Genomic DNA, 72,089 nt, shown 5'->3' on the forward strand with positions numbered 1-72,089 from the left:
CTAGACAACATTAATGACAAAACTGGCTTGGAACACTGACTGCTTGGGATTCAGTCACCCTTTAATTAATTAGCAGTCTTTACTCTTAAGGAACTGCAGCACAATGTGCAAAATTAGCAGTCACACACATACACACAGACTCAATCAGCTCCTTAGCCTACTCAAGCTGCAGAGCTGCTGATTTTTTAAATATAGATAATATAGAAGGCAAAGAAAATGAGGCTGTCACAGTGCAAAAATAAGCACCAAGCTTATCTTTCAGCAAATAATGAAATTGTGAATGCATTTTCCAGGCATCCAGAAGTTAATGCTCCTCAATGTTTTCTCTGTCCTTCATCTTTTTGAGCACTGGCAAAGTATTTTCTCTAATATCTATTGAAAATTATACAAATTAAACCAAGTATCTTCATTTGACAGTAGTCTACATCATGCTAGATGGGCCAGACAGAAATGACTTTGGTATTTAAATAAGCACATAAATTATGACTTAATAAGTGCTGAGAAGAATAAATTCCAGGGTTCAAGAAGGGAAACAAAGTTTTGCCACCTCAGTTCCAAACAGCATGAAGGGTTCATGTATAATTTTAATTTACCTTCAGTGGCATTCATGGAACCAGGATGTTTCAGCTCTCCTCTGACCTGTGCTATGAGTCTGACAAACCATCATCAATGTATCCCAATTAGCCATGGAATTAAGGGTGCTTCCACTTCTGCACTTCCTGACCAGGCACTTCAGCCTGCAGTTGATGTGAGGAAAAAGTAAAATGCTGCTTTTGCCACAATGCACTCAGTCTCACAGCATCACAGAATTTAAAGAGGAATTAGGTCCCTGGTGTTGTTTCCTGGGTTAGGAAATCGTTTTTGCAGTTGCTCAGAGCTACAACTTAGAAATTGGTCTCATTCTCATCGAGCAGAAAATCCCGTTTTTCTGCTCCTACAAGTCACTGACATGATCAGTGGCTCAGGAAGCCCCCAGACCAGCAGCAAGATGTGATTCCTGCTGGGAAACCCCAGGCACATTGCTCCTGGAGCCCTCAGGCAGCACTGCAGAGAGCACAGCCCCCAGAATTCAGTGATTCCCAGGGCTGGGGATGCAGATCCTGTGCAGTCACACTGTGGGATTCCTGGGGCAGAGCAACAAATGGCATTCCTAAAGGGGAATGCAGCCTGAAAGTGTATTAATGCACTGTCTCACCCTACTTTACCCTTCCTGGGGCTATTTCCAGTAAATTTGGGTTAGAACAAATTCCTGCTGTGAGCAGCTTCAAAGTTCTGGCTTCTTTATTACACAGAATCCAGGAGAAATGGAGAGAAGCTTCCAAGAATCCAAGTGAAAGATGAACAAAGAGCCCTTTATTGCTACCAGTACCAAACCATGAGGCCATGTTCAAACTCTGGAGTGTTTTTTTGCAGCTCCCTCCTGTCCAAGACAATTGGCCATTTTATTTTGTTTTCCTCTACCCATGTAGAGCTTGTTCTTCCATTTACCTCTTCTATTTAATTATCCTGCATCACTGTGCTCCCTCTTAAGTCAAGAGCAATTTGAAATGACTGCAGCAATGGTTGGCAACTCTCTACTACATTTAGAAAACCAAAAAAAAAGAAAAAGAAAAAAGTAATTACACAACAATTTCATTGAAGTCAATAAGGCCATTCTTGGCATGAAGTGTTACTCAAGATTAAAGATAGCAGATGTCTGTTTTAAGTCACAGCCTCCTGTTAAACACTGCACAAGAGCCCTAAATATTGTAAAGGTCAAACACTTGAATTTATCACAGGTTTATTATGGAAGCATGAATACTTTTACAACAGTAACCCCATAATAATGTACACAGTATATTGAGTACCAGCAGCACCAGTGTTGTAAATGTCAATTGGCTCATAAATAATTTATCTGAGTTTCATGTATACATGAATTTAATTGTTTAGACTGATCAAATTTCCCCAAGATGCTGATGATTGGGGGCAGTGGTGTTTTGGCTGAAAATATGTCAATTCTTGGCCTAGAAGAGTTATAAAGGACACATTTTGAAACAAGTCAGGGTTTAGTAGAGAAATTCCATGGACAGCAGATAGAGGAGAGCCCAGAGGACTGACTGTTCTGTAGATGCCCAGGAGTGGCCAGGTGAGTGCATAAAGGAGATCACACAGGGCTGGATGTCCTGGCAGGGTGGGATGTCACAGAATTCACAGGTTGGAAGAGACCTTCAATATCATTGAGTCCAATCCAGCCCCAACCCCTCAACTCAACCCTGGCCCCCAGTGCCACATCCAGGCTTTGTTAAACACACCCAGGGATGGGGACTGCACCACCTCCCTGGGCAGCCATTCCAGAACTTTATCCCCTTTCTGTGAAAAACTTTTCCCTGCTATCCAGCCTATGTTTCCCTTGAGGCTGTGTGCTCTGGTTGTGTCAGTGCTGCTGCAGACAGAGCCCAGCCCCAGCTAAGCACAGGCACCTTTCAGGAGCTGTGAGAGTGATGGGGGCAGCCCTGAGTCTCCTTTTCTCCAGGCTGAGCAGCCCCAGCTCCCTCAGGGTTCCTCATGCCCGGGAGTGGCCCGGTGAGTCCATAAAGGAGAGCACCCAGGGCTGGCTGTCCTGGTGGGATGGGATGCCAAGGATGCCCGGGAGTGGAGAGGTGAGTCCCAAAATGAGAGCACCCAGGGCTGGCTGTCCTGGCAGGGTTGGGATGCCCGGGACTGACCAGGTGAGTCCTCCCCGGACCGGGCAGCATCACGTTCCGTGCACTGTAGTTCAGCTCCACCAGATGGCCCCAAGCACATACATTCACCCCCCAAAAAATCTCCCAGATGAAACATTTCGACGCAACTTCATTAAACGGCACCTGCTGAAGCTCGCTGATGCATTAATGTTTAGAACTGTTTAATTAGGCACAATCAGGAGCCAGTTGGAGGCACCTGCACAGTAACTAAACAGAAGCATTAATGATTTGCTTTTATAAATGTTTTAAATATGATATCCAGGGCAATTAAGATGTGCATAGCTGCATCAGGCTGATTGAGGTTTTTAATTCCTTTGGAGTTTTACTGCCTGAAGTTTCTTTTGTCCATCAGAGCACCAATAACTACTTAGGAAAAAGACCAGCAGTAATCTATGTGGAATAGCAGCCAAATCCAACGATAATGGGAAATTCCCATTGCCATATGCATCTGTGTAGACATGTGCAGAATAAATAAAATTATCTCAGTCTTGACTCTGATTTTTTAACAAAATCCTCCATGGCTTTGGAGTTGCTCTAGAGCTGAATCTCCAGCCAAGGGCTGTGCACTGCATCTGGGTGTGCAGCACAGATCAGACCATGCACAGGGAATGTGTGTGCAGGAAAGGAAGGGGGAAAAGGGCTTTGCCTCATAAAATCTAGGAATTGTCTATTCCTAGATTTAAATACTCCAACAGGCAGGAGAAGAAGTGGTAAAAGGTAAAAAGAAAAAGATTCTGACAGAAGTAAAGACAATGTAAGAAAGAACTAAAATAACCCTTTATTTATATCTTTGAAAGAATAAGTAGGTTGTTTAGTGGACTGTAATTGCTAAAGAATAAAAAGCCGCCCTGGTGTCATGTCAGGCTGGATTTTAGTGTTTCTTTGACCAGCAGTTTTGCTTAAACATCTGGTTGTCTACAGACTCGGGCAATGGAAAACTGGAAAAGTTGTTCATCCAGACATGTCTTAATATTTTATCTCAGTGGACCTGAACCCACATTAGTTTTATGTCCTGTGACAAATCTGACTATAAATCACTCCAAAATGAGATTTGTCTGCCAAGCTGCTCCTGATTTTGTGCCAGAAGTATGAAAGGTATGAAACCTTTATTCAACATCCTTTGAATCTTTCTTAAAACATACAAAATTATTTCACTTTTGAGACTCTTGCCTGGTTTCAAAATGTCAGGTGTTACTACCACCTGTGTTTTTGTCATGTCCCTTCTGTTGTAAGCTGCTATTTTCCACAGCCTTTTGGCAGGATTAAATTTACCTGCTTTGATAGAAAAACCAACTTTTTTTAAGCTCAGCTTACCATGAGCTGTAAGATTTTGCCCCAAGGCAGGTAAGAAGAGTGCACACATCCTGGCAAAAGGCTGTAATCCCCAGAAAAGCCAGGTCAGCCGTGCTGCTCTTTCTGGCTGTGAACACCTCTTTGAGGACTGAAAATTGGCTGCAGGTGGCTCAAAGAGAAACTAATCTTTGTGAGAGAAAAGTACAGAGAACCTGAGTTAGCCACCTAAAGGAATCAATAGCTGCCTCCACCGGGGTGGGATCAGTCTGCAGTCACTCCTAAAAACATAAATAGGACTGAAGGCACCTGCGGTGCTTGATGCAGGGATGAATAAAAATCTGGGATGTTCCCAGGGTCACTGTGGTTCGCTCTAGGAATGAGCTGGAGTGCAGTGGCTGTGTGGCACCTCCTGCTGCCTTGCAGCTTAATTCCACAACCTAGCCTAAAATATTTTTCTTGCCATTTACCACTATAGCTCATGCTCAGTTTAAAAGGCAAACAAGATTTTGTTTAGCAGCCAGCTGCAAGCTGGGTCTAGTTAAAAAAAAAAAATAATCAGTCTGAAGTATTTATGCTTCACAAATCACCATCAGCTGATACATGTTGGAGAGGCAGAACACTGCAAGCAGATCTCTGCAGCAGGACAAATCTTGTTTCATTTGTGAGGATAACTCCTTGTTTCATGAGGGGCTTGATTCACACAAATTATGAGGCTATTTCTGTCTATTAATAAAGACAGATTATTCCTGTGCACACCTATGAGGAGTGTAGGTACACATTCAGTCACTGGGGGCACAAACCAGACGAAATACAAGTATTTGACAACAGGAGACCAACTGAGTATCCTCAAAAGAACGTGGCATGTCCTTTACCACCACCACCAGTTGAACACAGAAATTTCACAATTTAGCTTTGCTTCCTGAGAGTGAATCACATTTTTTAAAATCCAGACCATAGGTCGTTGAATGATCTTTGTCTGAAAATTAATGAAATAAGGTATACAACGGAGAGAGATCTCTTTTAAGTAACATTTTTAGTGTTCTCTCCAATGGCAGTCACACATCTGGGTTTTCTGGGTTTCAGTCATACTCCTTGCAACAAATCTAGCACTGCTGTCCTTCTCTGTAGATGAGTTTAGCACAGAATCTCATGTCTCTGTTCTTCCACAAACATGATCAAGAAAAGTTTTACTCCTTAGTAGTTAATTCAGAGTTCAAAGCTTCCCTTTAATGCACAGTGCCTATATTTGGCAGAGAGGTTTAACAAAGCCTCTCTGGCATTAATTCTCCAGCAATGATCATGTAGTAAAGTGGATTGGATTCCTGCTGCAGTCCTGATGGCTGTTTTGTAGCTATGTGCAGTGTTAATAGCTATGAACACTTTCCTGAAGGACATCCCCTTCAAATGCCCCAAGAAAGCAGATAATTAAATACATTTAAATGTGAATTCGTTTGCTGCATTTCATGACTTAAGGCTGAAACTCTCTTACACTAAAGATGTTCAGGAGTCTCTCCACGCTTAGGAAGTTAAAGGAAGAGGAAGTTAAATGAACTCTGTGCAAAAGTAGACAAGGGCAATAGAAGGATTTGACAGCTCAGAGAATGTCATTGGGAGGAATGGTGGATGGATTGGAGGGAACACAGGAGCAAACCAAGTCATTGGCTGTTTTGCTGCCTTTCTCCCATCCCAGCAATTTGGGGTTCCCATATAACTACAATCTCTGCATGTTTAGCTAAACTCATCTCTGAAAGAGCAGGCACTGAATTAATGACACCTTTAGGCTATAATATCACATACTATGCAGAATCTGACCAAGGGACACCGGGGTGCCACGCCGGGTTATCTGCATTAACAATGAGGAGTAGGGTTTAAACGGCACGGATGTGTGAGCAGGTGAGAAGCCTGTTACATAAATACATCCATTAGAGCGTGTTCAAACACTTAATCCTTTATACAAAGATAAAGTGAATGGACCAAGCTCAGCCCGGGTGGTGTAGTGTGTGAATGCCCTTTGCAAACGGGCCGGCAACTGGAGTTTTTATGAACGCCGGTGTTATCTGTGCGCGGCGATGCTCCCTCCCGCCGGCCCCGTTTATTATTGTTCTTCTCCATCTTTTCCAAGCGCGGGGTTTCATTACGAGCCAGGGATGAGCACCGGAACGCCAGCCCACGGCCGGAGCTGCAATCCAGCGTGTGGCGGCTGTGCCCTGCTGTGTCAGCCCCTCGCACCGATCGGCCCATGGCCCTCCAGGGAAGGACGGGGAGCTCTGCGCTGAAAGGGGCACAAAAATCGCTCTCACGGCGCCCCTTCCCCGCGCTGGGCTGTGGCGCAGGGCGGCCCCGAGGGGCGGGCGGGACGGAGCGGGCTCGGCTCCGGCTGCGGCTCTGCTCGGCAGCGCCGCGGGGGCGGGCGGGGAGGCGGGCAGGGGAAATCCCCAGGATCCCCGGGACCCTCCCCCGAGCGGGGACACCGCGTTAGTCACCGGGACCCTCCCCCCGAGCGGGGACACCGCGTTAGTCACCGGCACCGTCACCGGGACCCTCCCCCGGCGCTGGGCTCCGCCGCGCCGGCGCCGCGCCCCTCACAGCGCGGAGGCCGCGGTCCCCTCACAGCGCGGCGGCCGCGGGATGGCGGGGCCGGAGCCGCGCCCGGCCGGGCTCTGCGCGGGGCCCCGGCGCTCCGGGACCGGCGGCCTCGGGCGGCCCCGCTGCCTCCGGGCGTGAGAGGCGGCGGAGGGGGCTGCGGAGCGCCGGCCCCACCATGCGGGAGCTGGCGATCGAGATCGGCATACGGGTGCTGCTCTTCGGAGTCTTCGTGTGAGTAGCGCCGGGCGGGCGGCGGCACCGCGGCAACTTTGCTCCGGGGCTGGCCGTCAGCCGGGTGCCGCGGGCAGGGCGGGATGGAGGTGCGGAATGGAGGTGCGGGGCTCGCCCGGTGGGCTCCGGCCATCCCTCGGGAGCCGGAGCTGCTGCCGGTGTTCTCTCTGGGATGCTCGGGGGTGGAATATTTCGCCCAGGTGAGTCTTTGAGGGAACTCTCCCAGCTGCGGCGTTTTGCCGAAGAGCCGAGTGGAATTTTTCTTGGAGAAGCTGCTGTTTGTGGGAGAAGTGTGCAAAAAGCGACCAGCCAGAACAGTGCAGCCTCAGAGGTGCTGGTGGGTTTGTTGCGGTCTGCGGGGTAAAGTCTCACCTGGCGGGGCTGTGGATGCGCTCCCGCAGCCGGGTCTGGCGGCAGCGCCGGGGCCGGGGCTGAGCGGGAGCTGGAACGTGTGAGAAAGGGTTTGGGAGCTTCTCCGCACGCTGTTGGGCAGGGAGGAAAGTCATGAAAATCTGCTTGTTGAAAGATGTGCAGCTGTCGCTGCAGGACCATTCTTTCCCTCAGCCTTTTTCTGGAGAAAGCAGTTACGCATCCTTTTGCTTTGAGTATTTCAGCCCTTTCTTTCATGCAGTTTGCGTTCTGCGTGCATTTGAACAATGAAAAGTTCCAGGCTATATAAGTTTGCATTTCCATTGCTTAATGTTTAAAGATGAGTGTTCCCAGTCTTTGTGGTCTCTCAGGAGCATCACAGAACCGGGATCAGATTCTGCTGTTTGCTTGTTTGTTTTCCTGAGGATGGATGCTGCTGGTCACAGGTGCAGGCAGGGTAGGACATCTGTTAAGCTGTGATATTGAGTTAGACCCGGCGACACTGAATGCTTTGATGAGTCCTTTCTGAACCTCTCATGGTTAATTAATAACTTGTCCAATTTACTGGTGTTTGATTTTTTTTTTCCCTCGGTGCTCATTTCTCTTGAATATTGATGCAAATCTTTTGATTTGCAACAAAACCCTGTGAGGTGCCTTTGATATCTGTCAGTTCAGTTGCATCTCACTCTGAAAGTAGACCTGTTCCTGTCAACAGAACTCCTTTCTGGAATACATGGAATTACAGGGTGAGCAAAGACCTCAGAGGCTGATGCTACATCAGAACCTTTCAATTCTTTATGATCGTGTGTGTCATTCATCACCTGCACCACCCCTGTAGGAGATCTCTACATGTAACTTATTACTATGATATGGAAATCACGAGCCATCATAATCAGTCATTTCTTGGTTGTGCTTCTCTTCTGTCTTTATTTTCTCTTTAAAAGACTCCATTATTTTCACCACTCTTTTTGCCTTGGTTCCTAAATCCTCTGAGGAGGGGTTGTTAACAGAAAAGCTCTTGGTAGAGTCACCCTAATGGCAAATGCATGTGGAAGAATTTCTCATATTTTCACACAGCTCAGCTCCTGCCTCCTTGGGATTCTGGGGAATAATTCTGGTATTTCAATAGGTCATTCAGAGCTTTCATTGACATCTGAAAGTGATGGGCACAGTAGTGTTCCAAATTCAGGTCAGTGTTTAGTTTCATGAAGAACTGCACTTTATTTGCTGGTCATGGTTGCAAGAATACAATCTCTAGGTAGACCAAAAGAAAAGACCTTTCCTGTTCAGACAATATTAGCACAGAAATGATCTTTTGCTATTGCAATAGTACTTTGTAGCTCTCTCAGTTTTCTAAAGTGGCTATTACATTTTGAAACTTTTCTGCTGCAGAGGTTTAAACACTCTGTTTCCTATGGTTTTACAGCCAGCCAGTGCAAAGGTTTTTATGGAGCATTGAGTTCAGTGGAATATCTTTTCAGGAGGGAACATTCACTGGTGAAATTGGAAACCCTGGGAGTGGAATCTGCTCTGCTGCAGAGATTTCTAGGAATGGAAAGGCTGCACAGGTTCCACTCCCTGGGAGAGGAGTGCCATTAGCAGAAATGAGCTGGGGCTGGGGCTGAGCTCATCCCTGTGCTGAGTGCCAGGAAATGAGGAGCTGGACAGGAGAGGAGCTCTTTCTGAAAAGGTCTGGATGGCTTTGTGTCATTACCAGCCCTTGCAGTGTCAGAAGCCTCCTGACCTTGAAGGGAATGGTTCCACAGCAATTTGAGAGTTCTGAAGCATCTGTGCCTCCCAGATGTCTGGGCTTCAACCTAACAGCTCATGTCACTCACAGCAATAGACTGGCATGTTTTGTACCACAGAAAGCACAAGAAAAAGGTGCACATTCCACTCTGGAGCTTTGCTTGGTAATAAATGTCATTTCATAAAAATGGAGGTGTGAAAACTTCTGTTGATGATTGCTGAAATTGAATGTATTGCCAATTTCAATGTTATTTTAGATCAAGAACAACCATGTTTTCTATGTTTAAGACTGGCAGTCTTTTTTCCCTCCAGTTGCCATAATTATCAACGTCAGTCATTCCATCAAAGGCAGAAACCTGTACTTATTATATAAGATCTCTTCCATCCTGCAGATGGGCACCCTTAGAAGCAATGCACATTTTTGGTAGTTGAGTATTGATTTGGTTGAATTCAGCAGCCATTTAGGGAGGATAAGGATAACAACTGACTCAGTTCTAGGTGTTGTGTTCATGGCAATTGCTGAGAGCTCATTTAGCAATTAAAGACCAGATTAGGTATTGAAATTTAGCAACTCAAGCTTCTTTGCCTTCACAGAGATCTGTGCTAAAGGGCATTTTAGCCCTCAGGATTTAGTGGTGTTGAAGGAGGGATTAGTTAAGAGAGATTTATTAGAAGGACTGTGTCTGCCTGAAACTGAGACTCAGGAGTTTAAAAAAAAAAAAAAGACAACAAACCCAAACTCCAAACAACAAAGAGTCCAAACCCAAAAACAAGTGATTGCAATAAAAAGAAGCCACCTAAACACAAACTTTGCTGCAAAGTTAAATAGGTATTCTTTGAGTACCTTCAGCAAAATAGCTTTCAAGCTGCAAGTTACAAACTGCAAGGATAGTGATATTTCTGTTCTGCTCCACAGTTTCTCCCAGTTTCTTAATTATCAAATTAATTTTTAGCTTTCAAAATATTTGTCCTTGCACCTTTTGATTGGGCTGACCTGATCTGATGGAACCTGGGTGGTTTGTTAATTACAAGGGGAAGAAAATTCTCATGCTATAACTTGACTATTACTTTATGAACTTTCAAATATTTCCCAATCAAATCTGGACTTTGATCAATTCCCGCTTCATATTTTTGTTTAGGTTTTTACTTATTAAGGAATATCTGTGAGTACAGAACTGAGTTTTATTTTTAAAGTGAGGTTTTCATGTAAACTCTCAGAAGTAGAAGTGGTCTGTTGTTTAATATACCAGCCATGAGGATGTACTGTTTACAGGAAAAATCCAATGCTAATTTGAAGAATGATTGAATTAGGGTCTTGCAGCTCTGTTTTCCTTCATTTTTGTACTTATTTCTATGACTTGGAGCATCTTAAAATGCCTGATTAATGCTAAAACATGTTAAAAATGACCAAACTTTCATCTCCATGTGCGCAGTGGCATTTGTCACTTACAGGTTGCTTGAAGAAAGCAAATGGTTTTGCCTGACTTGCTTTTATTCAGATAAGCCAATTATAAAAGGATTTGTGAGCTAGTCTGATAGTTTTACACAGGAGTGTTGCCCTTAAAACAAAGTTTTTCATCTGTCCTAAAATGAATTTACTGAGTGGTAGCTCAGAGTGAGCCTGAAGGGGTGTCTTTATTTGTTAGTGTTCTGTTTTAGGTGTTTTTCTAGGAGGAAAACTTTTTGCATCTGTTTCAGAAGTTTTAGAAGACCCCAGTGATTCCTCCTGGCAGGGAGAGAGGATTTGTGTGTGTTGTTGTACATTTAACCCAAGGACTTGTCAGCAGCACATCACTGATGTTTGGAGAGCTAATTGATTAAAAAGGCAAAGTCTTTCAAGGATTGCTCCATCAAACCTCGAGCTCTTCAGTGCATGTGATGTGATTAAAATATAAATGTCATTTGGAGTAATTGGATATCTCCCCCACAGCAGAGTCTCATTAGCAGCCTCCCTTGGGAATAAATGTTTATCTGCAGGCTAATATACAGATATATAATGCACATGTGTGAGTTTCCAGCACTGAGCAATGCTGACATCCTTGGTGTGTGTGCCACGTTCAGTTGCTGGTGTAAGTAAATAAAAGCTGTTTCTGCGCCTCTTGTGTTTCTTACAAGTTTACAGTATTAATATTTTAATCAAGTTATGAATATGCATGAAATAATTTGGTGTGCAAAGCTCTTTCAAGTCGCTTTCTTTGTCAGGGGATGTTGTCTTCTGGATATCCTGCATGTGTTGCCTTTAGAAATGATACTGTGCATTGTCTTGTTAACACAGCCAGAAAATCAATTCCCCGAGGAAATTCCTCAGTGCTGCACTTCTGCACTGCTCTTCTCCCAAACTGGGTTTGCCTTTTATCTCTCCTGTGGATGGGAGTTTTGGAGGACAGACTGAGCTGAAAATTGTGACTGCAGGTGGCAAAAACAAGATGGTTTTGAGAAGAAATCACCAGAATGAGACATTAAGATTTATTTTCTCATTCTGACTCAAATGCTGTGAATTTACACCAATCAGTTGGACCAAGAACTCAATGCCCCCCTTAAGCCTTGGCTCTCTAGTGAATGTTTCAAAGTAGGTATTTGGCCACTTCTTACTGGTTTGTGCCCTCTGTTCTCAATTTTAATATCCCATAAATCTGACTCTGTTTGGAACCTGATCTTTGGCTTCTGATCCTCAGTCTTGGACTTAATTTCTGTGTATCCTCTTTTCTCATTAAGAAAACAAAGGCAATCCTTCTTTTTCTCACCCTAATCCTTTAGTTAATTGATAAATTCTTTGTCATGATGTAGCCAAGCACATTGAACAGTCTTGGAGCTTTTTCAGTGTTAGTTTCACAAACAGTAATGACAATAGGAAATGAAAACATCAATAAGCTTGCTAACCTGCTTTAAAACAGGTGCATCGTTGTAAGCTGTAATTTACATGTGATTAAAGTGAGGGAAAGATTTGTTTTGTGGTGCAGGTTGAAGTCTAATTCACTGAGTAGGGTTAATGAAGAGGAAAGGGCAAGACCTGCTGTAGAAAAGAGCTTTTCTGGTGTCTGGGATCTGAGAGCACCTATCAGAGGTTGCATATTGAGCAGCAGATTTGTTCCAGTGCTCAGCAGAGTCAGTCACACCTTTGAAGGGATGGGAGAGCTGCAATGGATCTCCTGATATGCCACAAAGTAAGCTGAATTTGAACTTTGCTCTGTGTCCTGCACAGGTTACTGTGAAAACACAAAGCCCTAAATACCAATAATACCTGGTGTCACAGGAGGAACAGAACAAAATGAGTGTGCCTGCCCTGTGTGTGAGTTACCAGGGAGCTCACAGGAACCCTGGGGCTGTTTTGGGTTTTGTGGCCAGGTTTTGGGGGCAGGGGGCTGCAGGGGTGGCTGTGATGATCTGATCTCAGTCTGCATTCCCCATCCCCTGTACCACTGCAGCGAGGAGGGAGAAAAAATTCCACATTAAGCCTGGGGAAAGGGGTGGGAAGATGTTTTAAGGCTTAGGTATTATTTTCTCATTTTCCTGCTCTGACTAGACTAGTTCCTTTCAGTCAAGTCTGTTTTTGCCATGACAGTAACTGCTGAGTGCTCTCTGCCTGCTCTCACTCTGACCCAGGTGCCTTTCAGTGAATTTTCTCTCCCCCATCTAGCTGAGGAGAGGAGTGATGAAGCAGCATCCACTCAGAGCCATCCTGCTGTTCAGCTGCTTGGTGTTTCAGCCAGCTGATTCTTCTGATTCCATTGTTCTGTGCTTTATTTATTGGAGTAGGGTAGGATTTTACTGACTTTGATAACAGTTTTTCAGGAGGAATTGTACCTACCTGTCTTTCTGTGCAGACTCTGGTCTGAGCAATAGACAGATTATTTTTACAGACTGTTGTATCAATGCTTCTAGATTGTGGAGCTGAATTATTTCATTTGTGTTCCCTGAGTGTGGGGGAAAGAGGGAGTGAAAGAAGGGGAAGGGGATTTAATGGCAGGAATCGTAATTGTCCTGCTAACAGGATGGGATTTACAGTGCATATCCATGGCTAAACTCCCAGCTGAATACATGCTAAAAGAGGATCTTATTGTAAATGCCAAAGCATCTGCTCCAGATTTTTTGAGGAGTAAATGGTGACTTTGTGTCTCTTGTTGAATCTTGTTGTTGAATCCCATTTACTCACAGGCTTGGGCACTTTGTGTTTATTTGCTTCTAGCCTGATTGAGGATGTTTGATAGGGAGAATGCTACTGATAGGCTTCCTGGGGGGAAAATTTGCCTTTAATAAATTGATTCTTATATTTTGATCTAAGCACAGTTAAGACAGGGCACAACTGTGGTTCTTATGGGAAAGAATTTAATAAAAATTATAGTCTTACTGCTGAGAATGTACTCATATCTGGCACAGTAAATCAAGATCTTTATGGTCTCCCAATCTGTCAGTGACTTTGAAAAGCCAGTACTTGGAAAGAGCTGGCAGAATTATTGATGCTAAAAATGAATTAAGGATAATATTTAGTGTGTCTTGTAACTTTTTTGTGTAGTGAGGACTGTGCTGGTACTGAACAGGGGATGCCCGAGTGCTGCATTATCATTAGGAGGGAATGAGGAGAGATGAGATAACTGGGAGGGGGAGCTTTTGTCACACAGAGAAACTCAGCATGGTTGTGAATTTAGCCCAACTTTCCCTTTGGGTCTGAACATACTCAATAGTGTGTGACATACAGATATGAAAAAAAGGAAAAAAAAAGAAACTTTACCAGACTCATCTCCATCAATTTGCTGTGAAGCTGTGTAGTTGTGCAGGGAACTGTGGAGAGTTTGACTGAAAACAGTTTGAGATGTAATCAAAATAAGCATTAAAAACATCAAGAGGAAAATTTTGACTGTCTGCAGTGTGTTTGGGTTCATTATTCAGGCATGTACTTAGTTAATTTAAGCCTGTAATATGAATTATGTTTTTCACTTTAGGATGATGTACAGCTGCCAGCTTTGACACTTCTAATGGCTGCACAACTCATTATTTTGTTTTCCTCTCCTTTCTCCTCCCCAAACACACACATTAAATGGCCTTTGTGAAATATCTTGTATCATAGGGTATATTTATAAAAACAGAGGATAGAGGCAACAACTAACACCATAAATAAATTTTTTTAGTAAATAAAATAAGAATAATGCAATGAAAGCAGGAGCCAAATGTTTTCACTAGGCTGATATTGGTTATTTCTATTTAAATTTAAATTGGTTATTTCTATTTCAAACTGCCACTGTTGGTTATTTCTGGCACATTTCTGGATGGCCTGAAGAGTTGCACCTTGACACAACAAGCAGCAGCTCTGACCTCCTTGCCTTGTTCTCCAAGGGCAGCCCTGCTCCATGTGAGCAGGGATCACAAGGGCTGAACGGCTCCTTCACCCCAGGAGCAGCTAAATGCCAAAGCAAAGTTGGTTTTGTTTCAGAATGGTTTATTTTATACTCTGCTGACCAGAAGGCAAAGCTGCAAAGATCGCTGTCATATTTTCTGAAAAATCCCCTTGCCCAGGCTTTTTCTCTTGGGAAGCTGAGAAGCCTCAGGAAAAGGAAAACAATATTATCTCATTTGCTTCTCCTGTGTTTTGCTGCTTTGGAATGTGGCTGGAGATTATTTACCCACAGGTGATTGTTTCATTGGTTTCATGTGAATTGTTTTGACTTAATGACCAATCAGTGCCAAGCTGTGTCAAGGCTCTGGAGAGAGTCATGGGTTTATTAATAATCTTTTAGCATTCTGTAAGTATTTTTCTGTATTCTTTACTATAGTTTTGTATACCATTCTTTTTTATAATGTAGTATCATAAAATAATGAATTAGCCTTCTGAGAACATGGAATCAGATTCATCATTCCTTCCTGCCACAGGGCACCCCGAAAATACAAGAGATCACTTTCAATATTAAGTCAAGGAAAGTTGTGAAAATTAAAAACAAGTCAAAATACCTGACTTAGACTCATTTTGCAGCAGTTTTTTTTTTTTTTTCATGGCTCAGTATAGTCACTCCTGTCTCCTGCTCTTCTGATCAAAGCTGCAGTGCTGCAGGACCAACTGTTCCCTCTTTGTTCCTTCCACTTCCAAACATCCCACTCCTGTGAGGAAGATATGATGCTGAAAATGCTGCATTGAAGCTAATTAAGTACTCTAAGGCCTGGAAACCCTTTTATTCCCATGGAATGGGAGTTTACTACATTCACAATAATGATGCTTAATGATATTTAGCTCCACTTGCTAGCAAAGGCTCAGCCCCTAACAAGGACAATGCATGGACTGGAAGTTTTTGGAATCTCTCAGGTGCACAAGAACAACTTCCTAGCTATGTTAACCTCTCGTTGTTGTGCTGTTCTTGCATGCTCAGATAATCCTTTCCCTTTCCTCCCTGGCACAGGATGGAAATTTTTTACTTAGAGAGAATTCAAATGCTGAGAAAACAGGGACAATATAATTGAAGTGCAAAGAAACCCAACATTAGCTTCTAAAACTCCTCTCCAGGCTGTTCTTTCTTTTTCAGCATTGTGAAAAGATTGTTGGTTTGCTCTTTCATATTATGTATTCTAAGTATATATCTCATTTATGTGTGATTTCATAAGCTGCAGGACTCCTGTTGTGAGCCTGCATTGTTTTTAGTTTGAGATCTGAGCTTTAAAGTGAGCCCAGGCTCCTCAGCTGTTGCCTCCTTGCTGGTGCAGTGTTGGCTGCAAGGAGGAGAGGCCATTCATCTTTGGAAGAAGTTCTACCCTGATATAAATCTGTAAAATGAGTGGATATGTCAGGCAGATCTGGGAAACCTATCAGTAAGGCTGAAGGAAAATACTGGAAACTCTTTTTTTAGAACTTCAGGGAAATATGACAGCTGTGGTAATGTGTGTGTGTGTTTTAAAACCACATCAGAATTTATTTTCCATCTTTTCTTAATCAAAATGATTTCTTGTATATCTGAAGGGCTAATGGAGGCATATGTGCTAATTAAATGTCACACTGCAATTGCTAGCTAATTTAAAGTATTCAGAAATATTTTCCATCAAGTCATTCTGATTCATCTGAAGCTAAAGCTACCCTCCAGAACCAATCCTCTATTTGCCAGTGACATTAAGTAATAACCCCAAAAATATTGCCCATGCCCTTTGTCTTTATCAGTCCCAATAAAGCTCTATATGGGGTTTTCAAATTGTTAATCAGAAATAGTAGGTGTAAATGCTGCGTGGCATTGTACTGGAAAATAAAAAGTTTTTAGCTTTTAAAAAGGGATAATTTATTGATACTGATGTTTCTGTGCCAGTGTGAGTGTACAGTACTTAATTGGTTTTAGTGCAGTTAAAAAATGATATTTACAGTAACACATTTCCATGAAAGTCTGTGAGAAGCAATAAAACATTAGGTCTGTTTGATGGGAACACCTCATTTGCATTCAGTACCTATTGCAATATAAATTAGGATGTATATTTAAAATTATAATATATATTTAAAATTAACACTTTCCTTTGGTTTCTCTGGAGAAGTTAAAGCTGTTGCTGGGTGTTTGTCAGCTGTGCCTACTTGGCATGTGTAGTTAATAAAGTCCAGTTAGTAAACAAACTGCAGAATTCAGAGTTACTGACACTGGAATGATTTGCCCAACCTTGCTTTGTAAAGTCCTATCAAGAAACATCAAATCTCCTGACACCCAGTGTTGTGCCTTAACTACAGAGAACATTTCTATCAAAGTAGAGTTTATACTATTGAAGTTATATTTTTAATTCATGCCAGCTTCTCCCTTGCTCATCATTCATAATTGAGTCTTGGCCAGGTGTATTGGAACCCTTCTTGATGGCTGAGGAGCTGTGGATTTCCCAGATTACTTTAGATATTAAAGGGCTCAGATCTCTTTGCTTGTGCTAACCTGAGCTGACACAAAGCTGTCTCATCGTGCTGGTACCCACAGGCAGCAGCATTTCAGAGCTGTATTGCTCCAGCTCCTTGGAGAGCAGAATCAGGGTGATAAACCACAGGCTTTGCTTCCTATCTCCCCTCATCACTGTCCCCTCTCCTTCAGTTTTGTTAATTTTATGTGCCAGCCGCAGAAATTTTCAGGCTTTTCATATTTGGTCAGTTTTTGCAGGAATTTGTAAAATAACATCTAAGAATTTATGGAGTTTTTTTTCATAATATTATTTTTAGGCAGAAAACAAACCTAGCTTTTCTCATGGCTTGAGAATCAGTTATCTCTCCAGGTACATCAGATAACGTGACGTGAATGCTTTCCCCACTATTAGTGTGTTTCAGAAAGGGAAAATATTGAAGTCTTGAATTCAAATGTGAGCCAAGGTGAGTGAAGAGTGTTCAGTGCTGATGCAAACTCTGGGCTCTCTCTCTCAGCCTGGATCACTTGTGGGAAGCCCCTAAAGCAAATCCTGAGCTATGAATTGTGCACAGCCTCTGTAATTAGGGCAACTATTACCAACTTCAGCACCACTGACACCACTCTCAGCTTTGCAGAACAGCTGATTGCACAATAGAACATGGCAGGCACACCAGGCAAGCTTTCACTACCAGCTGTGAGACCCAGTTTGGGGAATGCTGGAGGAAATATCCTTGTAGAAACATGCAAAATGGAGTTCCAGGAGTCCCAGTTAACCTGTGGTTTTGGGAGAGGCAGCAGTGTTTGTTCACACAGAGTTCTGCAGGCAGGGAATGGTGGTCAGGACCAAATTTATTCCCCACAAGCCCCCAGAGGTGATTTATAAGTGAAGTTGATGAACATCTGTTATCTTTTTGTTGTTTGCCCCAGTGGGGACATGCAGACAGAGCCATTTGAGGATAAAATCTGTTTATCAAGAGATGAAGCTTAGAAAAGAGGAGGGACATTCATGGGGTGTCTGGGATGAAAATCTGGGTGTCACAATGCCAAGTTTCTTTCATTCTCTACTTTGTCATCCTATGTGTACTGCTCTGTCCTCTCAGTTATTTTCACTTGGTATTTGGGACAAGATTTGTCCGTGAGACAAAAAGTAAGAGGCAAAAAACCTCAATTTCCCCCTTCTCCTGCCAACCAACCAACCAACCCCTCTTCAGCTGATGCTCAGGACCAGACAGAAATTTAAACTTTGGTGTGGTTCGTGCAGCTGAGGGCCAGGCAGTGGTGGAAACAATAAGCTGAGGTGCCACACAATATCCTGCTGCTGCTTATGGGGATGAAAACCACTGTGGAAACTCAGGTCAAAACCTCTGTGAAGATATTTATGCTCTGTTTGATTCCTCCACTATCAGTGAATGGTTTCATAAAAAGATAACCCCCAGTTATTAGCCCACAACATCACAAACCTGCTTTTAGTGAGCTGTTACCTGGCTCTGGCTGGGATGTGGTGCTGGCAGGAAATGATCCTGAAGGGCTGCACGCTGTGAAATGGAAATGAAGTTAATGTACCTGGAAGAGCTGGGAAAGAGCAGCGTTTTTACTCAGTGCTGCCATGGCCAAAGCAACCCCAGGGACTGGGGCACCTGTTGCTCATTGATATTTTTAATGGAGTTTGAGCTCCTCTTTCCCTTGGGTTGCTTTGAAAGTCACAGTTAAAGGCTCTCCAAGTTAATGGAAATGCTTTTATGTCTTAAAGACTTCATCAGGCTGAAGTGTTTGAAATCTTGCTTGCTAAGCTGTTAAAAATGTTGGGTGAATATGTAAAAAGGAAAAAAAAGGCCAAAAAGCTAAGATAAAATTTTTCTGTATTAAAACAAAGGAAGTTTTTTGGCCCACCAGGGGACACTTCCATGGCTGAGGTTGTACTTTGGGCCATAACACAAAGACATCAAAACCAGTTTTCTCTGTCCAAGGCCTGCACTCATTTCTCATCACATCTAGTCCTTAAAACAAACTTGAGCTGACTTTTGAATAGTGATAGACTGCACTTCTGGTTGGGACAAAGGAACAGAAATCCAAGTGTCAGGCAGCTTAGAAGCCACTGTGTCCTCATGATTGTTTAATGGAGCACAAAGGGAATTGCCTTCAAGCTAGTGAAATCTCATATCCACTCACCCATTGGTGATGCTTCACAAAAGAAGAGAATTGTTCTCTTATGAGTCTTGACATAAAAATTTAATTAGCAGTTGAGCTCTTTGGGAAGATAAAAAAAAGTTATTTCTTTTTTTACAGTCTCTCTCCTTTAACTGTTCACTTCCTATTTCTGTATTCTTTCCAGAGACATCTGCTGCCTTCTGCAGCTATATTCTTTCTCCTTCACCAGTGATTCTGAAATTATTTTGCCCAGTTTCAGAAAATTTTTTTGTTTGTTTGTTTTCTGGGGTTTTTTTGCATTATGTTGCACTAAATTTGAACACAGTTTTGGGAAGGTATTCAGAACACAAGTCAAAGTAATAGTTGAAAACTTAATCAGACAATATATACTGGATACAGAACTGCTGCTGTTGCATAAAATAATAATAATTGCAGTCATTGATGGATTTGTTGAAATTACTCATTCCATATATGAGTACAGATGAGTATATATTAATCAAAAAATCAGTCCTCACCTGAATTCAGATTCTATTTATGTTATTTATTACATTTTCATCTCTTTAGCATGAGTTATTTTGCTCTTAAAGGCATTAAATCTTATGACAGTATGTATCTGCAGTGTCCCAGTGTGTTTCCTGTGAGAACTGAATTTGATTTTTAAAAAATTCCTCAGATTGAAGCAAAAATAATTTCAACTTTCTTACATCATGAGGGGCAGAAAACAAAAGATCAAGAAGAGCCCCAAACCTTTAACTCTGGTGGCATTTGTTCACAATGTCAAATGCCTAACATCAAATTAATTACATTTCTGATCCAATGGGACAAATTCTCCAGAAGTGCACTGGTGTGTTGTGATCACCTTGAAACTCAGATGTTTGTGTGTGGTTTGTTCTCTGCAGTTACCAGAAATACTTCAAATAATAAACTTTAGGACTCTCTTAATTGAAATTTGGAACCAGACCTGCTTGCATTATCTAGGAGTTGACCTTTATTTTTCTAATTGAAAACTAGAAAATGAATTTTTCATATAGGGGATATGGAGCTGTTCTTCTTTATAAATATTTCCTATTTTCATGTCTTGCACAAGCCACTGTCTTTTAAACTTCAAAAATCTTTGTTTTCAGTTTGAAAACACTGAAACAAATTGTTTTGACACTTCTGAAGTTCACCTTCCTTGGGAGAGCAGGCTCAGACTCTGGGTTGGAGAAGCTGAGCACAACAGCAAATATTCCCCTTGCAAAACCAGACTCCTTAAGCTCCCAGAACAATCTTGTTGTCCATCTAGGCCAGTACAGGAAACAGAAATATTGTTAAAAGTGACAAGGCTGTGTTTGACCTTCTTTGGTCCTTAAATTTGGTTGTTTTCCTTTAGGAAAGTATCACTGGAGGAGTTCTGGGGACAGCCAAAGGTGACACAGAGACTCCATCATCACAAGGCATGAAAAGACACTTGGTTATCAGAAATCTGCAGTTCTTACAGAAACAATGGTGGATTTAAGACCTGATTGGCCTTTAGGAATCCTCTCTCACCCTCTTGGTGAATAGCACACTGGAGAACCATATCTATAAACAATGGTTACAGAAAAAGAGATAATCATTGCGTGAATTCTTTCCTCTGAAGTTTCCCACAGCTGCCAGGATTTTCCTGGGAGAGCCATGTCTCTCTCTGTTCAGAGGATGTGTAATTACTACAGGAAAGGAGAGGAAGAAGTGGTCAGGGAGTCTGAGTGTGCTCAGGTAAAGGGGTCAGAGAAGGGTTTGGGGTGGAAAAGACCTTTCAAGGTGTCCTAGTTCCTCTCCCTGCCACGGGCAGAGGCAGTGGTTTGCTCCTCTTGAGGAAATTGCTGACCCAGCTGGGTTTTTTGAGGTTTCTCTTCCCTGGGGAGAGCTGCATGTGTGAGTATGGTTTAATTTCACTCTGCTCTGCAAATTGCTTTGGGCTTTTTCTCTTTACAAAGTCACCTGATGTAAAACCTGGGTTTGGAGAGGTTTAAAACCCTTGGCTTTGGAAAACTTCCAGTAAATGAAGCTTTGGGCTGCTACACCTCTGAGTTCTGGCTCTGGTTTATCAGGTGAGACCAACCTGCAGAAAACTCCCTGTGTGCTCCCTCAGCACCCATCCCTTGAGCCCTGGTAACCCAGACCTGAAATGAGCAGTGAAAAGCAAAAGCCAAACTTCCCAGGCTGTCTGATATTAATTCAAAGCCCAGAAAAGTTAAATAGCACTGAAGAGCTCTGTGGAAAAAGGAGTATGGTTTAAATGAAGTGAGACAATTTAGGTAGTCATGAGAAGCTTCTGAAACTTCCAGCTGCATCCACAGATCACAATTCTTGCTTTTTCTTTCAGTGCGTGACAAAAGATACCCACAGAAATTACTATCTACAGAACAATGGGACCTCAACATTTTATTTTGATGCCCTTAATTGCAAAATAACATAATTACAGAATGATGAGGTTTTTTAGTGTGTTTGTTTGGGTGGATTGATTTTGGTTTTCTGGTTTTTTTTTTGGTTTTCTGTTCTTTTGGGTTTTTTTGCTTTGTAAGAGGGCTAATAGACACAATAACAAAATGAAAAGTGTTTTGATAGAATGAGACATTTCTAGTAGACTTAGATTCTTCTTAAGCTTGACAGCCCATCCTGTTTTAGGAGTAAGTCTCTTTTGGAGATATTCTCTAAGTTATCTCTTTTTTCTATCAGTGGAAGAAATTTTCTGGGCTGCTTCTTTCTTTTGCTTTGTGATCCTGCAAATGCAACTGTCGTGTTTCAAAGTCTGAATCTTGACATTTGAAAGGCATTTAATATTTTACATTTGTTACATAATTTTTTTAGGAATTATACACAATAATTATAAAAGGCTGGCATACATGGTTGTAAATTGATAATAAATGACTACATGATTTATTTAATCTCACAGTGTTATTTGCACACTTTTACCCCAAAAAAAAGAGAACAATTTATTCTCCACAGTAATGTTTATGGAACTTTTATAAAGTTGTAGACCAACTTCAAAGGTGTAGAATTTTAAAACCCATTTTCTGAAGGGTGTATTTATAAAATTTCTTACTAAAATGCAGTGAGGTGGGATGGCAGTATAACAATTTATTAATAGGGATAATTCATGCATGCTATATCATAGTCAAGTTTGGGAGAAATTCTAAATGAGCAGAACTCTTCTGGGGGTTTTTGGTCATCACTTCAAATTGTGAAAAATTTGTATCTTTCATTTTTTTTTTTCAGTTTTACCGAATTTTTGGATCCATTCCAGCGAGTGATCCAGCCAGAGGAGATCTGGCTGTACAAAAATCCCTTGGTGCAATCAGACAACATCCCCACACGGCTCATGTTTGTAAGTACCTAAGGGCATCTGATGGCTGCAAACTGAGTGAATGTTCCTTTGATAAGCAGCAGGAAATATTTCACGAGTAGAGGAAGTTCCTTTAAACCTAAAGTCAATTCTTTTCCAAGCCAGTGTTGTCCAAAATGTAGCAAATGATGGGAAGTCTTTAAAAAGCAGCATTATGAGATGACTGAATCTATAAATGTTGATTTTTCAGTTTAGGATTCAGAGCAGTGGTAGCTGAGAGGGATGTGAGAGAAATCAGTAGAGAAGTTTTTTCAATTAGCTGGTTGTGTGACCTGACAAAACCTTGCCATGCTCTTAGAAGGTTAAGTGCTTAAATTTTGAGATCCAATTTGTTTTAGTCATGTTAAGCACTGAGATACTGGACTCTGAATAATCTTTTTTTTTTTTCCCTAGAGGCAAAACCTTTGTTTTAGCTTCTGCCAACACTAAATATATCACAGAGCTGCCCTGCTGTCACTGCTCCTCTGGCTCTTCCCTGCTCAGCACATGCAGGCTGGATGGCTGAATTTGGTTATCAAACTTCATAATTTTGATAACCTTCACTAGCAATGATTAATAATCATGATAATCTCTATATATGACTGCAGTAAAACACACCAGCTCAGAAATGCTGAAATTATGGCTCTAGTTCAGGCTGTAAAAGTGGTAGTTCAGTCTTTCCAACAGCTGCCTCAAGGTCACCTTTTCCTGAGTCTTCAGTGAACCCAGGGTTTTACTTTTCAAACTTGAACTCAGATTAAATGCAAATCAGCTATATAATTTCTATTCAACTTTTTTAGAAATGCTTAATCCTTCGTTTATAATGAAATTTTAATTAAGGAACCGTTTAAAGGCACCTCCTGCATATCAGGCAACCATTTATCCCAACCTTCTAAGGCAGAGGCTGAAGGCCTGATTTTTAAATTTTGCCTTTATAAACAAGAAACATTTTGTTTCTATTGCATTAAGAAGCAGCTCTATTTTGGACTTTTTAATCTTGGATGGAAGAAAATATATGTTTTTCCTGAAACAGAAGACAGCTGTGCAAAAAACTTAAAAACCAAAAATCAAATAACAAATAAACAAAACAACCCCCAAGCCAAACATTAAATTGTTGTGCTGGGAAAGACTGAGTTTAATGGTGTGGTTTTTGCTCATGCTCAGCATTGCTTTCCTACATGGTTCCTCAGATGTGTTTGTAACAGAATAGTTCAAGAACCAAGAGTGAATCATTGCACAGGGTTTTGCTGCAGAGGGGAAATGAGTTTTGAAGCCAGTTGGGATAATCATTAATCCATGCTCTTATTCCCCAGGGGAATAAGGCACTGGGAAGCACAATTCTGGGATATAGTTATAATATATTCCCATAATAATATTCCCATTTAATATGTTCCCATAGCTCCGGATTTTGGCAAAGTTTGTGGTGGTGGAACTTTGAGGCAACTCTGTGTCAGTAACATTTGTATGGTCTGTATTCTCTTTCTGGTTCAGATTTTAAACAATCAACAGCTTCTTAAATTAAGAAATATGGGTAATTTCTATATATTTTTCTTATTTTTTTAATTTAAAAGAAGAAAAATCCTACTCTATCATTGCTCATTATGGAAAGAATTTGTTGCCACCACCGTACTCCAATATTGAAATTATGGCCATGGCTTATCAGAAAGCAATCTGTATGACTTTATGATTTAGTGGATTATTTTATTTGCTATGAGAGACTTGAATTCAATAGAAACGTTGTGAATGCACATCCAAATTAGACAAAGATGATTTCTGCATGGGGAGCAAAATCTGGGAAGAGCTGAGCCTGGCTCTGTGTCTATCAAAGGATATTCCTTGTCTTGCAAAGTGCAGGTAACTGCCAGCTTTCCCTTGGAAAAGTGGGATTGTGTCCCTGTAACTTCAGCATTGCCAGGATGAATAATAAATGACAGAGATTTTGTCCATGTTTCACAAAAGCCTGGCAAGGCAGGAATATTTCACTGCTGGGAAAGGAAACATTGCTGAGATGCATCTGAGGAGAGTATTGCTCATTAGAATGTTGCCAAATCTGTTTTAGATATGAGCCATAGAAAAACTTTTTTGCAAAATAAATAAAAGGAGTCTGTCACAAGCCAAAATTTCTTTGTGTGTGCATTTTGCTGCAGAATAAAGAGCACCTTCCAGCTAATGCTTTTGTGTAAGGAGCAGCAGTACACCATGGACATGAATAGTTCATCTCCCTAAAAAATTCACATGCTTGTAAAATATGAGGAAATCTGCAGTTTTACCAGATTTCTGAAGATGGATGGGGAAGTGGTTTGGAGCAAGCTGCCACTTGAATGCTATTCTTTGTTGATAATTTCTGATGCTCCTGTTTGTTCAAAAGATTTCTGACTCCATTAAACCACCACTATGAGCCTGTCAGCCTTGGCTGTATTTCTGCATGTTCTTCAGTCTGGAATGCTGATATTTTTCATCTTTTTTTTTTCCTGGTGGCAGTCTTTATTTTTAAGAATGAAACTACAAATTCTCGGATTTGCTTCTGTTTTTTTTTTTTTTTTTTATTTCACACTGTGTCTGAAAGCAGAAATTAAATTGTTGATGAGGAGAGAGAGAAGTGAATATTTCTGGAGCAGTAATGTGGCATTGGCATCCAAACTTGAATTTCACACATACTTAGGGGGAGATTTTAAATGGAAGTGACTCCTCTTTTTGCACAAATTCTGGTGCCTGCCTTCCTAAATGTAGAAAAGGAGAACAGACTCCAGCCTTTGTTTTAATCTGCATGGTTGACTGAGTTAGTATTTTGGATATGCAGGCAAGGACAATCTGGTGCAAGATGCACAGCCAAAATCACAAACATATTCTACTCTCGTGTTGTTTCCTACTCAGATTGGCTAAAATCATAAAGTGAGGACTGGGATTAATCTGTGGCATAAAAAGAAGATTTTTGCCATAACATATCTGTCTGGTCTGGTTTTTCTGTCACTGAGGCTATTTAAGAGTAAGGCCCAGTTCAACTTCAGTAAAGAAAGCATAATCTTACTTAAGACCTGGCACCCCTTGTGCCATTTACAGCTTAATTTTTGCCTTGTTAAAACAAACAAACAAACAAACCCAAACCTCAACCAGTAATATTAACTTTTTTTAAAGAGAATAAAATGTGTGCACTGAGGCACAGATGCCATTTCAGGTTCCTGGTAGGAGGATTCCTGTCCTTCAGCACTGACAATTACAGGATATTCTGTTTAACCAGTGACTAAACCTGTAGATTCTCAGATGTTGTTTTTCTGAGTTTGAACAAAATAAAGCAGTTTGCTCCACATCTGAACATTTGTAAACAAAAGAATCATAAAGGCACAATCTTCCCAATGCATTCAAGCATGACAGTTGAAAAGAAAACAAAAAGAAAGATAAAGAGAATTTTAAAATTCGAAGAGGTTGGTGCTGCTGTCTGAGTAGGGGTGTACTGAGCCCAGGTGGGTGGGCTGCCTTCCTCAGCAATGCACCCTGAGGAAAAAATGTCCAAAATCTGTATTTTGGAATTTTGTGGACCTTAGGGACTGTTACTTTTTTATTGGAGGAGCTGACATTTCAAATGCATCTCTGGGCAATTACAAATCAATTATAGCTGAGGGCTATATTGGAATATTAATGTGCTCGTCACCCTGGAGTTGCAAAGACAAATCATCCCACTTTGCTTAAGGTCAGGAGTTTGATAAAGATCATTCAGTTTAAATGGAGCTAGCTGCAGCTAATTATTAATCAGTGGGGCAGAGAAGGAATTGATGCTCTCACTCATGGTGTTTGTTATCTCTCACAGGCAATTTCCTTCCTCACGCCGCTCGCAGTCATTTTCGTGGTGAAAATAATCCGTCGAACAGACAAGACCGAAATTAAAGAGGCTTTCTTAGGTAATGTATGTCATTCTTCAAGGTGGAAAAGTGTCTGATGGCTCTCAGAGATTGATTCCAAGTGTAGTTCAAGCCTTGAAGAAAACCTGTCTCCATTACAGCCCATTATAGTAATTTTCAGTGCAGTTCCAGGGCATCTTACAGAAGCCTTTGGGTTTATGTGAGTTTGTAGAGTACAAATTCTGTGCCTGAATTCCACCATTTAGCCAGCAAGGACTGGAATTTGATCAGCAAAGACAGGTCCATCTGAGAGACTCCTCAGATGTATATTTTTTCTGTCACACCCAATCTATTACTTACCTCTTACTTGCAGCTATTCTAAATCAAGGCTTTGACTGGAAAGTCCTGTGCAGCTCAGCTGCTTAGGGTAGAAAATTACTCCTCTCATTGTTTTCTCTGATCTTCTCCTGCAATTTACTGTTACCCATTGCAAAATCCATGCTCTTGGCTCAGTTTTTCTAATTAGAAGCTGTTGTTTCATCCTTAACTGCCAATGGAATTAGCTGTGCACTTAATCCTGGACTGTGAGCAGTAGTGGCTGTGCTATGGGTTAGGTCTAATTACTGCTGTAGGCAGGAAATTGGAGCAGAGGACAATGAAAAGGGTAAGTTTTAAGTTGTTCCAGCTAATTCTGGCTGTGCCTATCTCTTGAAATCTTACAGTGGTATGTACTTAGATCCTTTATATATATATATATAAATAATTTTCAGAGACCAATATTGATTCAAGCACTTTCACTGCCAAGGGATATCTTGAAGCATAAGAACTGCAAATGTTTTTGTTTGCCTTGTGTTTGAAATATTCATAATTCTGAAATTCTGTTTTACTGGCTAATTTGCACTTTATTTATTGCCCCTTACATGGTAAAATTAGAGCAATACTCAGCCTTGCTTTAACTAGGTAGGATGTAAATGGCACTGTGTAATTGGAAAAAAAATTTTTAGACAAGGCTTAATTTCCATAGATTATTCTTTCTCTAGTTGCTCTCACACAAGTGTGAAATGATCCTAGGTTTGTTTTGACTGCTGCCAGTCATTTGTTGTAAGTTCTGAAATGTCTTACAGTGATGCCTCCCTGACAAGTCCATTCAGTGGAAATAACTCCTCATTCATGAAACACACACAGTCAGTTCTGAGCCTCCCTCCCTGTTGTGTAAGTAGGAAAGGAGCTTAGGCTCAGTTCCTCCATCACTTACTTTCACCTTTTTCTTCTAAGAAGACTTTATTTATTTTTTCCTGCTATTTTTCCTTCTGTTATTCCCTCTATAACATCTAGAAGAAAAGTTCCCGGCTTCCCCAGCATTCCCCTTGCTGCCCAGACTAAGGAAACACCAACCTTGATGTTCTGTTCAGTTTGTGCCATAGTGTGGAACTTCTTGTGGCTTATTTGCCACTTATTTACCAGTTCAAGTGCACTGTACTCTGATAAAATTCAGTGTCTGATGATGTGAAGGTTCATTAGGGGTGGTGAGCCTCTGGTTTGCTGAGATCTGGCACAGAATGTCCATAAAGAATGATCAGGGAGTCCCCCAAAAGGTGGATTTCTTTAAGCATGATGCATGGAGGGGAGAAAAGGTGAAAAAGAGATGAAAATTCTTTGCCCCTCATATAGCCATTAATAGAGAGAAAGGGATTCAATGCACCTGGAGTAAGGGAGGAGTTAATTTAGGTGTCCTTAAGCCTTCCCCTGGGAGTTCTGAATCTCTCACTGACTGGATTATATGACTTTAGATGGGCAATAGGGATCTTTCTTAAATGAAACAAGAGCAGAACAAATAGATTTATTTTGTTTTATCATCCTACATTCATACTCTCACTTGATGCTTGGCTTGCCAGTGTAAGGAATGTGCAACAGTGAAGGCAGAGCTCAGTCAGGTGTACAAGGAATAATCAAGACAAAACTCAACAAAGCAACTGAATTTTACTGCCTGTCTTCAAAAGCAGATATGTTTTTTAAGAAGGGCAGTGTAGTGCTGTGGCATTGCTGGTCATCTGCATTTGATTTTATGGAAAATTTTCCCATGCAATTTCCATAAAAACTGAGACAAAACAATGGCAGGGGCAAACAGAGCATGGAATTGAGTGGTCAGTGTGAACACAGATGTTGAAAGAAGAGTTTATTTAACAGCATGGGTGTCTCCAGGATTGACTTGTTCTTTCATTTTTCCTGGCATCTATTGTTACATTCTGAGAAAACCCTTATTTTTGCTTTGATGAAGGTCCCACTTTTTTCCTTTTTTTAACTGTAAAAAAATATAACATTATAACACATTTTATGATCTGTAATATCCTCAGGCAAAGGTTTTATGGAGACAGGATGAGTGTTGCTGAAGTGCAGCATCTGGGGCAGCAGCCCAAGGAGAAAATAGCTCAGTGGCTGTCATAATCAAAGCTGTATTACTGTAAATGTTCTGCTGGAAATCAGACATTTGCCTGATAATTTTTTTTCTGATGGGAAATAAAATTCATTGGCTCCTGGTTTGCAGCAGGGAGCTACGGTGTGGACTGCAAAATTAAGTAATTTTTAATGTAAAATGTGTGTATGTGCAGGATCCAAGTGCCAGTGAAATCAAGGCAAAGATCTCCACAGGCTTGAGATTAGGTTCTTTGGAAAGTCTGGGGACTTGGCATGCAAGCACAAATAGAAGAGATGATTAATTCTCACCTAGTATGACAGTTCCTTCTTGTTCTCCAATTTTATCAGAAGAAAATTGTTAATCATGGGAGCAAACCTGAGGGAAAACCACTGAAATATTTAATCAAAACATCCAAATCCTTTTGAAAGAGAAATAAAGTCATCCAATTGTAATTTTGGCCAAAGGCAATGCTTTAACATGGAAGTGAAGTGTTTAATTGTATCACACATACACACACATATATGTACACATATATCTACATGTATGTGTAGATATATCAATATATCTTGTGTATTGGTCTATACAGGGATTCTGCTTGACATAAAGAGCATGAGAGTTTAATCTGGTAAATTACAAAACTCAAAAATTCCAAACCACAGTACTTCATTCTCTAATTTTTTCCCATTTATTGACTTATGCATGTGCAAATGGCATGGTAGGAAAACTGGCTTTGTGTAAGGAAATAAGAACAAACTAAGTAATGATTATTACAATGCTCTGAGGTCTCTCCTTAGTCTGGTTAACAATAAAAACAGTAGGTTAAAAAAAAGATCATTCAGTTTTCAGCCCAGTAATGGTTTAAGTCTGTAAATCAAATGCTGTAATGCTGCAGTTTATTGCTTGGTACTTGGGTTATTATTGTTCTCTTTGTTCATTGTGTTTTGTAGCTGTTTCCTTGGCTCTAGCCCTGAATGGTGTCTGCACAAATACTATTAAATTAATAGTGGGAAGGTAAGTCTGTCATGCTCTAAATGATGGGTTTCACTTGAGAGGAATGGAGACAGACTGGCAGCTGCAGCAAGTCCCAATAAATAGAGAGCTGCTGCTCCAGAGCATGTGGAGTCAGAGGGGCCCTGTGGGGCTGTCCTTGGCCTGGACAAGTTGTACAGGTGTTGTACAACTTCATTAGGTGACACCCCACTGTGGCAGGAATCCATGGCCGTGTTCTGCTGCTGGTTTGGCTGGCTGGCAGACCCAGACTAGAGAGGGCTTTGGGAGGAGTGGTGGGAGCTGAAATCAGCTCATTAAATTGGCAGCATGGGAGAGGAGAGCCACAGCATGTGGGAGCTCAGATGCCAGTGCCCCTTGTCTGGTTAAACAGGAATCAGTTCATTTTGTGAGAAGCAGATTCTGTGTCCAGGTGACGTCAGCATCCACAGCAAAACAAACCTGGCAGTTGGGCAGTAAATGGATTCCTTAGTAGAACATTTCTTTAGGGAAGCATTATTTTGAATGAAGGGCTTAGAAAATATGTTTTAGATAATTTTTGTCTCTTTATCAAAATTTTTAATAATTTCAGCTGAAAAATACACATTGACTTGAGTTCATACACTGTAAACACAGTCCTGTGCTGATTTGTTGCTGGGATGTTTTGCAGCATTGAGGAAGCAATATTTGTGTTTGATTTCTGATGAACCCTCTCTGCTGCAGAGCTGGTGCCCTGACAGTAATGGCACTTGGCACTTTTATTTGATGGGTGCTTTTAAAATAATTAAGAATACACCCACTTCTTTAGACAGGAATAAGCTCATTTATCCTGCACTCCAAGCCAAGTATTTTGCTGTCAGCTTGTCTCTGAATCTGTGATTATTCACTTTTCTTCTCCACATGGTTTATTGGCTCAGGATCAGTATGACACCAGCCTAACCTACAGGACCAGCTCACAGCAGGGTCAGGAGAAGCTGGGAGGTTTGCTCAATGCACTGAGACAGCATCAAGGCTGGTTTGGATTTTGGTGGCTGAGTTTTGGATGTTCTGAGCTGGGTGTTTCAGCAAAACCTGTGAAAATTTGAGTCATTACACTTTGTGCAAAACTGATCACTCTAGGCAAGAGTAGCCTGCATGTGTGTGATAAGCAGTAAATGTAATAATCACTGTGAGGTTTATTTGGTACTACAGCTTTTTTTTGTATTTTTAATATCCATGGTGTTTTTTGTAGACCGCGTCCCGATTTCTTTTACCGCTGCTTTCCAGATGGAGTAATGAACTCTGAAATGCACTGCACAGGTGATCCAGACCTGGTCTCTGAAGGCAGAAAAAGCTTTCCAAGCATCCACTCTTCCTGTAAGTTCACTTGAATACAGTGCCTCTTTTATAAAAAGCTGTCCTTTCTGTGGCTTGGGGTTGCTCTTTTTCTTCTGGATCATGAACCTGATTTTTGTTGGAGGAGTCTGAATTCCTGACTTACAAAAAATCAGAAATTTCCTTCTGGAAATAAAATTGTGAGTCTGTGACTCTTCCTCATCTTGAGAACCTGAGGTCATTCAGAGTCACAGCAGGACTGTCAGGAGAGTGAAGGATATTCAAGGTTCCAGAACACTGTGATTCTGAGGGGCATCTGTTCCCCAGTGCAGACCTTTGTCTGTATAGTAAATATTTATTTTGTTATATTCCAATGAAGTAGCACAGTACAGTCACTCTTCTTTTGGCTTTGAGGTGGTCCTCAATCTTGGTCTCATGGTTTGATCAGGTACCCCCAGTTTGTGCTGCATCCTGCCCGTGTTTAGGTGGCTTTTTGAGAGTTAATCTACCTGATTTAATTAGTTTTACTAACTTAGGTGTTTGTAAAGGTTCCTTTTTCTGTCTTGAGAAGATGAGTTCTAGTGTGTTTTATGCCATATCTGATAAAACTTCTTTTTATGTGTAAAATAACCTGATTACTGTAAGCTTCTTTGGGTTTTTTTATTTGGCCAGTAATGTTTGTTACTTTCAGCTGTTCTAAGAGCTGCCAATTGAGAACCACTAAGTTGTATCTATGGAATTATTTTGCAAGTGGTAACTTCAAATTGCCTAATTGTACAGAAGTATATATTGCAAACAACTAGGGTGATGAGATGAATGAAATTGTCAGCTGATTTTTCTCCTTTCTTGTTTGAGTCAAATAAATAAGAGACTATTAGATGTTTGTGGCTGTGTTATAAGCTTTAGTTCCAAGCCAGTGGGGCAGCCACAGGAGGAGTCCTGGGGTTTTCCTCTTACCTGGCATTGGTTGTATAAGCTCTGAGTTATGGTGCTGAAGCTCACACCTAATTTATTGGAGCAGAATCATGTCCCAGAGTATTTAGATCAAAATTATGAGAGCAGCTTTCTCCATCACTGACATAAGATTAGTGTGGCTGAGTTGAGTGCATTTCCCACCACAAAGCCTTTTATTAAAATGTGATAAGAATGAAGAGATATTATATATTCAGTAATTTTTATCACTTGGTAAGTGTATGTTAGAGTTTAGAGGCAATTCTGCAGCTGCTTGAACTACTTAGCTGTTTGAAGCCTGATGTTATAATATCTAAGCCTCTGACAAGCTTTAAAAATCCATACATGTTTTACTCTCATAATGGAGAAGAAAAGCATTTAATTTGACAATCATACAATGCTAACCCTTCTTCTCTGCAGCAAAATTATTTCCATAACCAAAATTGTCAGTTTTATTAAGAACAGTTTATAGTTATGATCACAAGTTTAGTTTCTTGCTATTACTTCATTCCCAGTGGTATAAAGAATGGAAACCAAAAAAAGTGTTATGGGAAGCACACCATTATGCTGCTCTCCTACACCTTGAAGCAGTGAGGATGTTTGGGATATAATAATTCATGTTTGCAAATTGTAATGTAGTTTTCCATTTTCTTAGCTCAAAGAAAACTCTTAGCTTTTCCTGTCTTCTTAACGTGTGGCTACTTATGAACTTTCCTTCCATAATCTCAGTCCAAAATTTTTCCTTGGCACCTTTCTCCCTTCCTTCAGCACAAGATTGTTACGAGGTAAAGTGAAGGTGTTCCACTCTTCAGATTTCTGTCATTCTTCACTGTTTGTTGTGAAATTCATGGAACAGCACCAAAAAGGGTTGTTTGTTTGGGTTTTTTATTTTTTTTTTGTTTCTGTTACTGTTTGGGGGATTATTTTTTCTATTTCATGACTACAGAAATGTAAGTGGTGAGGATGAGGGTTGACATAAACCATAATACCTCTCTTGGTATGATGGTTTTAAGTAGCCCACTACAGTTTGGTATTTCCTACTTCACTTGAACCCATAGGGAAAATAAATCACAAGTAAAAGCTGCCAGGCAGCTCATAAAGACAGGTTAGAAGCTTCAGTCAAGAGCCATTCTCATCTTCAAAACAGTTTTTCTTAAGGCATTTCTAGGATAGGCTGTCAATCACAAGCTTTGTTATACCAGGATCTAAAACTTCATCCATGCAAGACGAGGCCTTGAATGAGAAAATCCGCGGTGCTGTAAATGGGGAGCTGTGAGAGGGTAAAATGCAGGGATGTGTGTCAAGAGTGACAGCCCTGGCACTCCCAGATGGCCTGGCCTGGCCTGACCTTGCTCACTCCATAAAAATGTTGTGAACAGCCTGTTGCCACTCTCAGAGCCAACTTGTGTCCTGAAGGAGAGTTCTCCTTTCTTGGAGCACTGATGATTTCCTTGGCCTCACCTCCTGGGCCAAGGAGAGCATGGCATAAAAGAAGAAAAATGTGTGGAGCAGAGACTGTTTCATAAAGCCAAAGAGTCACTTGCATATTCCACTGGATCAAAGAAATCTCTGGATCTTTTGGATTGTTTGGAGCTCATTTTGCTTCTTTTCCACTGTGCTGCCAGTCTTGTGAGAGGAGATGGACCTTTGGCTCCATTTCTGCCTGTGTCCAAGAGCTCAGAGGTGCTCCTGAGTGGCACAAATGTTGCTATTCTGACACCCAAAATATCTCTGAAATATACAATTTTTTATTCCATATTTAGCATTTCCATGGTTTTATAATCCATTGGCAATTTAATGCTAATTTAAAGCCAACACCTGTGGTGAAACCATGCAGCCTCTCTGTGCCCATACTTCATCAAAACAGTGATGTTTAAAGATCATAAATGCAGCATTTTTTCCTGCCTGTGTCCTGCCTGTGTGCCTTCTGAAGAGTTTTCTTGCAGAGAACTTTTTGGCAGCCTGCCCTGGAGAGGCCTCATTGCATCCCCACCTCCCCAGATGTTTTTTCCCCTCATTGCGACAAGATGGAAACAGCAGCAGCAAGCTACAAACAAAAAATGAGCAACCAAATGGATGGACATACAGACAGAATGATTGAGTGTATTGAATGAAACAAAGAGAACAAATGGTGCAGAAATCAGCAGAAAACCTTTTATTGGCAATGATTACCCAGCATGCCAGCTGATGAAAAATGTGATGTATATGGATAAAGAGAACTTAACTGAATGCAACACATGCAAGAGGAAAATTAAGGTGAATGAACACAGAACAATTAATTGGACAAGCCATGTGCACAACTGGGAGCTGAAAAGATCACTGAATTTGCAGGCATACATTGTACTAATGGGGTGGATAGACGGCTTTTTGTAATTGATTTCTTCCTTTTCATCTAATGCCTGTTGTCATTTTGACATTTGTGTCCGACTGACAAAATCTCTCCACAAACAAAATAGGAACTTACGAGTCCTGGAGTGTTATTTATCTAAAAATCAATTTACAATGCTTGTAAATCCAGGTTTGTATCCAGTGGAGCAATTCCAGGTAGGCTGAATAGGCAGTAATTAAAAATGGAAAAGAAATCAGTAGGGTTCATTTAATGAACAGTTCTTTGTTACTTTGAGTAGCTTTATACATTTGCCAGCTCAAGGAAGATTTCACAATGTGCCAGTTTTTATACAGGCTGCAAGAAGTGAGCATTTCATTGGTACTTGTGTGGACAGCGAGGTCTGAGTCTATTTTGGTGACAGAATTTAGAATTTGTACTATTACCATGGGGTCATGAGAGAGCATGCCAGCTTTCTAAATCCTGTGTTAGTCTTAAATTGCAGTTAGCTATAATTGGTTATAATTGCTATAATTGGGTAAATTTCTTTGTTTGGAGAATATATCTTAATTTTTTCAGCGAACATGTTCAGCCTGGAAGCCACCAGGGCTTTTTCATGCACAAGGAAGGCTGATTCTGCTTGACCACATGTCAAGAACATGTTTAATTAAGGTGACAGGAATTCTGAGCCCATTTTCCATATGAGAGCTCACATTTCTGAAAGGGTAATAATCTAGGGTTCATGAGCTGCAGCTTAAAAATTGTTGCAATGCCCTGGGACCTCTTGAGAGTTCTCAGAAGAGAGCAGAAGAGTATGAACAGTAAATTTCCTGTGATGTTGCCACGTCACCAGTTGGATGTTTGGAAGGAAGGGGGAAATAAAGGGGCAAATTCTCTTTTCACTTTATATCCTGGTAATGGCACAAATATAAACTGGTTCCACCAAATTTTACAAGTTGGATTTTGTCCATGTCTTTTTCCAGTTGCTGTCTGAAATGAATTTAGGCTTAAAATATGAATCCAGATCATCTTTCCAAGTTTTGGATACAGAGCTCTAAATCAAAGGAATAAAGAACTGATCCATTGCATTCTAACTGAATCCTTGACCCAGATTTCACCTGTAAAAATGAGGACAGGCCACCAGCAGCAAACAAAAGTGCTGCAAAAGTAGTATGGGTTTATGTTAAAATGGATAATAAATGAGTCTTGATTTATTGCCAAAACCAGGATAACTTCATGGCTGCATCTGAAATGTTTATGTTCATGTGTTGCTTATCAGAACAGTAAGCAGCAAATCAGCATCACAGGCTTGTTTCAAATATTGTTCAGTAAAATGGGCTGTTTAGCTTGAAAGAAAAAATTAAATCCTAGATAGGGAGCTGTCCTATATGCTGCTGTGATTGTAGCAATGGAGTCCTTGTACAAGCAAATATGGGTAAATAATAGTAACAACACCATTTATTTAGAAACACCAAAAATCCTCTGTGAATTTAATGCCAGATTCTTGACCCTGTTTGCTTTCTTAGAGGAAGTGATTAATTCTTCATGATATAACTCCCTTTAGGCTCTTATCCTGCTCACAACATTTGCAAGCAAATTGCAGTTGCCAGTTTTGGCTTCAGCTTTACTTAGTGAATATTTTTAAATGTGTTATTTCTGAATTGGCCAGAACTATTGAAGCTGTGTTTTTCAGCTGAGGAATTAGATTAGAGGAAGGTGCATGAAACTGGTTTTGGTACCTTTGTAATGAAGCAAAAATAGTGGCTTGGTTAATTCAAGCTCCTTGGGGCTTGTCCTGCTGAGTTTTGGTGGTCAGGGGGAGATGGAGCCCATGGTGGCCACAATACCCACAGAGACATCCTGAAACTGAGGTGTCTGCTGGGAAAAAATGAATAATCATTTGCTGCTCTGGTTTATATCAACTTGTAGCTGGATTCACAGAACTCTGAGGATAAAGGTGCCTCTGGAAATTGTGCAGTTCCAGCCACAACAAAGCAGGGTCAGGGTGAGAAGGTTCCAGAGGATGATTCCCACTTCAGTTTTGATTTAAAGTGAAGATTCCACAACCTGTCTCACAGGGAACCTGGTCCAGTGCCTGACTACTCAGTGGAAATGTTTATTATATTTAAATGCAATTTCCTGTGCTTCAGTTGGTGCCAGTTCACCTTGTACTGGCTGCCACCAGCAGAGCTGGGATGTTTTTCCCCCAGTCCAGGAATTTGCATTTCCCTCTGTTGGACTTCAGGAGATTCCTTCCTGCTGGATATTGATCCCTGAGAGAAAGATCCCATCAACTGATTGGAAGCAAAATTTCCTAAAAATTAACCATTTTAACATTATGGCAGCAGAGATAATTGAACTTTCAATTTCACGTTGGATTGAATGGATTTATGGGAATAAAATGAATTAAAATTAACATATCCTGTGTAAAATTGCTATATAAGCAGCAAAACTAATAAAACACTCGTTATTTTTATTTTTCTATCTGCAATTTAGTTACTTGAATTAGTTTGAAAAGTTGACTTTTGGATAAATTGTGTCCCTTTTTTTAATAAAAATCTTTATTGAGTCTAGAGATGCCTTTTTGAAAGGAAAAAGTAGAGTTTTGAAGAAATAATTTTGTGGTAGCATTTCAATTTTATATTTACAGAATGAATGTTAACACAGAGCTGTGCCAGAGCTTTCATTTCTCATGTGGGTGTTTTTGTTTTTCTTCTTTTTATTATATTGCTGAAAGAGGTTTGTAGAGATTACTGTTGAATATTGCTGAAGAAATCAGAGAATTCAATCAGGAATCTGAAATGAAGAATGCAATCAGAGGCAGTGGGGACAATAGCAGTGACTTGTGTTGTCATGTTTTTTAATTACCTCCTTGATGAACAAAGGTGCCTTGATGTGTTTGAGAAAGTAATGGCCCTTTAGAAGTGAAGAAGAAAATTATTTCCTTTGCCTTTTGAGCTAGAGTTTACACTTAGAGACAAAATGGAAATATGGAAAAAGCTGAAGTTAAAAAAGTGAGCTGCAAGTGTGAGTAAATCTCTGATCTTCACTCCAATAAACCAGTTTTCCCAGCAGCTGCTGCTGGTTATGGGTTATTAAATTGCTGTTTCTTGGTTATTATATCTGTTCAGTTTGCTTTCATCTGTGCAGGAAAGGAGCTTAATTACCTTTCAGTCTAATTCTTCCTTTCTTTTTACTTAACTTTAGGTTTTTGGGCAAATTTTTAAGCTAATATTAAGGTATTGGTTTCAGAGGCTGCAGAAGGCTTTGTTGTGCTGCTGTGGATTCCAGCTGTACCTAAAGTAAAGAGCATCGTTCTTCTGCCTGACCTTTTCTCTTCAAAGTTCTCTGAGTCACAGCAGAGATCTAAAGATCAATTTCCATCTGTGCACTGTGGTGACAGCTCTTCTCTGCAGTGAAATGGGTCAGAAAGCACAAGTTTGATTTGAGATTGGAGGGCTGTGAACTCAGGCGGGGCTGGCACTTCACTTTCTGACCATCTCTGAGGAAGAAATCTCACTACAGTGCTGGCCAACATTGAGATTCCTTGAAACTGCCATTGCAGCACATAAATCAGAGTATGCAGGAGAGTGTTCTACCTGTATTAGAGCTACTTGGGAGGAAACCCAAATATTCTGTGTCCATGGGGACTTTAAAACTCCCTACTGAGCATTTACCTTTGTGAGCTGGGGTGGGTCTTTTCCACCCTAAAAGAATTAGTTGTGATCAGTCTCCAAATCCTCCTTGCACACTCAAATCCCCTTTGAGCAAAAGGGATAGACCTGACTCACACAAGATCATGTTCTTCTAATGCAAACAACCCTGAATCCAGAATAGTTTCCTTAAAATCAGGAGTGCCAACTACAATTCTGCTATAAGCAAAAGAAAAATAACTCAATAAAACCCTTGAAATTGAATGATAAAGTTAAAATGCCAGGCAGCTTCCTTTAGAGGTGGTTGACTGATTTATCAAACAGCAGAAATCTCAGTCATAACATTTTCTGAAAACATTAATTTAGGTCTCTTGAAAGCGAGGGGATATTAAAAGGCTCTTGAGATAAAAGCTATGAGATAAATGCAGGAAATCAAGTATACTATTTATGCCAGAAAGAGAAAAAGAGCACCTGCAATAGCCTCATTTGGATTTTGCTAATGCTGTCAGTTCCACATAGCAAACCTGAGTTATTAGGTAATTTATGTCCCCTTCCTTCTGCAGAACACTGAACAAATAATGACATCAGTGTTTTCTCAAACAAAGCCTACATGACAATTATTTATGCAAAATGTTTTTAAAAGTAATACTGCTTTATTGGAAACTACTGATTTGACTAGTGGAGGGTTTTTTTTGGTTTTGGTTTTTTTGTTTGTTTGTTTGTTTGTTTGTTTGTTTTGTTTTTTTTTTGAGGCTTTCAGTTTTCCTTTGTTTCAGCCTGGATTAGACAATGGATTTGGAAGTTTCTCAGTCTGGTTCCTACATTTTTTATAAGCAACTGGGAATTTTTGGGGAATGATTATGTTGAGGGTTTCTGACCATGTTGGAAGGCAATGAAAGTTGGATTTGTGGATGAAATAGCATGGGAAGTATTTTTAAAAAAATCACTCATAGGGGAGATGGGGCAAGGAAAAAGCCTCTGGATGATTTTACTGAGGGAATTAATCAGAAAAATAGAAATCAGAATGATTGACCCAATGTTTAGGCTATCAGAGCATTTCCACAGACATCTAAATATTTAAAACATCACTTGCTTAGTCATGCAAGAAGTTCCCTACCATATGATAAGCTATTTTATCCTTCATTTCATTAGCCTGTCTTTGCTGGTCTCTTCACCCTGGGATCCACAGGACACGTGGGAATGATTCAAAGCTGTGCCAGGGGTGGTTCAGACTCAATGTCAGAATAATCTCCTTCCCATGGGGGTGGTCCAACACTGGAAGAGGCTTCCCAGAGAGCTGGGCAGTGTTTGCCAAGCCTGTCAATGTTTAAGAGGTATTTGGACACTGCTCTTAATAACTTGCTTTAGCTTTTGGTAATTTTTTAAAATTACAAAATAATTGACTAAAATGAATTAATTTTAAAATTAACATTAATTTCAAATGATTTTAAAATTATTGAAAAAAATTTTTTTTTTTAGCTTTTTCAGCTCTGCAGTGGTCAGGCAGCAGGAAGAGATGATAATTGTTGGTCCCTTCCAACTGAAATATTCTTCTCTTTTCTCTTCTATTCTCCATGTTTCCTGCTCTGTCTGCCTTCATTACTTGCTTGAAATCAGTAAGTTTGTGTGGATGAACACAGGAAGATCCTGTCTGAACAAATTGAATGACTAGTTGATGTAAATAACAAAACAGTCAATAGGCAATGTTTAAAAGATATTTATGCTGTCAAGCAGTAGGATATGTGTCGGGAGTTTAGTTCAAGCATGGCTTAAAGAAAAAGGCCACGAAGCCATGCAGCTGAGAGAAAAGTAACAGGTAGCTGTGAAGCAGTTTCAAAGCAGTTTCCAGCCTGACTTCTATAAACAATTAGTCTCTCTCAGGCATCCTTGTATAAGCAATAAAGTTCTCAGGCAGTCTTCCCATAACAAAGGTAACATCCTCTCTGGGAAAAGATGGCACCCTGGGAACAGTTATGGAAGTTTTGGGAACCGTTCGTATCACAGTGAGAACACTGATTTTGTTTGATGTAAACAATCAACGGTATTGTAAAACAAAAGGAGTGGTTAGAGTTTTCTCTGTTAGCCTATCATAAAGCTGTATTTTGGAATATGCATGAAGTTAATTAACACTGTTATTTAAAGTGACGGATCGATCAATAAAGTCGGAGTTCGATGCATTATAGGATGGTCGTTCTCCCCCTCACTTCAACAAATTGGTGACCCCGACGTGATAGCGGACACCACGACGATCGCGGCCATCACGGGGATTGCGAACACCAAAGGATAAGTGAGGAATGGTTCAGGCTCCGAAGCAGCGGGAGCGGCAATAAGCGCGAAATTAAAGCGGAGGAAAAAAGGAAAACCGCCGATACGCGCCGTGCCCTGGCGACCATAATTAGATGGGCCAGCTGATACGTGCGGCATAGAAGTCTTGGAATACGCTGCTAGGTGAAAGTGCGCACTTAAAAAGAGGTATGGAAAGACAAGCCGCATATGAACTTTTTATTACATTTTTGCAAAAAAGGCAAATTAAGGGTATAGACTTACAGAAAGAATTGCAAGGTCTTTTGGCTTATGGTCTGGAAAGGGGAGTCTTTGTGAATCCCCACACGGTTCACGAGTTGTCGGAGTGGCGTAAATTTGGTGATATATTATGGCAGGCTACGTTAGACGATGATAAAACTGCTAGGAAAATGGGTAAATTATGGCGGGTTATTAATAACGAACTGTTGCAGTTTCAGGCGGAAAAGAGGGCTGCCTATCAGGCTACTGCCGCTCACGATCGTAATAAAGAATACGATCAAGAGAGGGAGTTTGATAAAGAGTCGGGGACTCCTCCTGGCCCTGCAATGAGGACGGTTTCATTACCGACCTCGCCTCCTCCCTCGGCAAGCCAGGCGCCGAGCCAGGCTCCACAGGGCGCTTTACTACCCTCCGCGCCGCTTCTACCGCCTCCTTTAACGAGCCAGCCCCCCCTGACGAGCCAAGCTCCGCAGGGTGCTCCGCAGGGTGCTTTATTGCCCGCTTCGCCGCAGGCTACGCATAGCACTTCTGAGTCTCCCGTATTGCTTGCATCGCAGCAGCCAGGGCCACAAACGTGTGTCCCGTTCCCGAAAAGTAATCAGAGCCCTGGGTTGGAAAACGATCGAGCGGTGATGATTGCACGGGAAAGACGGGATGCGTGGGCAGCTCTTGCCAAAGATGCAATGGACAAGGGAGACCAGGAGTTGATAAGCTTAGCGAGCGAACTGGCTTGTCCGGTTATTTTCACCCCCCAGGCTGGCGGAGGTATGCAAGCGACAATTAGTGCTTTAGATTGGAAGATGTTATCTCAGTTGCGAGCTACTGTTAGCCAGTTTGGCTTTAAAAGCGAACCAGCCAAGCAAATGCTCGACTATATTTTTGACACCAGTATTCTTCTTATTAATGATTGTCGTGGCATAGTTAAATTAATCTTTACCCAACATCAGCAATTGCTTTTTAACGCTCATTGGCAGGCATTAGTAAATGAATGCGTGGCAGTACAAAGACAGCAGGGTGACCCTCTCCATGGCGTCACTGTTAGTGAGCTTATGGGTCTGGGACCTTTCTTTCGTCCTGAGGCACAAGCCTTAATAGGTCAAGAGAAGTGCCGGGAGGCAATAAGGTTAGTCAGACTCGCGATGGAAAGGGTAAAGGAACCAGAAGAGAGACCTATATATATAGGAATCAAGCAAGGCAGAGAGGAATCATTTAGCTCTTTTGTTGACAAGGTTGCTGCAGAAATTGAAAGAGCTGAGGTGCCAAAATATCTTAGGGGAGTATTGCTCAGGGAGTGTGCTCTCCGAAATTGTAATTCTACTACTAGGAGAGTACTTAACACCCTAGGTACTAATTGGACTATAGAAGAGGCATTAGAGAAGATAGCCCTCATATCTACGGGACAGCAGGCTTTTGTGGTAGATGCGATCAAACAGAAATCAACGTCAGGAATAGGCTTGCAAGAACAGGCAAAGTCCTCTCAGAGTCAGGTATTAGCTGCTCTTGCACCTCACCAAGCGTCAGCTGCATTTGCAAATCAAATAATATGGGCCCAAAAATGCCGCTCGGACGACCAGGCACCAACAGAAGTCATCGCTGCAGCATCGGCACCTTCTTCTGTCTCCAACCCGACACCACACGAAGCCGCCGCGGGGAGAGAGCGAAGCCGCCGCGGGGGGAGCAGCCACGGGTGCCGCGGTGCCTGCAGCAGAGTCAGCCGCCGGCGAGTAAACAAAGAATCCAGCGCAGGGTGGGGGGTTTCGCCCGCTCCGACACACGCACCGCGGGACTGGAGCGCTTTTTGCAGCGGGAGCGTTTCTCCCTCCCCCCACAGCCGGCAAAAGCTTCAGTTTAAGACCTAACAGCCTAATGGATGTAACTTTTGTCAACAAAAGGAAAAGATCCCTGTTGAAATTAAGAAACCAGTGATGGTAAACAAGGAAAGTTAAAGGAACTTTTGTTTTTCCTGGCAGAGACTGTGAAACAGGAATCAGCGTACTGTATGCATGGGTCAAATTTCGGCCGGTTTGGCTCGGCATTGGTATGCTGTCTTGAAATCACCTGTATTGGCAGAGACTTTAACATCAGAAGCCCGGATGGCTCAGTCAGTGGAACATCAGACTCTAGAATTATATTTTGAAAAGTTTAAAAATGTTAAGATATGTTAGACTGATTGTATGAGTGAGATGTTGTGAGTGTGCTTTTTGATATAGAAATGCTATAGCAAACACGTGAACAAAGTTATTTTAGCTTATTATTTTAGAATCAGGCCTGTAAGTAAGTTATAGTAAATGCTATATTTTATGTCTATAGTAAGTTTTATCTGTTATTAAGTAGTTTAAGTTAAATTAAATGCTAAATACTATTAAGGTTAAGTTTGTTAAGTTTATTTGCTGTTAAGTTTCGAGGTCTGTTAAGGTTAAATCATATTAGGTTTAAGATAAGTTAGATTCTGTTAAGTTTGATCTTACATTATTTACAAATAAGTCTAAAACCAGTTAGATTTTGTTATAGTTTTGTTAGAATTAAGAGATTTTACATGTAAGTTCTGTTGATTTAAAATTCTATTAAGTTTAAAGATAAGTTTAAGTAATGTTAAGTTCTATTAAGTTTAAGTATTTTAAGTATAAGTGCTATTAAGTTTAAGTGATGTTAGATAGATTTATGCTTTTAGGATAGGTGTTTGTTTTATGACTTGTGTTCAAAGTGTTGTTGTGAACATCAGAGAAACCTTGCTAGCTGAAAATACTATTTAGTTATTAGAATTGCCTATTCTTATGTTGCAAAGAGTGTAGCACAGTTAGCCCATAGAATTTTGAAGCCAGTTAAGTTCTATTAATTTGAAAATAAGTCTGCTAAGTTAAGTATTTTAAGTGCTTCAAGTGCATACTACTTTCTCACCACTCCAAATCAACAAAGGACTGAGAATCGCCCAGCTGATGCCATTTCAGCCAAATGACTAAAGGATTACAGACTATAAAACCGATTTTGAACATTTTTGAGAAACCCAGGGAAGAGGTGGATGTGAAAATCTCAAGGACAGAAAGGATCGTTTTCAGACTTGTCATTCACCTCCTCTCCAGGTTCACATGAATGAAAACAGCTAACAGCTTTCTTTTCTTAGTCCAATTACCACCTACCGTGCAATGCCTGATAAGGCCGGACATTGTAGCTCAGCTGAGGGTGGTTTTAACCCTTTGGGATAAAACGCTGTTGCCGGACAACCAGGGAACTAACTGATTGACATTATTGAATCATTATCATCTTTCCATATAAAAGGACTGGCAAAAGAGAACTGCCTTGAATGTCACAGCCCACATTGTGCTGCTTGGGTTGCACTGTGTTGTGGAGGTTGTGATGAGACCTTTTGGGTGGATCAGTTGTCACTTTCTCGTTTATGGTGTGATACCTGTAATCATAGACATAACTGGGAATATAATTGGGAGTGGGTTCTACGAAATGCAACAGGACTCAACACTGCCTCAGCTTTAGGTCTTTATGAGTCACATGAGCAGAAAATCTTGGCTTATTATCGATGGGAGGTACAGTGTATTTTGAAAAGGGTTAAAGGTTAAAAACTGATAAGAAAAAAAAAAAAGGTCAAAGTAAAAACAGAAAAATGAGGTTTACTTTTGTTATATTGCTAGGTGTAGTGGTAGCTGAAGAATTAAGGGTAATACAGTTTAATCAACCTAGAGATAATGTATGAATAACACTTGCTAGACAGATTAATCAGTCGTCGCTTTGTCTCAGCATTGCCAGTATCGTCTCCTCAAGAATTCTGCAGTTTTATTAATAATCGTGCCTTATGTATGCACAGTATGGTAAATATTAAATTGCCTGCACAGAAAGGGTATACTGCCAGTCAGAGTGATGGCTACCGACAATGTCTGTTAATTCAATCACTTAATATTCCTTTGCATTCTCCACCTGAGGAGTTAGAGCTTTTTGGAAGTGCAAATGCTAGCATGACCAGCACTTCTGATGGTGGATGGTTTAACTTTGATTATTTTAATCCTCAAAAGATGAATCCATATAAACAAACATGGGCAACTTTGGATTCAGCCCTAAAGCCAAACATAGTGTCTAAACAACTCTACAGCCATTGTAAAGGCTCTAGCATCATGACACCTAAGAAATTACCTACAGGAATATTTCTAATTTGCGGAGATAGAGCCTGGAATGGTATACCTGCTCAACCTCAGGGTGGACCTTGTTATTTAGGCAAGTTATCACTATTTCACCCTAACATATCTGTGCTGATGCAATTAAGTCATCAGGTAAGCAGGCAAAAGCGTAGCTTACATGACTTGGACTGTAGTCAAATAGGAGATCCATGGTTCTGGAGTAAATTTAAACAAGTGATGGTTTCAGCTTTCCTACCCTGGGGTGCTGCAAGCAAAGCATTGACTCTAGCAAAACAAATAGGGTGTTGGGCTAAGGGTGAACTAAATAAAACTTCACAGATATTAGATATGTTAACTTCAGATGTACAAAGTGTTAATCACGCTGTTCTACAAAATAGAGCTGCTATAGATTTCTTATTATTAGCTCAAGGCCATGGGTGTGAAGAGTTTGAAGGAATGTGTTGCATGAATTTATCTGATCATTCTGTATCTATTCATGCTAAGATAAAAGAGCTACGGCTAGGACTTAATAAGCTTAAGGAAGAAGAAGGATTAGGTATTGATGGGTGGCTTAAAAGTTTTGGATTGGGACCCTGGCTAAGAAACCTTATAACATATGCTATAGGGATATTAGGAGTACTCTTATTGCTTTTACTTATATTACCTTGTTTCTGTAGCTGTATCCAAAAAATGGTTAGTAGGATGATAGAGAAAATGTGGCAAACTAACCTCCTTTCTTTTAAAGAAAAAGACGGGGGAAATGTCGGGAGTTTAGTTCAAGCATGGCTTAAAGAAAAAGGCCACGAAGCCATGCAGCTGAGAGAAAAGTAACAGGTAGCTGTGAAGCAGTTTCAAAGCAGTTTCCAGCCTGACTTCTATAAACAATTAGTCTCTCTCAGGCATCCTTGTATAAGCAATAAAGTTCTCAGGCAGTCTTCCCATAACAAAGGTAACATCCTCTCTGGGAAAAGATGGCACCCTGGGAACAGTTATGGAAGTTTTGGGAACCGTTCGTATCACAGTGAGAACACTGATTTTGTTTGATGTAAACAATCAACGGTATTGTAAAACAAAAGGAGTGGTTAGAGTTTTCTCTGTTAGCCTATCATAAAGCTGTATTTTGGAATATGCATGAAGTTAATTAACACTGTTATTTAAAGTGACGGATCGATCAATAAAGTCGGAGTTCGATGCATTATAGGATGGTCGTTCTCCCCCTCACTTCAACAGATATGATATCAATTTCTGGTATTTATGGCAAGGAGGCTGGAATCTCAATGAAAAATATCATTGAATGCAGAAATGCCTCTTGCAGCAGGGCTGGTGATGGGCAGGAGTTAAATAAGGAGCAGGAGAATAATTTGGGTGTGAATATCCATAGATCTGGCCTTGATTCTATCTGTTGTTCTATGGTATTTCTTGGAAATAAGATTTTACCTCTAACAGCTGTAGTCCTGATATCTGGTTCACAGACCAGCACTGCATTTATTTGGGTGAGTCCCATTCCCCCCAGCTGGACTTTGCTGATTTGGGCTGAAAGCATTCTCAGGATTACTCCTAAATTAGGTTTCCATCTCGTCCCCCTCCTCAGTTTTGGGAGAAAAAGAGAAAAATCTCTTGGTTTTTGCTTCTCTGAGCCATTTATAAGTTCTGTGACAGCAGCCTGGGTGTGGATTCTCCTCTCAGCCAGGTAAAGACTCTACAGCAACTCTCAGAACATCCCAGCACTTTGCTGTGACTGGCTGGTTGTAAATATTTTATTCTCTCTGTCTCTTCACAATTGACTGCTCCACTCAGTGTTTGTCACTGTATATCATCAGAGATATTAAAGCTGATTGTATCATTGATGTTTTACACTTGCCTGATGAAGCACTAATTAAATTAACCCGGCATTTGTGGTGTTTCTTGCTGTGCCACTACAAAGAAAAAAGGTGTCTGGGAAATATGATGTCATTAAAATTAAAGGACAGGTGGCTTCTCCTCCCCTTTCCCACTAAATAATTAAAATTAGTCAGGTGTAAGAATGAAAATATTTTTGCATGTTAAAAGACATCCATTTGTTTGAAAAATTAAAGTGATTTATGTGCTTCAGAATGGAGAAATTATTGAATTACAATAGAAATGTTTGCTATTCTGTGATAATTTTTATAAAATATTACCTCAGTACTTGTAATTATAGTTGGGTATCTAAATTTGAACTGTTAATTATCTTTAGCTAGCAATTTCATGGAGTATAATCATATTTCCTTCACTTGAAAATGAACATTTTAAGTAACAAATGAGCTACAAGCCACAGGTTTTTGGCAGTAATTGCTGCTATTCCCCTATTTTCAGGATAAATCTCTTAATTAACAGCTGTATGGCACTGTCTCACTGAAATATTTCATCCTTTTATAAAAGAATCCAGGGAAATATGAAAAGAATTTCTTAGATATGCAAGCAAAAAAAAAAGGTCCTGAGGGGTTATTGCCTTCTTAATTCAAACTCTGAGTACACTCAGGAATGGTTCTGTTTAATGTTTCTGCCTCTTCTCTGACATAATTACCTGAGCATACTCAACAACAAGGGCTGTTGGAATTCATGAGGGGCTGGGGAAATGAACTCCTTAATGTTCAGTTTTCCAGCCTTTAATTATAAATCAACTCTTTTGAGCCTGTTTGAGGTTCAGATTGTGTGTATGCCTCAAAAAGATATTCCTTTTTTTCTGAATTTTAAAAAAAAAGTGATTTCTTAGTACAGGAATCCTGGAGGTGTAGAGCAGTGGTTCCTCACTGGGATTTATCGTACCTGGCCAACTGAATTAATTAATTAATTAATTATTAAATATTGTCTGTAATGTTACTAATAGTATTATTATTTTAATATTTATTTATTTATTTACTTACTTACATTTTTTTTATTCTGGATTTATTTTACACAAAGGATATAGGGGCACTGTGGGGTTTGATTGGAAGGGACCTTAAAGATCATCCAGTTCCACCTCTGCCATGTGCAGGGACACCTCCCACTACATCAGGTTGCCTCCTCTTCTCCGTGGTGAACAATTCAGTTATTTAGGATTTTGAAAAATTATATTTTCTCCCTTTTCTTTGTATGTTTAAAAGTATTAATCCCAAATCCATTGTGTACTCCATAACAGAGAGCAACTCTAGTTTTGCTCTCTTCACTAGCAAACTTCATTCCAGACTGAATTGGGAATGAAGATGCCCAATTTTCCAGTCCCTGATTTTCCAAAGAGAGTTAATCAAAAGTCTCTCTCAAGAGAGTTTTTGGCAAGTTTGGAGCCCATTGAATTCTGTGACAGCACAATCCTGCTGTGCAGCCACTTCTTCCTTGGTGTCCTGGTTCATTTGAAAGTGGGGGTAAAAAAGGCTCACAGTCATTTGCCTTCCCCCTGTCCAATTCTACTTCTCTCCATAAAACCCAAATTAAAAGTTCCTCTTGCAGATGCTGGATAGATCAGGCTGCATTGCTTTGCACTTTGCAGTGTTGCAGGAATAAATAGGATTTTCCTATTTCTGCTGTGTGTCACACCATGAAAAGAGAAGCAGTGATTTCCTGTATAACCCTTCCTGCTCAGGCTGGGCACAGCCCTGGGGTTTTCATAGTTCTTTTTTGAAGCATTAAGGGGGATTATTTGCAGCACTAAAACTGGTATATTCAGTAAACTCCTTGACACTGCTGACCATGAGTTTGACAGAAGCATTCTGATCCTCCACTGTCCAACAGTTCTATGCATGGAGAAACTCTTCAGCCTTTCTTCTAACTGTATTTTACATGCTAGTCTGTATGCTTGGGCCAATTTCCTTCAACTAAGTTTTAAATTCTTCTTCTTCTCATTATTATTATTATCCCTGAATGAGTGATGGAAATACTTGGCATGGCAAGGGATTGAGCAGGATGTGATCCTTACCCAGGATTTTACTGATAATGTAATTACAGAAAAACAGGAAAGCAAGAAGTGACCCTGATCTATTGGTTGGAATTTGATATCTCCCAGTGTTGATCTGGAAGATAAAAAATTGCTCTTGGTAGGGGTTATTTGTTGTTAAATGTCTGATAAATGTCCCCATGGCCATAATTTATACTAGAGCTGAAGAGGCAGTGATGTAAGGCTTGTGCCTAGGCTGTGCTTAAAAAGAGAAATTATTAACAGTAATTCCAGGATCTGAGCTGGTTTAATCTTCTCTTTACTGTGTTCTCACAGAAGAGGAATTTTTTCAAGATTTCTACCCACAGAAATGGAAAAGTAGGCTGTGGAACAGGTTGTTTTTAGGACTTTTGTAAAAGGTGTCATGAACTGAACAAATCAAAACTTAGTTCTCATTTTTTGGTGGCAATGAGATGCATCCTGAGGCCACTTAAGGAATTTCAGGTGAGATGAGGTATCTGGAAAGGTACATTAAAAATACATGTCACCAAAAAAAATAAAAAAAATTCATAATAATTCACTGTGACAGTGGTGCAAGAACAATCTAATGACTAATGCTCTTGCTTTACAGATAATATAAGTCTATTTTTGTTCTAACATGTCTCTGTCTCCAGCATCTCTTTTTTGTTTCCCAAGTCCCTGCATACATTTGTATTTTGTGATGTGCTTTTCATGTTGCTGCTGCTGAACTGTCTTTCTCTGTGAAAAGAAATTAATAAAGCTAAGTCAAAGGGAAGGTGATTGACTGTCCCAGTTGGAAAAAAGGAATTTAAAAATACTTTGTGAGAATAAGCTCATAACATTCTTTGGGAATTGTACTTCTATAAAATGCTCTTTGAATTGAATTTCAGCATTAAAATTTATGCACACATTTGGTATCATACTTTTTCTTTCAAGAAAGATAAATATTTCAGTCTTTGAACAGTGTGAAACTGAAAACATTCAGCAGTAGCCCTAGCTGCTGGAATTCCTCAGTAGGCTGCTGAGCAATTCCAGTGATGAATGGTCTGTGTTTGCACTTGGGAAATGCACAGTAATCACTGCAAAAATAAAGCATTGCAGACAAAGGGATGGATCATTTTATCTGATCCTTTAAAAGGCCATTCAGATGGTTGTTTTGTAATTTGATGACATTTAAGTAAGTTGAGGGGTTTTCTTTAGTTCAAAAACTGCTTAATGTAAAAAAGTCATTTATTGTGTGCTTAGCAAAGCATCCATTAAAACTTGAGAGGCTGAAAATCCTCCTGGGGTAGTTTAAATTTCAGAAAAACACTCACAAAAGCAATTACATTTTTAAATGAATAATTTATTTGGGGTGCTTTAGATCAAATTCTTGTTTACAGTTTCTCACCTTATGCATTTCAGCTTGGTAATTGGTTTGGTCTGTACAGACAGGTTTTTCAGCTCACCTAAATTCCCTGTCTGGAGGGAATCACGTGTCAGGATGGGATCTGTGCTATCTCCAGATGCTGTCATCCTCCTTACTCCTTCTGAACTCATTTTTTTAAAAAAGAACATCATAGAAACAAACAACAATTGAGTCTATTGTATTTTTATTTATTCAAATAATGATAATGCATTTTAAAGAATTTTAACAAGCCATGACAGAACCTGTGGCTTTTCTCATGAGAGTTTTTCCTGAGTTCAGCAATTTGTGGCATCAGGATTTTGATTTGAGTTAGCTACGAAAATCGGTAAAACTATCTCGTTTCTTCATTCCTTTCTCCTCTTACAACATTTAAAATCAATAGTTTTTTGTGTCTGGAATTTGTATCAACATGTTTCTTGTGTTAACATTGTTTTAAATTAATTCAGACTGATTTTCTTCTGTTCATTTACAACAATGTCTCCAAAAAGGGCTGGTTGGTATTTTATATTGCTTTTTCCTTCTTTGTATAAAAAGAGTTTGATTTATTTTCTGGAAGAAGGCAGCTTAGAAGTGGTTTTGTATTGCTCTGCTGAATCTTTGGGATCTGTCCTCCTAATAACTTTTACTGGGACAGTAGGCAGGGTGTGACCCTTCAGGGCATGTGTGTATTTGCATTTCCTTCGTGCTGCAGCGATGTATGGACTCCAGCTAGTGCAGGAAAAAGTGCTCAGATATATTCTACTGATGGACCAATTCTTCAGTGTAAATATCACCTTCAGGCCCAGGATTCTTGAAGAGTGAATTGTTTTTCTTTATGTTCTTGACTGACATTTTCAAAACAGAGCCATCAGGCAAAGCTGCCCACAAGGGGTGCACATCAATTGAGCTGTCTTGAATTCTGCAGTTACTTCTATAATGGATATCCCACATCCCAGAGCATTTTGCTGTTAATTCTGTGGTTTTTGCTGCTGACTCTGCATGCACTGGGACTCTTGGGTCAAGCAGCTCTTTCTGGATTTGCACACTCCAGGGTAAGGGAAGTCAGTCTGAAATTCTGCAGTGTAAGGCTTCTCTGCACAGTGGTAGTTCTACAGCCATGATATTAGTTTTATATATACTAATATATTATTAGAGTATATTAGATATACTACATTAGGTATAGATATAGTATATAGTATATTAGATATATATATATAGATATATATTTAGAGAGAGTATATTAGAGTATATTAGATATATTTCTTTATATTAGATATATTTCTTTTCCCTTTTATATTAGGCATAGGTTCCCCTAGAGAAGTGTTTGTGACTCTTCTTTCTGACTTTTAGTTAGAGGAACACATCCACCACCTAAGGCAAGATCAGCCTTTGTGTTTATTACAAATGTAGATCCTGCTGAACTTCCATGTTCTTCCATGAGCACCTTCTTCTGGAAATCTGGCAGACCCTGAAAAGAACCCCAAAAATTTGGGGGAAATAGTCTTTTTAAAATATCACCAGATTCTCTTTAAAGTCCTTTTAGGCACATCTGCTGCTGCTGGGCACCATGCTGACAATTGCTGATAAAATTGCCTGGTAAATCGTATTAATCCTAAATATGAGTCTGTGTGAACTGCACACCTACTTTATAGTTTGGGCAATATTCCTTTAAGCCCTTTAAATTGCTGGGCATTGCAGATTGCCTGAAAATGAAACCACAAAGCCATTGATTCTTCTGCCTGGGAACGCTGCCTTCAGATTTCAGTTCACCTAAAAAATAATAACCTCAGGTGAAAAATAGAAATATGAAGACAAAAATATTTTTGGAGAGGGAAAGTTTTTGCTTCAGGATTGCATTTGATGTTGCATATCCGAGACAGATTTTATTTTGATTGCTCCATTTACTCATCTGGAAGATGAAATGATGCAAACAAGTCCTTTCCTTGTCCAGTGTCTCTCTGGAAGGTGTAAAAGCTGCAACAGGAAAGTTCAGGGCAGAAACTTGGTGCCTGAGTTCTCTTGTCACTGCCACTTGTGCATGTTCTATAGAAACTGGGTAATGGAATCTAAAAATGTCATTTAAATGTAATTCAATTACAGTGCAAACTGTCTGAATCCTTTTCTGCTTTGAACCTCAACATTTTAAAATAGGTCTAAAATCAGGAAAGATTTACTGAAGGTTGAAGCACGAAAAAGCTTTTGTGACTCAAGTTAAAAATTTGCTTAAATGTTTAATTTAGTGTCTGATGTATCCCCCAGAGGAAAAAGGTAAATTGCTGAAGGAAGAAAAAATTTAAATTTCTATGGGATAGGTGAATGTCTAGAGGCAACACAGTGTTTGCAGACATGTCAGATTATGTGAAAGCTGAGTGTATATATTAGAAAAAAATCTAATTGCTTCTGAGTGTTCCCTTTCCTGGTTGCTTGTATGGCTCCATAGGTAACACCACTGCTGTGGAGAATACATGTAAGTCATGGATCTTGTTGGAGAATGTCTTTTCTCATTCACTTCCTCAAAAATGTGATTTTTTTTTTAATGTTTGCAAGATCTTAACTGCTTTAATAAAAACAAAAAAAGAAAAAAAAGAAAAACCAACCAAGCTGTCGCAGACATTTCTCCAGAGAAATCCTTCCTTTTGGATTTCTGTGTCTTCGGGAGGCCAGAGGCCCCCGAAGAGAAGGTAAACAATTGTTATCAGCTGCTGTGGAATGCAATAGGATTCACCTTGATTGGCTCATTTTCTATGTTTATAATTAAGAGCCAATCATCAGTTCAAGCCAGGGGACTGAGTCCTTGGCCACAACTTTGTTGTGGGTTCTTTTCTATCTCTTCTTAGCTTAGCAAGCAGCTCTGCAAACCTCACTCTATATTCTATTTAGTATAACTATAATGTATTATATCATATATTAATAAATCAAGCCTTCTGATCAAGATACAAGATTCACCGTCTCTCTCTCACCAGCAGCGGCCCACTCAGGTCACTGTAATACCAAGCAACCAAACCAGCACTAATTACAGTTCCCTGCAGTGATGTGCTTTGCTTTTTCAGTTGCATTTTCAGGCCTTGGCTTCACCACGTTCTACCTGGCTGGAAAGCTGCACTGCTTCACGGAGAGCGGCCGGGGGAAGAGCTGGAGGCTCTGTGCAGCCATCCTGCCCCTCTACTGTGCCATGATGATCGCCCTGTCACGGATGTGTGACTACAAACACCACTGGCAAGGTCAGGCATGCACATGCCCCATTTTCCCATCTTTTTTTTCCTGAGTTAGCCATGGATTTCTGTTGTAATGCGACACGAAATGAGCGACAGTCCCACTTTGAGATGGTTAAGGTAAAAAAGGGGTAGTTTATTTCTGAACTCTGATATTTATAAGTGATTATGGATAGGAAGAAATTGCTACTTTTTTAACTGCACTGGTCAAACCAACAGTTTATCAATTCTCTTTTCTTCTAGAAAGGAATGTAAAACAATTACTTTTATATGAAAAGTGCATGAGAAACTCTGTTACAAAAATGTAAACATCAGAAGGTTTAGAAGAACTTTAGAAGAACAGGGTGACATATTTCTTTGATTTTTTCTGTTGCAGTACATGGTGTGAGTTAAAGCACCATGCTGTGCTATAGATTTTCCTTGCTCCTGGATTGATGCTGGGGCTTCCTAGCAAGGCTGGATTAGCTAGCAGTGACCTTCAGACCTTCAGGCCTCTGCCACAGCATCCTCTCCTCCCTCACAGCAGGAGTGCAACACCCATCAGGTCACTGCATCTGTCACTGTTGTCTCAGAGTCCTCCAAAGTTCTGTAACTGATGGAGGAGATTGTGCTATTTATCAATTACACACTCGTGTGACAATTCAGAAAACCCTGCCATCAATTATTTCTTTACCTTCTTTAGGGCCACCTTTGTAGCTTCCTTGCTTTAACTCTTGTCTTCTGCTAAGTAAACCAGCCTGTAATTACTTTTTCCCTATTTGCCCCTGTATTCCTATAAGAAATACCATGCATGGTATTTCTGCTGCTGTTATGTAGGTCACCTTGGCTTTCTGTGGTATTGCTGGGACTGCACTTGCTGGCCTTGCAAATTGAACTCCCCTGAAGGTCCTGAGTGCTCCTTTCAATTACCTGAAATTTCAGTTCCATACTGGTTCCATGCTGTTTCCTGTTTTCCAGCACTGTGGTGGGTTGACCCTGGCTGGACACCAGGTCTGTCACTCCCCTCCTCAGCTGGAATGATGAGAGAAAATGCAGAGAAAAGTTCACGAGTCGAGATAAGTTGGGGAGAGATCACTCTGTAGTTGCTGTCAAGGTGCCTGGAGCAGCTCCTGCCCCTCCTTCCTCACTGACCTGGGTGTCAGCAGGGCTGTTTCTCTCACATCTTCTCACTCTTCTCTCCAGCTGCTATTTCAGTTGTCCAGATTTTTTTTTCCAGTTTTTTACATCTGTTATCCCAGAGGTGCTCCCACATCCCTGCTGTCCCAGCCTTGGCCAGTGGCAGACCCATCCTGGGGCTGGCTGTGTTGCACATGGAGAAGATTCTCACAGAACCCACCCCTGCAGCTCCCTCTGCTACCAAAACCTGGCCTCAAATCCCAGTCAAAGACACAGCATTCTGTTAGTTCCTCATATAATTTCAATTAATTGCTGCATTGCTCTCTCCTTCCAAGCACCTTCTCATCTCACCCAGCACCAGAACCAATCTCAGCCACGCTTTCCCTCCCCCTGCTGTGCTCCTGCAGCTGCTTCATCAGCAGCCATTAGCTTTGACACATTCTCTGAGGAGCCTCCTGCTTTCCAGCAGAGCCTTGTCTTGTTTCAGGAGCCATTTCTCCTTTTCTCAGTCACCCTGGGGCTGGGGAGAGCCTCCAGCACAAACCTGCTGAGCATGAGCTGCTGCCTCGCCAGGCTGGCAGGAGGCACACAAAACACCTGGCCTGAGATCCCTGTTAGAGAGAAAAGGAGGAATGGGAAGAAATGTGGAGGGTGCAGGTTTGGAACAGGTGTTTGCACTGTGAACTGTGCCTTGCCAGAATTATTGATGGGCTGAAAGGTGAGCAGGTGATGGTGGTGTGCTCTGTGCATGGTGGAGGAACACTGCACCCAGGGTTGGGACTCAGCTCATCACAGCTGCTCCTGTTCTGCCTTTGAATTTTAAGGAGATGGAGCTGCAAACTTGTGGGAATAAATTACACAGGACTCCATTTTCTTCATGGTTCAAAAAGGCCCATTCTGTATCCACATAATTCATTTTTATACAGATTTACAGACTTTGTATGGGTCTCTAATTGGTTAGGAGTTGTCTTGCCAATTACCTTTTTTGGTTACTAACAAGTTGTTATTCTGCCTTGATTGGTCACTCAAACTGTCAGTGTCTACATGCTGAGAAGTTGGTTGTGAAAGATAATTTTCATTTTTCTGTTTAACAGTGTAAAAACTGTTTATGCAGGTGCAAGTTATCTGAGAATAGCACCTAACACAGGTTTATAGAAAAATAATCTTGTCACAATAACTAAGTTTTTTACACTTGATTGATGCTGTACAGTGAAAATTCTTGCTCTCAGTACCTTTAATACCATTGTAGTTTGGTAGAGCCAGGCTGATTAAATCAGTCAGCTTCTAGTGTGGGTAGGATAAGTTACTGTCTGCACACAAGCACCTTTTAAATTCCTGTTTGAGCCCCTGTTACATTAATTTGTGATAGATTCATTTTGTCCTTTTGTGTGGAGGAAGAGAACATAGGAATAGAAGGCATCTCCTGGGTGATTCCATGTAGTCCTGTTCCTCAAATGTTACTTACAGTCACATTTCTTAAGTTTATCTACCTCACTATTAAATTTTTCAGGTTTTCTTGCTCCAGCCATTCCTGATAAAAGGCATCTCACTTCTCTAATGATTACAAACCATCTATTATGCATTGAAAACTGAACTACATGGCCTTTGTTCTGATAAAAATCACAATGCCAAACCAGGGTATTTAATCTGTATTTAAGGACTTTAGAATAAAATAATTTGTATTGATTTACCCTTCTTTGCCAGTAAACCAAATGATTCACTATTTTAATTACACTTTGGGTTTTTTGAAATTAAAATAATGGAAACACAGGTGCACACAGATGATATGGACCTGTATCAGTCTTGTTAAAATAAAATGTGTTGTCAGGTAATTTTAACCAGTTCCTTTTGCCTCACTTCATTATCCTTCATGTTAAATCTGAGGCTTTCACAGAGTGTGTATGTCCACTGAAATTTTTCTCTTGTTGACTGTAAATGAAACACAAGATGAGGTGAGTATTTTAGTGAGGTATTTTCTGGTTATTATAATAACCAGAAACAGAAGGAATCCTCTATAGAAAATTTTAAATTGCCTTAGTGTGAGAGCTGCAAATATCTCATCCAATAGTCTTACTTACCTTACTTTATTTTCTGATAGGAGTATGGGATAGTAAAAAACATCAAAGAAAGATATTCAAGAGGTGTTAAATCAGTTAACAGGCATGGTTAGTCTTTGACCTTTCAGATGCTTTTGGTAAGAATTCATCCAGCTTGAGATTGTTCTTGGCAGTGTGCTTTTTTAACTGGGTGAAGATCCATGGGTTGCCCACCCACAAGTGGTCAGCTGTGATCTGAAACATCAGGAGTGTTTGATACCTCATGGAGGCCATTCTATTCCCAGTGTTCATCTCCCAAAACTGAGCCAACCATCTACACTTTGGGTGTTCAAAATATTGCACAAGTCCTCAAGGATGGATTTGATGTGTCCAGTGTGGTATTTGGTTCCAAATTCTTTAGGAAAATTCAAAATCCATATTTTCTGTGTTAAACACTTTCACATCAACCAAATGTTATTATTTGCAGTTTTCACTCCTGTCTGCCCTTCCTCTTGTAATGTGCTTCTGGTTTTGTCTTTTTTTCCTGCAGATGCTTTTGTTGGAGGGGTGATTGGCCTCATTTTTGCTTATATTTGCTACAGACAGCACTACCCTCCTTTGGGCAATACAGCCTGTCACAAATCTTATGTCAGCCTGCTGGATCAGAACTCAGTGAAGAAAGAAGAGAGACCCACAGCAGACAATGCCACTGGGCTGCCTCTGGAGGGAATCACTGAAGGTCCCGTATGACTTTGAGAAATGTGCAGAATGAACTTTTAGCCTTCTCACATTTCCTCCAAACTGGTCTCTTAACAGTGGTTCTTAATGTACATTTTTTTCTTTTGTTTCTTTCCTTTTTATAAAGGGAATTTAAATATTTTATTTTTAATGCCATGGCACCATCCTAGTTTTAAAGCTAAATTTTCAGTTCTTACTGACTTGCTGAATTATCTGTTTTCAGTCTACTGCAAGCAGGCAGAACTACTCAAGGGAAGGGGAAAGCACATTATTTAAAAGAATCTCATGAGGAGAATGGTTAAGAGAGTAATTTTGAGATCTGGTTCAGCATATACTAGATCTGGAAACAGATTTTCCGAAGTACTGAGCATCTTCTACAAAGTTCTGGTCATCTTCAGCACTCATTGATTTTGATGGGTGGCAAGTACACAGAGCACTTTTCATCAGGTGTTCAACATCTGTAATTTGATAATTTAGGACATCATCCTTATGTTTATCTTGCTGCCTTCTGACATTAACAAAAATCTCCACATGCTGGTGGAACTTTGTATTAATTATCAAGTTTTGCCAAGGTCTTCTGAGCTACTAATGACCAAGAAGTTGAAAGGTGTGGCTGGTGAAGTGCTTGTGAGAGGCAAGCCTTGTGCATTAGTAGTTCCACAGGATGATTCTCACCTTCAAGAAGCTCCATGCTGTTAAAATTGCCAACTAAGAACAACATACAGGATGGATTAGAAACTTGGTATTGACCATCAGCAATTTTTGAGAACTCTTGCAGTGTTTACCATCAAAACAAACTTGAAAGAAAACACCATTGCATTTAACAAGCTGAACAGATGTTTAAAACCTCCTAAAGCTGGGAGGACAAAGAAACACAAAGTTTTCTGTGGATCTCGTTGTGCCATGTTCATTCTTGTGTAGTGACTCACTGCAGCATTGGTGACCTGAGGAAATGCAAAGATTCTCATTCGTGACTTTGGACACACAACCACAAATGCCTGTGGTGGTTTCCAGCACTGTAACATTCCCAGAGGAAGGCTGGAGACACTTTTCCACCAATCCCATCCCATATTTTCAGCCCACCATGCTCTTGGGCATGGTGCTTGCCAGAGTTGGTACCTGAATTGGAACTCACCAGAATCAAACCACTGTTGGTATGGGGAAGTTTAACAAGTGTGTGACTGAAGTTAATTTATTCTCAGTAGGGTTCTGTTTGTTAGGAATGCACTATGCAGTATCCATCCTGTTCCTGTGAATGATGTACCTTTGGATGGCAGAATGTCAGATTCCAGGTTTTTTCTCCTTAGGTATCCTGTGAAAAATGCAGGCAAAATATTCCAGACCACACCCTGGCATTTGAACATTTCTTGGAGCAATCAAGATAATGTTGATCAACAACCACAATTACGGTGCTTCAGACTGGAGGAGACTGCTGCCATGATTATAATTTCTGTGTTCCTGTTGGAATATGCATCAGCCTCGTAGACATTTTGTGATTCAAACAGCTCAATGTCTTTATGTAAGGCTTGCCATTTATTTTCCTCAAAGCAAAGCTTTGTAGATTTTTTTTTTTTGAGAAGAGCTGCTTCCTGATTGGCAACACTTGAATTTTTATAAAAAGCAAGTAAATTAGGGTCCCCTTAAAAATAAACCTAATAACTGTGTACAAGAGGATGCAACCTTGCTGTGTATAAATTTATATGATATTTGGAAATGGCTATAAATAGGAAGTGACATTAAGGAACAGAAGGTAACAGGAGTGAACCCGGGAGGTTCTGTAGAAATCAGAAAAAAGCAAAGCTGGTACAGTTTAACTGAGCCAGAGGGAGGATGCTTCACTTACAGAATTCTGAGCTCTACAGCAGAGACAGTTGAACTTAGCTGTGGTTTTCCTGGTGAATATACAGTAATTCACACTACCAGCATCAGCAAAACAAAATTACTTGTTATTTGCACTGGATTTGACAGAACACCCCTCTGGTGAGGTTGAGATCTTATTCTAGAAATCCACAGAGTTCAATGGAGGTTTAATCTTCCTATGAAGTTTTTAAACCACCCTACAGTATTCTGTAACAAATAGTTTTCTATTACTTCATGTGGGAGGATTACTGAGAGCCCCAGAGCCAGGGTGAGGCTTAGCCATCAGCTCTTTCTTTCAGCAGGAGCCCTAGTCTTCCAGGTTACATGCAAATGTTAAAAAAAGAACAAATCTTCAATCAAAATTAGAAGTTTAATACTGATGCATAGAGCATTTTGCATGTTTTTATATAGATCTGGCTTATTCTCAAAATGGAGTGGGGCCTTCTAACTGTGCTGTACACATTCTCAGTATTTTAATGGCTTTTGGTACAGACAGGCTGTCTTAGGGAGGAGGAAAATCTCTTCCAGCCCTCAAGTGAGTAGTGGCTGCTAAAGGATTGGAACATGAAGTGTAATACAGCATAAAACCTGAAATTGCAGGAGTAATTGGTGATCTCAGAAAAGCAGTAAAGAATAACACATTTTAATGGGAATAATTCAATCGAGAGTCATAAAGGACACAATGTAAAAGGTTTGATTAAAATGTAATTAAAATTATGAAAGACTTAATGGAGTGAAACTTGTGGAGGGATCTGTAGGTGCCACAATCAGCAGTGCAAAGTCAGCATAGGGAAGGCATTTTTGTGGATCAATGTGTTTTACTCTCATGCTTTCTCAATGTGAAGGAAATGTAATGTTGTAATGCACCAATAAAACAACACATGAATGTGGGTTTGTACATCTGTGTGTTATCATTTTTTTTGAGAAGAATATAATTTAGCAAGTTATTGTCATTAATAACCCATGTAGAGCATCACACAAAAAAAAAGCCCTAAAGAAACAATGTTACTGATGAAAAGTCATTACTGATGATGTTAAAATGGAACAGCCTCCCTCCTTTAACCAAAGTAATGTTATTCAGCTTTCCTCCAGGCAAAGGTACAGTGTAAGACTGCAAGGCTGAAATTCTGCAATTGTTACCCAGCTAAACCCAACAGATCCCATCCCCTGGTCCCATTCCACATCCCAAATAACCCTGCAAGTGCCATATTTAATAACAAACGTGGTCAGGCTAGAACAGGAGGACAATACTGAATCAAACACAGCGGGGATATCCTGAAACCACGAGACTGGCAACCAGCAAAATGTGCCCACAGTGACTGCAAATCTCAGGCTCTGGGTTAGGAATAGAACATTTGTGCTGATTCATTCAGATTTTGTTGCTTTTTCTAATTTGACCCTCTATTTTTTTACCCTGTGCATAGAAACAATTATTTCTATTTAATGTGAAAAGAGAACCTCATTTTCCTTCTTTATATCCACAGCAAAAAGTACTGTGGATTGGGGTGAAAAAAACCCCCAAACCTAAGAAAAAACCATGTTTTTGTTTTGTAGTACTAAAATTCTAATGACTTTGGGAGAACTGCTCTGGATCAATGAGTAGATCACATCCTGGAGATGGAATAAAGCCTTTACATGGGTTTTTTGTCTTAAAATTGCTAAGCAAGATCATGTTGTTGGACAGTTAGGAGCAGCACCCACAGGCATTATCTGAAACCAAATTTCTTATTGCTCTTACCCATCTTTAAAAGATAAATTGTCTCACCTGCTATCCCAGAGTACACTCCACACTCATCTGATAAGCAGAATGCCTACATTGCTGTCCTAAGAGGCTAAAATTAAATTAGAAGTTTCCACTGGGATGCACCCAGTTTAATTCAGTTTATTATACAGAGAATTCCTGTTCTACAGGTGTGCAAATTACTCCCTGCTCAGGAACTTGCCCAGAACAGAGAAAAAACATTGTCATTTTGCCATTAAATTAAAATTTGCTCATATATACATATATATAAAATACATATCATATATAAAATCAAAATTACAAGATGGATAGGTAACTCCAAATGCACTGAATTAACTGAGATTCTTTTTGCAGATACTACAGGATTTTTGTTGAAACTTGTAGAAATAACAACAAAAAAAGAAAAAGCATTCAAACTGGTCCAAACTTTGAACCCAGATAACTGTAATAAAAACCTCTGAGCTGCAACAGATGTATGCTGAACTTACAGAAGTGAAGATCTGCCCATTATTATTTTCTGAAAAAAAACCTTTTCAAAGGGAAAAGCCAGAGGCATTTGGGATAACCCACATTACATAATCTGAGTAGTAAGGTAGGAATGGGGTGTGAAATAGAAAATCCTCTCTCAGTGCTTTGGCTGGGTGAAAACAGCAGAGAGATGCACTCAGCCAGTTTAGGAGGACTGCAGAAAGTCAAGCAACACAACTGAAGCAGCTCCAGGAACCTTAAACCTTTGGACTGAGTCTCTCTGTTAGTTTGCCAAAAAAGCTTTTAATTTCACTGGCAGATTTGCAGCAGCCCTGCATTATTGTACTAGATTTTTAACGTGGCCTGAAACAAGTTTATTCCTAGGAGTAGATGGGGCACAAGGACACTGGTTTTTATAACAGTGATAATCTCTGGCTTCCTTTTATTTGGCCTCTTGTTCACTGATGTAATTGTGCTTTTTAATTCCAACCCACAGCACTGTGCCCTCTGAGCTCCTTTGGGTCCCTGGCTCTTTCCATCTGCAGAGCAACTTCTCTCCTGGCGATGAGAAGGGGAAGAGAATTGATGGTGACATGTGCACACCTTCTGGATGGTGTCTGTCTGCCTTCCTTTTCATCTTAATTAGATTTCCAATTCTAATTAATGCACTTCTATATAAGCAACATTCACCCAGAGGACAGAGTGCAGCTCCAAAAAGGACAAGATGAAATTGCAGAATTGCCCAATTGAATCCAGACAAGCTCCAGCCAGAGAGCTCAGGTTGCCATTGTCCAATACACAGAACTTCTCACTTTTTCAGCCAAAGGGCATTTAAGGAATTTTAAGGCTTTTACAGCTCCTAGTTGTGGTTTTTTTTGGGTCCCCCATCATGGGGAGGAAATGATGAATCTGACTCCATGTTCTTAGAAGGCTGATTTATTATTTTATGATATTATATTAAAGAATACTATATTAAACTGTACTAAAGAATACAGAAAGGATATTTACAGAAGGCTTAACAAGATAACTAAAAACTGGTGACCCTCTCCAGAGTCCTGACACAGCTGGACCATGATTGGTCATTAAGTTAAAACAATTCACATGAAACCAATTAAACAACCACCTGCTGGATAAACAATCTCCAAACACATTCCAAAGCAGCAAAACACAGGAGAAGCAAATGAGATTTTTTTTTTTCATTTTTCTCTGAGGCTTCTCAGCTTCACAGGAGAAGAATCCTGGGCAAAGGGATTTTTCCAGAAAATATGACAGTGACACTCAGTGTTGCAGTGAGAAAGGGCAGTCAGTAAAGGGAAGTTTCCAAATGCATTTTCACTCCTGAATTCAAATGAATTCTCCCCCTGATTCACAGCTGGAGCAAAAGCAAATTTCTGTTTTTCCCATTTCTCAGGTTGTAGGCAGAGCACACTCACACCTGATCTGGGAGGGACTGGTGAGTGCCCTGTCACACTTCTGGTTTGGAGACAACAACTCAAAACATCCTGGTTGGCATTACTCTCAGTGACCTGACACCATTCAGACTGAGAGACAAGAGCTGCTAATTAAGGTCCAAGCCCATCAGATAATTGCTGGAAGAGATCTCAGCCAGGGAAAGTTTGATTTATTGGTTCCAACAGGCTTGCCCAGTGCCCCTTGCTGGACACACAGAGGAGGTGGCTCTGAAGGCTCCCAAGAGGCAGATTATTGTCAAAAATCTCCTTGAGCTTTTTATTAATTGTTTTTGTGTCTGTCAGTGTTATTAGGAGGAAGGAGTCCCCACTCTATTGAGGGTGATATTTACAAATCATTGATTGCTACTCAACAGACTGCTGAAAAACATCTCCTTTACCAGGCAGGCTGAATACACAATTCTGTTCTGTTAGTTTATATTCTGTTCACATCAGCCCTTATCAGCATCACAGAGCATTTGTGCATAGAAAAACCCATTTCATCTTCATTCCCAGCCCAACAGGTTGAAGCCACAATGAAAGTTGCAGATGTGGGCTCCTGCTGAAACCAATATAACACAGTAAAAAAGGAAGGGGAAAAGAATGTTACAGCAATGTCACAGTGTCACTGTAATCTAAGAGGTGTAAAACTTGTTCATGGAGTGAATGTGATGGGATTCATATCTGCAGCATTGTTCAACAAAGATAAAGCACCTTAAACATCCTCTATCACTGAGTGTGGAAAAGACTGGAGCTGGCTTCCTCAAAATCATTGCACAGGGGAAAGGGAGAAAGATCCTATTTCTGAGGCTTGTTTGGGAAACAGGAGTTCCATTTCATAAAGGCTGAGAAATATTTTTAATTTCTTGTGTTAATAAAACTCATAAGTTTAAGAATATGCTGATGGAAAAATCTCTTGTTACATCTCAGTGTATAAAAACTTTTGCCAGCCTGTGGGAGAATGAGTGCCAGTACAATTTTGCATCCACCCTTGCTCTTTTGAAGCTTCCAACCTTCTCATGTGAAGAAATGCCCAAAGAAGCAGGGTTATTATTGAGTGGGTGAATTGCTCCTTCTTAATTTGCTCCTTTCCTAATTCCATTCTGGTCTGAATGACCTCCCTTGGAATTTCAGTGCAACAGCTCTGCTTCTGTGAATTATCCTGATGGGAAATAGTTCCATTTTGATTTTTGACCAGTTTATTTTCAGCATCAGCTGAAGTCTCCTTGTTTTAAACACTGAAAGGAAACTCCTGTGCTACTGATCCCAAAAGGGGTGAGCACAGCTGATCTAATTTCAGGCTAATGGAGAACAAGGATTATCACACAAAAACCCAGCCCCTGCAGCAACATTTTGGGTGAGAGCTGGCAGGGGAGGCACACAGAGCTCCTGGAAGAGATGCCACAGGAATTCATTATCAGTAAGTGGATTTACATTTTCCATGAAGTGATGAAAGCAGCCTCTGCTGTATTTGGGATTTCCAAAAGTAAATGGCAATAAATCAGTTGTGAGTGCATTCCAGCTGGGAATTTCTGAAGTTTAAGTACTACAAGATTTAGTGTGGAGAAGCTGTGCAGCAGCTTCTGTGCTATGGCTAAAGAGTGGAGCAGAAATATTGACCTTGTTTCTGTATGGCCCTTATTTTAACAGAGGTTTCTGCGGCAGGTGATAATGCAGAATTATCACCTAAGAAACTTTTTCAACTTTTTTTTTTTTTTCAAACCAGTGCTTGTGATCTCCTATCTGCCATTAAAAGGAGCTTGCTTTTAACACAAGGTGTACTGGCTTATAACTAATCAATATTATTAATCTCTTCCATCCTTACTTTTATCAAGTGATTATACTGAAGAAGCCAACTGGGTTTTTGAACATATATTTATTTAACACTTTCAGTATTTAATACTGACATTTCTCAGGAGTTATAAAGAGCTGTAATGCAAATAAATACATGTTTAGCCATAATGTATTAAGTAGTGTGACTTTTCCTCTTTGCAGAAATAAAGAGGAAAAGTTACACTACTTCTGCTGCCACATTTCTGTAATACTCCAGTGGTGAGAGCATGGTTAAATGAGTTTAATGGCACTGGTAATGGCTGTGCAATGAGGAGCATTTACAAAGCTGTAAATGCAGCTACTAAGAGCAGTGCTTACAAGGTAAATCATAGCAGGAATGCCTCTTTGGGCTGTGATAATGCACTAAATAGCCAGAGTCTCTGCAATAATTAATATTGCTGTGCAGAATTCTGCATGATCTGCAGCCCCCTCCAAACCAGGTAAATCCTACATGAGGGGCTGAGTTTGCTTTCTTCTGCTCTGTCCTTGCTGATATTCCCTCAGGTACATCAGCATCGTGAAGAATTTGTTTAAACACCAGAACTAACAGGTGCAATAGGATCTAAAACCATCCCCTGATGTGAATTTCAATGGCTTTGCTGAGAGAGAGTGGGACAAAAATACATTTTGTTGTCAGCTGAAGTAGACTAAAAGCTTTTCTGTCACTTCCCTGTCCTGATGTATTTTCACTTAGCCTCAAAGTGAGGCAAGAGGTGTAATTGAGTCCCTGGGTTTTTTAAAGGAATAAAGGTTAGGTCCAAAGGGGGCAGCTAATCACACAATGCTCAGGGAAGTAGAGACAGATTCACAGGCACTTCTCTCTTCTGTCCCTGCCCCCAGTGCAGCATCACAGCTCGCATTTTATGGTCCAGTGATGTGCTTTCAGGAAACACCCTGTGCTTTCCTTCAGGATAAATTGTGTGTTTGTGTTTTGAGTCATTTCTAAACCCTTGCATTAGTGTCCCCAGGAACTTCTGTGAGCGAGGGCTATGACACAGGAAAAGGAAAAAGCTGAGCTTTTAGGTGTGAGGTTTTAAAAATGTTCTCTCAGTATCTGCAGTGTGCAGTGATTGCTCTCTGTTATTAAACAGAGACACCCCAAGGTGATTATTTGAGAGAGACAGATTCTCCTGCGAGCTCCAGCTATTTCAGTTCGATGGTGGTTTCTTTTTCTTGCTTTCAGCAGTGCAGGGCACACAGCTGAGCAGCTCAGGGTCTACCCAGAGACCTGGAACTGCCTCATGTCAGTGGGGTCTGGGCCAGGTTTCTGTCAACATCAGCCCTTAAATGAGGCTTAGGGGCTTTGGGCTTTTTTATAACCAACACACAACTCTGTACTGGGATTACTCTCGAGGAAGTTTTAAACCTACAGCTGCAAGTGAATCCCTGATTAGGACAAATGCAGATATCTGCCTACAAACCTGACAATGAGAAGTTTATATTCAAGTTAATGTGGTGATTAGGAAAAAGAGCTTCCTTTGCTCAATGCTGAAATCAGTGGAGGCCAAATCAAGTTGGGGGATCCTGGCATTAATACTGTGCATTATTTTCTGTGAATTTGTCTGTGGGAAGGTGAGCTGGCAGGCATGACAGAGCTCCTAAAAACATCAGCATAAACGCAAAATAGTTCTTTACGTGAGATAAACTTGCCTGAAGTCCAAAAGTGGGTCAGTCAAATTGTTCCATTTCAACAAATCTTAATGTCAATTATTCAGACTGGTACTCAAGGTCTGATACAGGCTTTCACTCTTTCCTGCTGCCCAGTAAATGCAGGTGGGGGATGGATTTTCATCTGGGCTGGACATGCCTTGAATCATCTTTGTTACCTATGAGGGATATTTTTTCTGATGTTTATTGATTCTTGATGCCATCCAAAAGACATGAAAGGGCTTGAGGGATGAAAGCAGCTCTCATCTTTCCTTTCACTCTTCTGGCATTAAACCCCAACAGGCAGGAGCTGGTTTTTGGTCCGTTCTTTGTTTAATTATTTGTTTAAATGAGTCCAGTGAAAACACCTCCCTCTTTCCAATGGTGTGTTCTAAGGAAAATATTTTTGTCATGCTGGATGAGTGGCAGCATTTCACAAAATATTTGCATGAATATCATCAGCTTAGAGAGCATTTGTTTGCACTGAGCATTACAGAACTATCCCTGGGATCCTCTCTGGGCATTCAGGGAAGTATCTCCCATCCCAAGGGAAAGATTATTTCTATCTATTATTAATTTTTATCTATTATTATTATCATTATTTTCTCTATTATTTTCTCTATTATTAGTTTTATCTATTTTTATACATTTTAATCTATTTTTTATCATTAGATATTATTTTCTATTTTTAATATTTATTATTTTATCTATTACCTTATTATTTTTATCTCTCATTTCCCTGCATGCAGCAGTGGTTAGAGACCTGCTCTGCCTCAATACAAGCAGGAAAGGCTGTGCTGACATTTTTCCCTCCCTCTGGCCTTGATCTGAAGTCATTCATTAATTTAAATCACTTCTGGAAGAACACCTTTAATTTTTCCGGCTTCATGCCTCCTAGCAGAAAAACATCTCTAAACTATTTTATTGATGTATTTGGGAGCTTCCCCTCTGTGGATGCTCCAGGACAAGAACATCTGGAAAGCTGCAGACAATGGCACTAATAAATTATCCTGCAAACTTTTTCCATCCCTCAAACCATGCAGGCTGAGTTTGGGCTGCTCATTTGCAAATGAGTCTGTCTCTGCCTGGCTGGATGGGTGTCCTGTGATGAATCCCTGGCTCCCAGCTCCAGGCCATTGAGGATATGGTGAAGCTTCTTTTTTGTCTCTCTAGCTGCTGGCCAAAATTAAAATCAGGGCAATGTGTAAAGTACAATAGTGTTGTACAATGTGACTGCAGCAGGAAATCTGACCCTGGACCTGTGAAATACCTGGCAAAGCCTAAAATGAAGAGAAAATAAAATAAAACACCAGGAACCAAGGCAGTGCAGAATGGGAGTATCTGGCCAAGTACCTCTGAACTAGAAATGAGGCATCTCTGATTTATTTTCTTCTATATTAAATTTCATAGAACCAAGCCATTTGGTTCCAATGGAACCAAATGTTCCACTTCTCCACTCAACCCTTGCAGGTGACAGCAGTATTTCTCAGGTGACCACCAGAACAGAATGTTTTAAAGGGAATATTACCTCATAAAACCAAAATTAATCGCTCTAAGACTGACATTTTCATGGCAGCACATTTTGTAGCCTGCTTATGTGAGTTCTCACCAAGAAAGCCTGAATGGTGCTATGAAAACAGATCATTGCTGTGTCTCTGGAGAGGGAAGGGATGGCAAAATGAAGATCCTGAGGAGCCTGGACCCTCCTGGACAGGCTGGGCACAGGCATCCTGTGCTTGAGGGGGCTCTGCCTCCTGGGCAGCAAAAGCACCAGATGGGTTTGGGCAGGAGCTGTAAATTTTGGCTTCCTAAGTGGTGCTTCTGTACCTCTGGAGATTTAACAAACAGTTAATGTACAATCAGTTTTTATTTCCTCTACATTAATTTGGCCTGAATTATCCAGCATAGATTACATACTGAAAATTAAGTCCCCAGAGTGATAAGTCTGGAAACACCCAAGAGAGAAAATCCATCAATTACTTGGGAAAGTTGGCTAAGCAACCAACATTAATATTTACTGGTGAATTTTAATGATCAGTGGCAGAGCAATCACTGTAATAGAGCAGCTCTTGCATTCCAGAGCAGCTTAAGCAGCCCCTCAGCTCACTTATTGCTGTCAGTCCTGTGTTGAGCAGGTTTGTACTGGATTTATGGAGGAAATTCCTCCCTGTGAGGGTGGCAGGCCCTGCCACAGGTGCCCAGAGCAGCTGTGGCTGCCCCTGGATCCCTGGCAGTGCCCAAGGCCGGGTTGGATGGAGCCTGGAGCACCTGGGACAGTGGAGGTGTCCCTGCCATGGCAGGGGTGGCACTGGGTGGGAGTTAAGGTCCCTTGCCACAGACACATTTTCTGAAAAATCCTTTCCTTAGGATTTTTTCTCCTGAGAAGCTGGGAGGCCTCAGGAGCACAATGTAAACAATGATTATCTGCTGCTGTGGAATGCAACAGGTGCATCTGGGATTGGTCTCATGTGGTTGTTTCTAATTAATGGCCAATCACAGTCAGCTGGCTCAGACTCTCTGGTCAGTCACAAGATTTTATTATCATTCCTTTTATTCCTTTCAAGCCTTCTGATGAAATCCTTTCTTCTATTCTTTTAGTATAGTTTTAGTATATAATTTTCTTTTAATATATATCATAAAATAATAAATCAGCCTTCTGAAACACGGAGTCAACATTCCCATCTCTTCCCTCTCCTGGGACCCCTGAGAACGCCACCACAGTCCCTCCCAACCCAAACCATCCTGTGGCTCTGTCAGCCCCCAGAGCTGCTCCCTGGAGCTCCTGCAGGGCTCAGCCCCCTCAGCTCTGCCTCCAGGGGCTCCCTGAGGTGCCAGCACAGGAGGGGACACCTGCACATGCCAGCACTGGAGGGGACAGCTGCACGTGCCGGCACTGGAGGGGACAGCTGCACGTGCCGGCACTGGAGGGGACAGCTGCACGTGCCAGCACTGGAGGGGACAGCTGCATGTGCCAGCACTGGAGGTGACAGCTGCATGTGCCAGCACTGGAGGGGACAGCTGCAAGTGCCCACACAGGAGGGGACAGCTGCCTGTGCCAGCACTGGAGGGGACAGCTGCTCCTGCTGCTGTGTGTGCATGGGGCAGAGAGCAAGCTCCAGCTCCTCTCTGGGCACTCAGGCTGCCCTCAGCTCTGAAAGGGGCTGCAGTGCTGCCTCAAGAGCATTTTGACAGCAGTCAAGAGATTTTCCATCACTGCTAAAGCCCAACAGCTCAAGCATTTCCCAAAGCTGCTCTTCCCAGCTTTTTACATTATCGGAGTACATGTCTCCTGCCTGCTCTTATACCATCTGCCCCTTTCCTTTCTGGGGCACCAAGCACAGCTCAAAATAGAGACTATGAATGCGATATTGTTTTAAATTACTTTTAGGGACACCATCCATAACCCCAGTATAGCAGATGCAGGTGATCCCCCAGCCAGGGAATAATGAGCTTTGACTCCATGATTCAGGAATACTGAACAATTGCTTTACTAAGCTACGTTATATTACACTAATACTATACTAAATTACACACTAAACAAAAACTATATTAAAGAATACTACATTAAAGAAAGAGATACCCATGACTGTCTGAGACAGCCAGGGCACGATTTTGACCCATTCAAAAGGAATCAAAACAACTTTCACCACTGTCCAATTAACATATCACTTTGCATAAACAATCTCCATGGCACATTCCACATGTGCAAGAACAGGAGCAGTGACTAGAGACAAGAATTGTTTTCTCCTCTTCTCTGAGCTTCTCACTGCTTTTCCTTAGGACAAATCCTTGGGAACTGGTGCCTGCTGCTCTCTGCGAAGAGAGCTGTGGCCACACCCCAGTGGTGTCCAGATTTTAGGTATTTTCATTCTCTCTCAGAATTTTTGCCTTTGGAGGCAGCAGAATGTGTTCCTCTGTGCTGGATATTCAGTTGGATATGTAAATAAACAATCAGGTTCTTTTTCTTTAGGAGCGGAGGAGTTAATGACATCAGGGACTACAGAAATCCCTTCAGTTCTGATCTCTGCCTGCTCTCAGAACCCATCCTTACTCTCTGCATGGGAAGTTTTATTTCCCTGCTTTTCTAAGGATTCTAATGAAACCTTTACCTCCCCATGGCAGCCACCATATTTTACAAAACCTCCATAAGCATTTACTTCCCAAGTTTCAGCAAGAGCTGGCTGTCTGCTCTCCGTTGCCTGAGGCATCTCTGCACCCTGGTACATTCCCAGCATCCAAACCCTCACCCAGACAGGCCACTGCTCTTGCACTCCTCATCACTTGCAGCAATGTTTGCTGCCTTGCATCAAGTGTGTCACACTGGGTGCAGAGCAGTCCCTCTGTTTTATTGGTTCCCTCAGAAATAAGTGCTCCCAACCCCAGTGTTGCTCTCTCTGCTGTTTCCAGCACACTAAAGCAGATGTTTTTTGCCTTGCAGCTTTGCAAAAGCTGCTGGAAGAAGGCAGTGCTGTCATTAACCCCTTTGGCAGCCAACTGTGCTGCAGTTTTTCTGTTTGGGGGTTTGTGCTTTGCCTTTCTTGTCAATCTCTTGGATTTCTGCACTTAGAGCACTGCCAGTTGTAGCCTTAGTTTGTTTGTTCATTTTCCCTTTTGCTGTATTAATGAAGTTTCCAGTATGTGCTCAGCTTAGACCTCCTCACTGAGTAATTTTTATTTTCCTTATTTTCCTGTTGCGTTTGTAGTTCTTTGTCTCTGAGGACTGTGTCCCCTTGGCCTTGCAGGTGCTGATTGCCTTGCTAGGGGCTCATTCTGGACCAGTTGCACTTCTGTGTGTTTTTTTTTTCCTTTCTCACCACAGTAAGGTCCCAGAAGGGACTTGCTTAGCCAATGTTGTAGAATTTTTTCCATTCGCTTTGCTTGGTGAAATGGAAGAAAAGAGCAATGCTTTGGCTCAATTTAGATGGAGCTGTTTGCATCCCCTTTTCTTCCATTTTTCCAAGGCTTTAACAGCCATCCTGCTACTTCTGCAGTTTTCTACCCACTGTGTTTTTGTCAATGAGATTTGCTCATCCTAGCTGTTCATTGGGAACCACCAACGGACACTGGCAGAGGTTTCCATGCTAAATTCCTGAATTCCAGCTGAGGTAAATCAGATGCTTTTAAAAGGCACTTGCCATTTCCAACTCTGTTTCTTGCCTGGCTTTTCAGAGGGAGCAGGACTTTTACCCTGAGGATTGCCTGACAACCCATTGCAAAGAAAGACAAAGAGTTAGATGGATCCCTACAAAACAATTCTAACATGGTCATTTTACCTCTGGGAAATCTAGTGTAGGAAGAGATAATTCAATACCTAGTTAGCCCCTATTTCATACTGATTAACAGCACCTTGAGGTAGCTAATTGTCTCAGAAAATAGATGTACTGCAGTGATAGTGTGCCTGTGCTTTCTGGCTGCCTCCAAGGGCAAAAATATGTTTGTATTACTGATGGTTGAATGGAGTTCAATAGATATTATTACTGTGCCAGTCAATAAAGAGATGAGCAGAAAGGCTTACTGCAAATTCTGTGTTTGAGGAGAGTCAACTCATTAATCTAATTACCTACAAGCCCTCTAAAAATGTGTTATTGACTGTGCTTGCTGAAGCACCAACTCAAACAGAAGAACTGCACGCACTGAGCTGAAAATCCCTCTCTGTTCTGGCAGAGCAAATTCCAAATTCTGTTACAAATTCCCATTCCCGTTGCAAAGCAAAGGGTGTGTGCTCCCTGTGTGAAGGAGCCAAGTGGTTCTGAGGGGGAATAAGTGGGGAAAGAAGGAATCTACCCCCAGAAAAGTGATCTTAGGTTGTCTTGGTCTGAATGCAAATCATTTGCTGATTATTGCCCACCTAACACAGCCAGTTGTGCATGTGTGGTTTTAGCTCAGTAAAATATAAAATGCTGAGAAAGCAAACACATGGGGTTTATTCTGCCCCTCCAAATTAGGAAATTTGGAGGGGCAGCCTTAAGGCCCACAAGCACTGGGAAGTTTTCCTTTTACTAGGCTCCCTCCACAGTTTGTATTGGTTTTTTAGAGGAGAAGCAGCATCTGTCAGGGCAGAGGAGTGACCTGGACTCTAAGTGAAGCCTGGAGATGCTCCTTGGGACAAACAGACACCAGGCAACATTTCATTTCAATCAACTTAAGCCCTGAGGCAGTTTTGAGCTTGAATAAAATGCACAATTGAGCATAAAATTTAGAATTTGGCTCTAGGTGCTGGCACAGCCAAGGAAGTGAGAGCACAAACCTCACTGGGGAGTGTGTTGGGTCCAGGGGCAGAAAGTCTGATCCTTCAGCA

At 40.7% G+C, this 72,089-nt stretch overlaps 1 protein-coding gene across 1 annotated transcript; it reads left to right on the plus strand.

The window, feature by feature from the left end:
* Positions 1–6,618: 6,618 nt before the first annotated feature.
* On the plus strand, positions 6,619–59,524 carry PLPP4 (phospholipid phosphatase 4). The gene is made up of 8 exons (XM_058810705.1): positions 6,619–6,833; positions 22,178–22,286; positions 26,089–26,179; positions 29,483–29,546; positions 30,754–30,878; positions 52,743–52,913; positions 56,607–56,795; positions 58,102–59,524. The coding sequence occupies exons 1-8, from the start codon at positions 6,778–6,780 to the stop codon at positions 58,110–58,112; spliced, it is 816 nt and encodes a 271-aa protein (XP_058666688.1). The 5' UTR covers positions 6,619–6,777; the 3' UTR covers positions 58,113–59,524.
* Positions 59,525–72,089: the final 12,565 nt, after the last annotated feature.

Source organism: Ammospiza caudacuta, chromosome 9, assembly GCF_027887145.1.
Source record: "Ammospiza caudacuta isolate bAmmCau1 chromosome 9, bAmmCau1.pri, whole genome shotgun sequence".
NCBI classification, from domain to species: domain Eukaryota; kingdom Metazoa; phylum Chordata; class Aves; order Passeriformes; family Passerellidae; genus Ammospiza; species Ammospiza caudacuta.

Coding starts and splice junctions, on each gene's coding strand:
- PLPP4 (XM_058810705.1), top strand. CDS start 6,778: ATGCGGGAGCTGGCGATCGAGATCGGCATACGGGTGCTGCTCTTCGGA. Junction 6,834..22,177: donor CTGCTCTTCGGAGTCTTCGT/GTGAGTAGCGCC, acceptor TTTTTTTTTCAG/TTTTACCGAATTTTTGGATC. Junction 30,879..52,742: donor TCCAAGCATCCACTCTTCCT/GTAAGTTCACTT, acceptor TTGCTTTTTCAG/TTGCATTTTCAGGCCTTGGC.